The 70,058-nt window shown below is 43.3% G+C and overlaps 1 long non-coding RNA gene across 2 annotated transcripts; it reads right to left on the bottom strand.

The window, feature by feature from the left end:
* Positions 1-3,212: 3,212 nt before the first annotated feature.
* Positions 3,213-52,778, bottom strand: LOC120323809. Of its 2 annotated transcripts, XR_005564677.1 has the most exons (5): positions 52,557-52,778; positions 46,215-47,381; positions 39,705-41,818; positions 14,347-14,460; positions 3,213-6,690 (listed from the first exon to the last, which is right to left on the bottom strand). It is a non-coding gene; the product is annotated as an uncharacterized LOC120323809 (long non-coding RNA). The 2 variants fall into 2 exon arrangements; XR_005564675.1 differs by lacking the exon at positions 14,347-14,460 and having other exon boundaries at positions 39,807-41,818.
* Between the last annotated feature and the right edge of the window lie 17,280 nt (positions 52,779-70,058).

Below are 70,058 nucleotides of genomic sequence, written 5' to 3' on the forward strand. Positions count from 1 at the left end.
CATCTTGATTACGGCTCTGCCCTTCCCCTGCTCTGCTCCAGCTGCTGCCTCTCCTCATGCATTTCCAAAAACTGAGAGGCACAGCCATTTCCTTACTCCTTTGTGTTATTTATGTTGCTCGTGTGAGTTGTCTCACTTCCTTTCCCAGCTCCCTGGATATCTCTGAAAGGAGAATGCTCTTGGAGAAGGGCCCAGCTGTGCCCTCAGGCAGGTGCAAGACCATGGGAGGGAACCACAGCTGGGGCAGTGCCACCACCATCCAAGGCAGCAACAAGCCCCAAATCCCAGATTTTATAGTTCTTCCCTCCCCCCTCTTGCTGAGAGGAGTGAAATCAGTACAATCTGTGAGGGGAGGAAAGTAGGAACAAGAAAGAAATGGAAAAGAGCTCTTTTGGATGGTCTCGGTGACCCTAAGCCTTTGAAAGGAGATGTTGTCTGGGGTGAGACACACTTACAGGAGTTGTGGCTCCCAGAGGGATTCCTGGTTGCTTTTCCCAGCTCAGCTGTGTGCACCAGCTGCCAGGAAAACCATATTTCCCTTTCCAGTCACCACACTGGGATCTGCCCACCCTCCATTCCCAACAGGATGGACCTCATGTTCCTGCCTCCTTTTTTCTCCTGTTCTGGAGCTGCAGCCACAGCCAAACCCAGGCAGGGAGTCACCTTTCCTGACCTGTAGATGACTATTCCACCATGCAAGGCTGACACACCTTCTGGCCGAAATAGGTTGGCAAAGGACAAGAGTGGCTCAAACCAAACAAAACTGCAGAATGAAACCTTCTTCCTCCCCTCCTCACCTGATCCTTTCATCTCACCTTATTCTAACAACCCTGAAGTTCTGTGAGAGCATCTGGGCCACAAATAAATATAAAAATAGCAGAATATTGCTTGGTGGAGAGATTTATTTCTAATGATGTTGGGTTTTGCCATGGAAAATTTACTGTTCTGTTAAACTCCCTGCTCACAGAGGATTCAGCTTCAGGAAGGAAGTTTTGCACATCAAACAGCATCACTCAAGAGGCTTTTTTGCATGGCCAAACTCACTAACTTATGATTCATTCTGCAGTGGCTCATCTGGAAATGGTGCTCCCATGGTGTTGTCACCATTCCCCTCCCATCACCTCCAGAGCACAACAGAAGCTCCCAACCTCCCATAAAAACTATTCCCACACCAAAAATCCAACCTGGTCTCCCACGTATCACCTTTGCACTTGTGCACAACCCTCCTTTTGCTTTTTCAGTGTCATTTTTCCCTCAAAAATACAGTTGCTTTCTCCAGCCTCCATCCCTTGGTGATGTTTCTGTTCCAGAAGACCCCGTTTTTCCCAGTGCTGTTCCAGGGCTCTGCAGGATGGCTGGTTTTTAATCAGCCTGGAAGTCACTTGGGTCTCTTCCTGCCTAGCCCAGATTTACTTTAGGATTTTCAGTTTTGATGAAAGCACAAGTGGGAAAGAGCAAAGCTTCTGCTCCCTTTGTAATTAATCACAGGTTAAAGTGCTGTATGAATTATAAAGGCCTCAGGAGAGGCATCACCAGCTGAATTTCCAGCAAAGCACACAACTTAAGACATATTTTGCTTTGTGTATTTGGTTAATAGAAGAATTAGTCACTGAGCTGGAGACTTTTTAATTCTTTTTTTTCAAAGCTTGCTCATCTGTGGCAGATGATTTTCTAACATGAGCTCTACCTTTGTAGAATATCTGAAATTGTGTGAGTTTATTCCTCATGGCAACTTGGAGAGCTACAGCAGAAAATTCAAATATCATTTGATTTCTCAAACCAAAGACTCAGAGGTTTTTTTGACAGGGAGGTGGGTGGGACAGTCACTCAGCACATTCATTTCCAGGGAAGCAGATGGGTAAGGGGAGAAATACGGCCTGTCTTGCAAATTTATCAACAAATATCACCACAGCTTTTAGCATCCTTCCCTGCTATGACTCCAGACTTATCTCATTGTTCACACCACAGTCAGAGACAGTTGGTTAATACATATCCCCAACACAAGCAATCCTTCAGAAGGTGTCAAAAGGCCCCAGATGTGCCCGTTTCACAGAGCCCAATGAGACTGTCTTTGTTTCCTTTCTTATGAAGTACTTTGAGATTCAAATAAAAGTGGGAAAAAATCACTTTGAAGGATAACTCACTTCACTAATAGTTTATTGCATTATAAGTAATAGGAACAAAAGAAGAATCCCAGGATGGTTTGGGTGGGAAGGGACCCGAAGTCCCACCCCCTGCCATGGGCAGGGACACCTCCCACTAGCCCAGGTTGCTCCAAGCCCCGTCCAACCTGGCCTTGGACACTTCCAGGGATCCAGGGGCAGCCACAGCTTCTCTGGGCAACCTGGGCCAGGGCCTCCCCACCCTCACAGCCAAAAATTCCTTCCCAATATCCCATCTATCCCTGCCCTCTGGCAGTTGGAAGCCATTCCCTATGTCCTGTCCCTCCATCCCTTGTCCATATTCTTTCTCCATCTTTCCTGTAGCCCCTTCAGGCCCTGCAAGGCCACAATCAGGTCACCCCAAAGCTTCTCCTCTCCAGGCTGAACAATCCCAACTCTCTCCCCTTTCTTCCCAGCAGAGCTGCTCCACCCTCTGCTCTCCAGCAGCTCCATGTCCTTGCTGTGCTGTTCCCCAGGGCTGGAGCAGCTCTGCAGGGGGGTCTCAGCTGAGGGGCAGAGGGGCAGAATCCCCCCCTGCCCTGCTGCCCACGCTGGGGGATCAGCCCAGGGCACAGGGGGGTCTGGGCTGGGCCATGTCCAGCCTCTGCCCCACCAGCACCCCCAGGGCCTTCTCTAATCCAGCCTTAGATTGTTCTCTGGGCAAAACATCCTCGGCTCTGTTTCTTCAGAGTAACAGCAGCAAAACGTGTCCCTTTAGCGAATTTAATGTGGAAAACTAAACTCCCAGCAGCTCTGTGGAAAAATACACCACCTACCCTCTGGCTTCTTAAAAAATGCCAGCCAGAATTGATGTAAAGGCTCCAATCTGCCAGTTTGTTCTCTGATGTATTCAAAACCATTTTAGAATACCTGGTTGCTGCAAGAAAATTAATCTGATTGTGTAGCTACAGGTTCAAAGATACAAATTAAAAACTTCCAAGAATACAAACATTTCCAAAAACTGTTCAGGAAGAGAGAAAACTCTCCCGTGATTTATGCATTATATTTTTATTACCAATACACAATAATTGTTGTCCTTTCTTTCCTCTTTCTTATCTCCAACAGCTTTTTTTTTTCTTTAATTAGACTTTCTTCTCAATTTGCTTTAAAACACAGAGAAGGTACAAACACTGGCAATAATATTTGAATGGACTTTCAAACAGCATGAAATGCAGAAATATGAATTACTTCATCTTTCAATTGCCTGTAACAAAATGCTACTTTTTCTATAGATTGGTTAATGTGTGGTTTACTAAAGGAATTCAAGAGATAATCTTAATTCAGCAATACCAGGTCAGGTCCCAGGGCTTTAAGGTTGCTTAATGAGGTTAAATAAAAGGGAATGTAAAACAGCTCTGACTACATCTGAAATTTCCAAGTAGCTGCAGACATACTTAGTGGAAAAACTTGGGCCCCAGTGTATGCCAATAAATCTATTTTCTTTTCAAGAAAAAAAATTAAGGAACATTAAAAGGCCATCAATCACACTTTTCTTAACAGAGCGTTAGAGAGTGACAATTAAAGATGCCCCGTTGCACTGTAGCACAGCTTAAATCATGTTTCAGAGTCTGAGCCAGTATCTGAGAATGTTATTAAAGTTATTTCTTCGTTGCATTATTAAAATCTAAGATTAGAAAGAAATTTTTTAGCTTTTCACGCTGGTGAAATGATCTTCTTGACACTTTCTTCAGCTTCAGAAAAAGAACAAAACCACTGTCCCAGTAGTTCCCTTTAGGGTGGTGTGGGTATCCCAGCGTGGGTATCCCAGTTCCCAAGTTATTTGCTTTTTGTATAAACACGTGTCTTCCATTTATCTCCCTTTAAATCCTGTTTTCCTACCCAGTGAGGAGCATTTGAAAGCATCTTTCCAGCAAGACTTTCAGAGGAAGGGGATTATTTCCAGTTCATTTCCGTGGGTGGCACCGAGCCACGTGCCAGGTTGAAAAGCTTTGTTTCTGTTTGGCTTCTTTCTCTCTCCAAAACCTTAAAACCTAAAATCGATCTGTAGATTTGTGCACTCCTGGAAAGGCAGGAGTTGTACAAACTCCTCCCTGGAGATTCCAGCAAGGCCAGACCACCTCTCAATCCTGCTTTTCATGGCCCAGGCAGAGGAGACTACACTGGGATGGTCTCCCGGGAGGACGTGATGCTGGACAGGATCCTGGGGGAAGGATTCTTGGGAGAGGTCTACAAGGGAACCCACACCACCCCTGTGAGCTTCCCAACTTCTCCTTTCCCTCTTACATGTCTGGGAGGGATTTGGGATAACACATTCCCACTTTTCCCTTCTCCACGCAGAAAGGCGAGCGGATCAACGTGGCCATGGCGACCTGCAAGAAAGATTGCAGCCTGGAAAGAAAGGATAAATTCCCGAGTGAAACAGGTATCCCAGGAATCCTGCTGCCCTTTTTTTAGGGATCAGAGCCTCAGCTTCCCCGGGGATCATCCAGGAGGTAAGAGGGAAAATAGTGGGGGCCTGGTAGTGTTCCAAGTTCTCCAGAGCCTCTTAATTTGGGATTTACAATTGCTTGGAGGGAGGAGCTTAGTCTTCCTCATAACTCATCCTCCTTAGCAAACACTTCAGTCTCATTAGACTGAGACACCTTGTCCTGGCTCTGGAAAAGCAGCCCTTGGAATGCAGGATAGAGGAGAAGGGAGTTGGTCCGTGCCCTCCCACCTGGGACAGGTTCTCCAAAACACCTGGATTATGGGAGGGATGGATATTGGAAGAGGGGAAGCACAAGGGTGTAACAGAGCTGTGTCTGCAGCCCTGGGCTGGAAAACCCAAGCAAGGGACATCTTGGAGCAGAGGCACCTGGATGGGGATCGTCCAAGTTTTTGGGAAGCTTTTGGAGTCTGTGGTGAGGTCTGGGCTGGCTAATTATAAACCAAGTTGGTTTAGATATCCATGATTATTTAGGAACACCAGACAATGTTCAAGAAGCGTCCAAGGCCAGGTTGGACAGGGCTTGGAGCAACCTGGGCTAGTGGAAGGTGTCCCTGTCCATGACAGGGGGTGGAACTGGATGGGCTTTAAGGTCCTTCCAACCCAAACCATCCCAGGATTCTATGTTCCAATGGATGTTGTAGGCACACCCTCAGTTTCCTTTGATGCCTAAATGCCATTTAGATGAATGAAAGCTCCTTTATGACTCATATTTGTGGGCCACACCAAGATGAATGATTAATGCAAGTAGTGAAGGTCATCTTGTAAAAGCAATGACTGCAGTTTATCCTTTTATTGTGGGCAATTCCATGTAAATTCTGTTGGATGAGTCTATTTTTTTCCAGAAGGAATAAATGTTTCTGGTTGCATTCCCTCCCAGGCAGTGAGACCAGAACAATGATGTCTCAGACTCAAACCTCCAGCTCCAAGGCAGAGCTATTTCCCTTTACAAAAGTATCCCTGGACAGACTAAGTCCAGCTCCTGTTAGTCCTGCTCACCCATCTCCCAAGGGCCACACTGGGAATCGTGTTTCCTAAAGACTGGCAGGAAAACAGGGTTGGAGAGGGAACTTGGAAAACTCCAGCTTTTCCAATATATCCCATCTCTTAATCTTCCTAATAAACCCAGGTATTCCTAATACCTAATCTTCCTAATCCTATTCTTCCTAATAAGACCAGGTATTCCTGGGCCTTCTGCTCTGCATTTCCAGCCCAACCTGGACCTTGTACTTACCAGAGAAACACAAATAAATGGAATTTGTAAATTCTTAAAAGTGTGTTTTATCTCTAGAAGATGTCCAGCAATATAAGAAAAGCCAAATATCCCAGCAAGTTATATCACCATTTGTCTTCTGGAACAGTAGTTTTCTTCTTGAAGTAGTTTTCCACCAAGAAGTCTGTAAAATTTTCTCTAATCATGTTTTTATTTGGTTTTTTAGGAGCCGCTCTTTTCCACCTGCTTCCATTTTAATGTGTCCTCAATATCAGTTATTTTTACTTTGGCAAATAACTAGGATGAACAACAACCCTCCCTTTCACAAACAAAAATATGATATTGCTAGTGGAAGAAAACAGAGAAAATTGCCAGAGAAATCAAATCCCAGCAAGTGTTTTCATTTGTCAAATGCGCTCAGCAAGAAGGTCCTCAGCAAAGAAAACACAATCCATAAAGCCAGCATCAATTAGCTCAGAGTGGAGGCACCAGGCTGCATTTGGCCTTAATTTTTGCATATTGGAAAATGATGATTACACCCATTCAATCAACAGGGAAGCCGTGAATCCATATAAACACCAAGAATCTCCAGCTCTCGCTGGGCATTGTGGATATCCAGGAAATTCTTCAGCCTCTGAGCTGAAACAAGAGCCTGAATTAACCTGGCGTTTCTGGAAAACAAAGGAGGTAAATCCTTGTTAACTGTGTTTTAGTTCCTTGTAAAGGTGTGTCCTTCATGACCTCATGTCCCCCAGTTAGTTCAGGCTCTGAAAAATGCACTTTTCTTCATCCCAGCCTTGAGTTTTCCAGTGCAAGCTGGTGCTGGTTCAGGCTCTTTCCTTCCCTTAAAACAAGTACAGCAGCCAGGCCTGAGAAATAAGGAAGAAATTGTGAGTAAAATGCATGTTTTCAATCCCAGATATCTCTAATTACCTGCTTAAGGCCACATTCCTGACTTCACACCCAGGAAAAATAATTAGTAAGATGGCCAAATCCGTAATTAAAATTCATGCACGTAGTATGTGCAACTGGAGAGCTTAAAATACTACTGTTTTACTACATAGACTTGTGCAGAAAATGGGATTTATTTGGAATTCTTCAGTTCCCATCAACAATCAACAAAAAATTACATGAAATAAAGGAAAAAGGGAAGGAAACTGTTGGCACTGAAAAGAAGACATTAGGAAAAGATGAGACTAAGAGTGGAAATCACAAGAATTAGGGACTTGTTTATTTATATAAATTCATGGAAATTGATGAAAAAAGCCCAAACCCTGAAGCAAACCAAGAAAAAATAAACCAACCAACCAAAAAACAAAAACCCCCAACCAACAAACAAAAATCCCACTCAAAACATAGTAACATAAAATAAAATTAAATTAAAATAACCGTAACTAATAATAATAAAAAATAAACCCTAAACAGAAAGCTCAGAATTTCAGTAGATTTTGAGAATTTTTTTCTCAAAATTAAGTTAAAAATCAGGGACTTTAGCAATCCCTTACTAGTCCTGTCAGAGCACACCTTCATCCTCACTGCCCAGCCCCTTTCTGGCCATCAGGGCACACTGCTGGCTCTCACTCCAAAACAGAGGTTATTTCTATCTAAAACAGAATAAGAACATCTACAATAGATGAAGGACAATGAAAAGCAATTCCTGATTTTCCCACCATCCGTTCAGCACCACTGGAGGCACAGGCTGCCATTGAAACACTGAGACTCCTGAGGTGCATCCTGTGCAGAAACGTTTCAGTGCCACTGTTTCCTGGAGAGGTTTACTAATGCACCAGCAATGAGCGTGGTAATCCACTTCACACTGACCTGCAGATCCAATTAATTTGCAGCTAATGGAACTCTGTGTTCAAAGGAATTCTGAGTATTACTTGGAATTCCCAAATGATGCTGTCAGCCAGCTGTCTTGGAAGGGCTGATAAGCAGCGTTAGCACGGGGCTACTGGTGGGGCATAATTGTACTTTGTTCTTTGCCTCTAACATTCTGCCCGTGTTTTGCACAGAAATTGTATTTCATGTTTCTTAAAAGGACTTGGGGGTGTTTTTTTCCCTTTGTTAGAGAGGCCTTTGTGCTCACAGAATCACAGAACCACTGAGGGTGGAAAAGACCTCTGAGATCATCCAGTCCAACCTTCGACCCAACCCCACCTTGTCACCCAGACCATGGCACTGATGCCACATCCAGGCTCTGCTTAAACACCTCCAGGGATGGGCATTCCACCCCCTCCCTGGGCAGCCCATTCCAAGGGCTGATCCCTCTCTCTGGGAAGAACTTCTTCCTGATTCCAACCTAAACCTCCCCTGGCACAGCTTGGGACTGTGCCCTCTTGTCCTACTGCTGGTTCCTGGCAGCAGAGCCCAATCCTCCCCCACTCCCTCTCCTGTCAGGGAGTTGCAGAGAGTTAGAAGGTCTCCCCTGAGCCTCCTCCTCTCCAGGCTGAGCCCCCCCAGCTCCCTCAGCCTCTCCTCACAGGAATTGTGCTCCAGACCCTTCCTCAGCTTCATTGCCCTTCTCCTCATGGGAGATTTACCCAAAGGAAAGCTTTTCCAAGCAGGAAACCTTGCAGTCCTGGAGCTGCATATTTTAAACTGGTTCCCAAGTATTCAAGTCTTTGTAAATCCATGGACTTCAGCAGAACTGAGCAGAGTAATGCCAGCTATGAATCTGGCTGTTCTCTGGTTAAGCACTTTCCAGGCATTGAAATCCTTTCAAATGTAAGTCATCCAGGTGATGTTTGCCCACATACAAATCAATTAAGACGTGAAAGGTTGTATGCAGGAGTGGGGATGGGAGGGGAGCAAGGGGGAGGAGAAAGGAATATTTCTTTTTTTAATTTTCCAGGTGGTTTTTTTCCCTCCAGGGTGTCCTGTCTTCGGTGCACCTCGTTCTGTGTGCCCAGAGCTACCCATTCTGGAACACTAACTCTGTCATTAAGGGTTCATCAGGATTTATAGCCCACAGCCTTAAGGTTGGATTAATTGTATATGGGAGTTTGCAACCTGGGCTCCTTCTAGGAGAAATTCCCTTTGTTAGGCTCTGGTAGAGCTACAGTTTGAACCATCATTCCATAATCTTCCTAGTGACGTGACTGGTTTATTTTTATTTTAAATTTATTTTTTTTCTGAAAGAAGTTGCCAATGAAAGGTATTTTAAAAATCCACTTTCCACATTCGGATTATGAAAAAAACCCAGAACTATGTATTCTTATAAATCACTGATGTCACTGAATCTTGCCTGAAATGTTTATTGTCAAGTGATGACTCCATTCTGTTTTTTCACTTCCAACCTCAAAATAAGAACTAGTTTTGTCTTCACTGTTAATTCCAGGATCACCTTCATCAGAGCCAAAACGTTTCTGTTCTGAAGGCTTAACTGGGCTAAAAGCACAAGCAGAATCATCAATATTCTTCCAGCCATTATCAAGACTCATGGAAGTTTTCAACATTAAATACTCTTAACTGGAAATATTCCACAAGAACTTCACTAAATGGACTGACACTGCTACCAGCATGAACAGAATGAGCTATTTACCAGTAAAATATCAATGGGTGAACTGATTTTGTGTACAAAAATGAAAATCAAAGGGTTCCCCCAGGATTATAATTTTTTCTGTCAAAACAATTATAAAAAGAGTGATATTTCATGTCTAATCAGAGTTTGGAAATGCATTGAAATGTAGAAAAAAATGGTTGTAAGAAAAAAAGTAGATCCAGGAGTAATCTGAGTTGAATAATGAGGCTCAGAGTTTCATAAGAAAGCAATTTTCCTGCCAGGTATGGACTATTCCCGACTTAGACCCAAAATCAGGAAAACAGGATTCCAAAGCTTAGCTTGTAACTAAACTGCACACAGCTGCTCACTCTCTACAGTCAGGCAAAAGGACTATAACTAGGAATAAATATTTGCTCTGTATCACATGAATCTGGCTTATGGCTCTTTCACTGACAATGTAAGAATAAGTGAGATTTTCCATTATTATTTGCTTGCAATTTTACTTATCCATCATAAATTGGCTCCTGAGCCCATAAATCTCTTGCCTGATAATAATATTTTTTCAGGAGATACTCTCCTAAGATCATATTTAGTGAGATATTACCCACAAACACTGCAAAATAGACAAAAATAAAACCCCAACAGGTATAATAATTGTCTGGGGGAAAATAGCACAGAACTCAAAAAAGGCATTTATTTAGAAGCTACAGAATTCCCAATTTTTAACACTAAAATCACAGCTGAAAATTAACAGAGCATTGAAACAAATTTTAAGTTCAATTTCCCTGGCTTTCCTTTCTCTGTCCCATAAAAATTAATGTAAGGACATGAGGGACATGAGGAAAGATGAAGGAAGAATTACAAAGGAAGAATTATAAAAGTGGGTTTGTTTTAGAGGTGCTTATGTCACAAATGAAGAATTTTCTTTTTCTCTGTCATACTTCTAACCTGGCTCTGAAAAACTAGAGACGTGCTAAAGGAGGGCCAGATAAAGGGGGGAAAAAAATCCCGGAGGTTTCAGGTTTATCTTGCAGAGAACTTACTCAACCAAAAAGGCAGAGGAATCAAATCCCAGTCCTTTGCTCCGTGCCCTTGATACTGATTGGGCTCACACGAATCTCCTTCATTCCTCAGGATTCCTGTGAATTCCAGCTCAGTCCTGGTTTTATAAAAAGGCACTGCTAACCCTGACAGCAGCAGAGAAAAGCTTGGAAATGTGACCCAAGTGAATCCTGAAGTGTTCAGGATCTAATGAAGAATAAAAGAGCCCAGCATGTTTATTAGATTCCATCATTCTCCAACACTTGGGCTCAGCAATATCAGAACCATAAAAACAGCATTCACAGAGCTGATGGAAAAAGGAGGGAGATTATTTTATGGGAAGGTGAGGACCTTCCCAGGTTCAGGTACCTCCTCAGCCACCTCCTCACACATCCAGTTCTCTCAGTGGGAGTCAAACACAGGGACAGATTTCAGAGTGTTGCCCAAAATCATGAACTTCCCTGCCCCAGTGCACACTCCTGTCAGTGTGAAGGACTCTCCTGATGGTTATGACAGACTGAAGACTCTTGTACTAGTTTGGGAATCATTCACTGCCTGTGCAGTTTATCCTTTCCTTCCCCTCAAGCTCTTTGCAAAGACAGTTTTCGTTCTGCTGAGCAGGACTTAGAATGTCAGACTTCTCATTTAAAATGCCATTTCCTTTCCCCCAGTATTCACAAACTCATATTCCACAGTCATCTTACTGACCAAGGACTGTGTTTTATTGCACCCTGAACATGTGCAACGAGGCCTGGAGTGTGGAGAGCACCTCGAGGGGATTTTTAAAGTAACGTGTGATTAATGCCAAGCAGAGTGTCCCTCTGCCCCTCAGACCCAGCACTACTCACCTGTAATCATTGCTGCTTTTGTTTTATCTCTGCATCTCCTGGCTATGTCTGGGAACGTGAAATTCCCACAGCAGCCTGTTGGGAGAGACTGTTCCTTTCTGCTCAGGATTGTACCCACCAAAGGCTTGAGCAGGTCACGCACACCCAGAGGAGCACCTGGAGCTGATGTTGCTCCTCCAAACCCACGAGTCACACATTACACGTTGTAAAAACATCATAACACTGCTTTAAATTCTGGGAGCGTCTCCACTCAGAGAAGCACTTGCTGATCTCGAAGGAGTTCTGAGAGCCATAATTATTGCAATTGTCTGAGGGCGTCTGTCTCAGGAGCTCTGCAGCCTCTGCAGCACCATTTCCTGGCCAACAGCACCACCTACCTCTAATAACCCAGCACCTTGTGCTTCACTGCTGCTTTCTACAAACCTCATAGCGGTTATGTTGCTGCAAGGTCTCTGCTGTGTGTAAACCAAATTTTGGAAACCTAGAGCCAAGTTTTTCAATTTTTATCGCTCATAAAGCGCCCCAAAAATGGCCAGTACAGTGTGGAGCTCTGAGCCTTCACTGGGAAACTGGCACTGCAAACCCCACAGGTGGAAAACAAGGACAAGCAGAGTAAAGAGGAGTCCTGGTTACCTTTTTTTGTGTCACAGAATCATAGAATTGGGAAAGGCACCTTCTAAAGGTCCTAGAATCCAACCCCCTGCAATGAGCAGGGACATCTTCAACTCGCTCAGGCTGCTTAATGATTGAAAGGAATGTGGTCCTTTTGAAGAAATAAAGCAGATTTTTAGCACTGAACTGAAAAACCCTGCATTTATCCTCCTGTTAATTTGTACTGAAATCTTGGTTACTCAAACAGAAGTGGTTTGTGAGTGGTTCTGGAGCCTGCCCTAGTAGGAGTACAGAAAGATGTTTGTGTCAGAAGGCACAGATTTGTGTCAGAACTTGTTAATTCCTTGGACTAATTTGATTCATAGGATTAATTTGTTAGTAAATTAGTTGGATTTTTCTTTCAGAATATCTCTGTCTGCAACAATGAGCAAGGGACATTCGTTGGGGGAAACTCCCACGTTGATCTTTAGGATGCAGATGCCCCAAAAAAACAGTTGCAAAGAAGCTGCAGGGCAATAACCACAGTGATAAAAACTTCAGCAGTACCTCTGGGTGGGATTGATGGCTGGATTGAGACTCCCAGGGACCTGGGATTGTAGTTGGGGTGTCAGTGTGTGCTGCAGCCTGAGGTGACCACATGGCCCAGGCCCTCAGGAAAATGCAGATGAGACTCTCAGTTATATCAGACCTCCCTCCATGGGACATGGGAACCAGTACAGACAAAAATTTCTTGATGTGATTAGCTGGAAAACGGTACAAAATACCCACAGGGAGTGCTGAAAGAAATCCTGCAGACATGGGATATCCATAGTATCTCCAGATCATATGATGCTTAAATATTCATTGTACAAAATCCTTCTGTTCTACTGTGTAATCATGTGCTTGCAGAGCACTTTGCAGGGTTGGAAGAACAAGAGTTCTGGGCTTTGCCTTATTATTGCCTTTTCTTAATAGTGGAGATGCTGGAAGAAGCCACAGCTCCTTTGCTCCTCCATCTCTTCAAAGATCAATAGGAAAACATAGGAGAGCAGCACGAATACATATTCCCAGTGTCCTACTGGAAATCGGTGACATCAGTGAACTTTGGCTTAGCAAAGCAGACAGGTGGGAAAGCCTGAACAAAAGCACTTGTGAGTACATTTAGTGAGGCTGAACTCCTGCCCAAAATTCACTGCAGTGTCTGTAAATAAATAAATAAACACATGAAAGCTGAATTCTGATTATCAATCTCATTAACAGTCTTTTATTCCCACTGTTCCACCACCCAGATTGCTGTCATGGCTTAGAAACCTGACCCAGGAACTAGTACAGAAAATCCAGTCCTGTCCCTTGCCCTCTGTTTGCTTTTTAGATATCACTGCACTTCCCAGCCTGCAAAAAGAGTAAATGACAAACGGACAGAACCAAAATCTCTTCATGTTGCCACCCGTGTTCGCAGGAGTGAGAGATCCAGAGTCCCCTCAGAACTCTGAACTGCCTTCTCCAAGTTACCCTTAGAACCAGAAAGAGGCCTTTTAACCTCAAAATTAGGTCATACTCAACCTTTCTTAAAATACAGAAAATATAAATGGCAGAGAAAGCAACTAAAAGAGTTGGTAGAAAACTATCCCACTTCCTTCTGTCTCCTGCAGGATGAGACCTTCCCTTCAGGGTCTCCATCAGCCCTGTGGCTCAGAATCTCACAAACCTGGATGTACCAACCCTGAAGAATCCTTCTGATCACTCAGAAAAATCATTTCTACCTTCTTTCCTCAAGCCTGGCTTTGCATTTGCTCCAGAGCCTTTTCTAGAAAGTACAGGGATTTAAGTGCCTAGATGTTCTTATTTTTAAAGAATATTCTTGAAAAATACATTAAAAAAAATTCGTAGGGTCCTTTTTTGAAAATCAGATTCTGAAATATAAATTAGCACGAGGATTTAAATTGCCATAAATTAGAGGATTATAACAGGATGAAGCTAAATATCTGAATGCCTTTAAAACAGTGGCCCTTGCTGTGAAACCAGGAGCTCTCAGCACCTCCCAGGACTGATGTGGGGCAGTCTGACAGCACACACACACACACATCAGATCTCACCCAGGTATTTTTAGAAAGCTCACATTATTTTTTTTGCTGAGTGACAGGAAGAACCTAAAACACCCTGTGTGGTTGCCTCGAAGAATCTTTCAGCCCCTTTTCTGCATCATGATTATTGCACATCATAAGGAAAGGCTGGGAAACCTGATTAAATATTTTATACCTCAGTCCTTTTTAGTCTGAATGCTTTAACTACTCAAAATGAGCGAGGAGGGTTTGCCTGGAGGAGGGAGCAGAGCCTGACTCACATTCTCTCGCCTCCAGCTCCCACCCTGAGTTTTCCTTTTGAACCAGCACAACCTTCTTTAAATAGGTGCTGTCCCTCCCCCACTGCTGTGGCCTTGGACTTCAGGTAATTCTCTGATTTCCAGCCCCAAGAGAGAGGTTCCAGTGATGGCCTGTTATGGGAGGAGACCTGCAGGAGGAAAAACCTTCTGCACCCACCTGTTGCCTCCTCAGATGGAGAAATCAGGGTAAGAAAGGCAGAGTCTCCTTCCTCCAGCTGCTCCTTTCTGTGGCACTGGAGCACATATTTCTGTTCCAGGTATTCATGGTCTCCTTAATCACAACCAACATGGAATGATTAAGCTTGGAAAAACCCCTCTAAGACCATCAAGCCTGACCACTAACCCAGCACCACCCTGTTAGCACTAAACCATGTCCCCACGTGCCACATCCACATGTTTATGGAACACTTCCAGGCATGAAGTGGGGACTTCATCCTGTTCCCACTGAGCTCCCTGAAGAACTCCCATCTGGGAGCATCATTTCTCTGGGGATGAGAGTCCTCTCACCTTAAAAAAAAAAAAAAAATTAAAAATTAAACCTTGGACCTCAGTAATTCCCTGATTTCCAGCTGCAAGAGAGGGGTTCCAATGATGGCCTTGATCCTTTGTTGTGGAAGAGAGGAGACCTGCAGGAGGAAAAACCTTCTGCACCCACCTGTTGCCTCCTCAGATGGAAAAATCAGGGTAAGAAAGGCAGAGTCTCCTTCCTCCAGCTGCTCCTTTCTGTGGAGCACATATTTCTGTTCCAGGTATCCATGGTCTCCTTAATCACAACCAACTTGTAATCATGGAATCATTAAACTTGGAAAAAACCCTCTAAGGTCATCAAGCCCAACCACCACGTAACCACTAAACCATGTCCCCAAGTGCCACATCCATGTGTTTACTGAACATTTCCAGAGATGAAGTGGGGACTTCATGCCATTCCCACTGAGCTCCCTAAAGAATTTCCACCTGGGAGCATCATTTCCCTGTTTATGAGAGTCCTCTCACCTCAAAAAAAAAAAATTTAAAAATTAAATTAAAAAATTAAAATTAAAAATAAAAAAGTCCCCAAACCTGAAGGTAAAGTTGCTCATAATTTAAGCACTGGAGGGAGAGAAGCCATCTATCTGTTAATGCAGCTGCCAAAGTATATTGGAGACATTTTAATGTGGCAAAGCATTTATTGTAATGAAGCACAGCCAGCATTCCCAGTGAAAAACAGGGAGAAGGAGAAATCTGACAAGCAGGAAAAGCTTGGGAAGAGGCTGCACTGCTTGGGGAGTTATTTATTTAAATTTCCAGCCACAGAGACACAGTTTGGAGGTGGGGAGAGCAGCACTTATTGATTCAGTGGTGAAGCAGTGGCAGGTGGGATGTGACAGGGAAGGGAGATGCCACCTTTCCCCCAGGATCCCTGAAATACAGCTCTTTCTTCCCTTGCAAAAAGGTTTTATTAAAGCCTTCTTTAAAGTAATGACAGCTGTTACACAAATCAGCAGCCTTTGCTTCTTAGCAAAATGCCAGAGCCTGGTCTAACAGCACAAAATAAAATCTAAAAAAACCTAAAAGACGTAATACAGAAGGGTGTAAACGTCCAGCAATGTGAAAAAAAAAAAAGATAAACCTGATTTTCTGCTGTTATTAAGGCACTGGGAAAGGTACAGCAGCAATTTTAGTATAATAGATATAAATACTATGGATATTTTTCCTTACAGCACCCAGAGCTGGACAGGCAAGAGAAATTTCCATTTACCTTTCCCTTGTAAAGTATTTCATCCTAATGTCTGTGACTGGTTAGGAAAATGCTGACAGCTGTAGGCAGAATCTTACAGAGCACCAGAAAAACAACAAAATCTTTTCTCAGGGAGGAGGAGACAAACTGCAGGGACTTCTAGGTAGAGTTTCCCAGTCTGAAGAATTCTCAGCCAGCTACCCTGCCATGGGGCTCTTTCCTTTGCAGGCTGCTCTCATTGCCAAGTCTGGGCAGTTGTAGCACTGAAAAGTGATGATTTATAAAAAATAAAGTCATGTGGGCTCCTGAGAGGACTGAGAAATGCCTGTGTTCTGAGCCACCCCTGGGCACTGGTCTGAGATCACAGAATCCCAGAATCCCAGGATACTTTGGCTTGGAAGGACCTTAAAGCTCATCCCTGCCATGGGCAGGGACACCTTCCACTAGCCCATATTGCTCCAAGCCCCGTCCTTGGACACTTCCAGGGATCCAGGGGCAGCCACAGCTTCTCTGGGCAACCTGTGCCAGGGCCTCCCCACCCTCACAGGGAGGAATTTCTCCCCAGTATCCCATCTAACCCTACTCTCTGTCAGTTTGAAGCCCTTCCTCCTTGTCCTGTCACTCCAGGCCCTTGTCCCCAGTCCCTCTCCAGCTTTCCTGGAGGCTTCACAAGGGTGGGACATCACAGTGCCCTGGGACTCCACCGCACAGCCCACCAGAAATAAGCTGCTCCTCAGCACCCACAGAGCATATTCTGACTATAACTGTGTGATTTCCAGGGTCCCAAAGTATTTTTTATTGCCTTGCAGTGACACAGAATCACAAAATCCCAGGATATGTTGAGCTGGAAGGGACCCACCAGGACCATCCAGTCCAACCCTCAGCTCTGCACAGGCCCATCCCAAGAGTCACCCCCTGTGCCCCAGAGGATCATCCAAACCCTCCTGGAGCTCTGGCAGCCTTGGGGCTGTGCCCACTGCCCTGGGGAGCCTGTTCCAGTGCTTTACAACCCTTTCCATTAAGGAATCTTTCCTAATATCTGGTGTAAACCTCCCCTGGCACAACTTGAGGCTGTTTCCTCTCATCCTGTCTCACCACATCACTTCTGGTGCCCTTTCCAGCAGCAGAGCTTGGACAGGGCACCAGAAAGGCACCACCATCCCAGTGGACATGGATACAAACCAAAGCCTTCTCCATCCTCTTAAATCACCTTTTCTGCTGAAGAAAGAAAAATTCCAAAAGCAAAAGGAGCACCTCAGCCAACATTCCTGTGCTCCTGAGGCAAAATCCTCAAAAATCAGTGTGCTCCCAACACATTTACGCTGCTCCAAGGGAAGCTCCCTCCCTACCTTGCACAAAGCTCTTTTCCCACACGGGTTTTAATTATCTCACACAAATTTCTCCCAGCAGAAAATGGGCTTTGGCACCCCTCGTGCCTCATCTGCAAGGTTGAGCTCAAAGATTTTCGTGTCCTCATCTCCCAGTTACAAGATTTTCAGCAGCAATGACAGCAGTTGCAGTAAATTAGTCTGTTTTTTGATTCAGAATAACCATTCTTACCTGTTAAAAGCATGTCAGTGAAAACCAGCTGCTGATGGGTTCTTTTGTGCCTTATTTCCTAAACTCAGAGAGTATAAGTTTCCATTGTAAAAGTGGAAAATAAGAAAAAAGAAATAAGGAAAAAATAAAAATTTTACTTCCTTAAATTCATACAAAATTCTACCCAAAACAGCTGCCCTGTAACAGAGAGGAGTTTTACTGAAGTGCAAAACTTTACCTCCAAAAGTCACATGTGTGTAGAGGGAAAGCCCCGAGTTTACTTCACAAAATGCTATATTCTGTCTTGAACCACTTACCACTGGGAGGTGTTAAAGGAAAATACTCTTCCCCCTAAAAATTCTGGGAGTAACCTTGGGATGGAGCTCACAGAAGTTACTTGGTGTGACAGGGAGAAAACCTGGAGGCACAACATTCAATCCCCTTAACCTGGCAGGGTGAGCTGGGACCCTGGAGCTCTCTTCTTATTTGGGTTTCTTAGCATTTACAAGGCTTGATGCAAAGGTCATGGAAAAAAAGTATGGAAAATACATTAACACATAAATATTAATTAAAAGTATGGAAAATACATTAACACATAAATATTAATTAAAAGTTGGACTATTAAAGATTGCCTATTCTCCCTTATTGTCACTGCTGGATATTAAAGCACAATTGGGGCTATGCACAAGTGAGAGTGACGATTCTCTTACTCCTAGAATGCCAAAGGAAAAATCTCATGTTGATTCTTAAGTTTGATTTTTTTTTTTTAATGTGCAAAATATTGCAAAATAGTGAAAATTCGTGGGAGAAGAAAGTGAAAAATTGTGACAAACACAATGTTTTCCAACCTAAACGATTCATTCTTTGATTCTGTGTTGTTATGTTACTTAAAACATCATTGGAGATGGAAATTGTTTATCACTGAGAAGGTGCAGCATAATCTCTCCCCATTTACATCTGAGAGGCTCCTGATGGCTTGAAACTGCTGTGGCTGCTCACAAAGAGCTGCCACTGAAAAGCTTCATGGATTTTCTTTGAGAAAGGCAACTGTAAGTTCAGTCTCCATCCCTCAGGGATCAATACTGGCACCAGTATTGCTCGATGAGTTTATTAAGTGACCCGGCTGAGGGGGTGGAGTGATCCATGGCTGGGCAGAGCTGCTGATGTGCTGGCAGCTCTGGCCACTGCTCTGAGAGACCTCAACAGGAGGGAAAAATGGGCCAATATGAGCTGCCTGGAATTCAATAAAGGCAATAAAGGAAAGTGCAAGCTCCTGCCCCAGGGGTGGGATAATCTCACCACGGGCTGAGGGATGACCAGCTGGAGAGAGAAGCAAGAGAAGGACCTGGGGGTTACGGCGGATGCCAAGCTGGACATGAGCCAGTGACGTGTCCTTGCAGCAGAGAAGGTGCCCTGGGCTGCACTGGAGTGTTGCCAGCAGGTCCAGGCAGGGGAACTTCTCCCTCTGCTCAGCACTGGGGAGGCCACACCTGTAGCACATGGCCAGGTAGAGGGGTTTGAGCAGAGCCTGGACAGGGCATCGATGCCATGGGCTGGGTGACCAGGCGGGGTTGGGTCACAGGTTGGACTGGATGATCTCAGAGGTCCTTTCCACCCTCAGTGATGCTGTGAACACAGCAGAGAGAGTCCAGGGAAGGGCCACACCACTCCTGAGGGACACGTGACACCTGCCTGTCGGGGTTGACAGCAAGCCTGTCAGCAGGCTGGCATTTATCAACGAAGCAGTGGACATAAACCAGATTACAGTACACCCCTGACAGGAGGAGAACACAGCAGGCAGAGGAATGTGGGCAACTTTCAGACTGGAAGAAGATGGAGGACAGAAATGGACTTCCTGTACTTTTTACAAGTCAGGATGACTCGACAAAAACTGTGTTTGCTAGTTTGCAACCAATCCTGGTGTGTGTATACATAAAAGTACCAATGGCAGGTTGACATGTGGATGGCCTGGTGGCCTGACCTGTGTGTACCAATGGTAGAGTGATGTGTGTATGGCCTGATCTGTGAAAACACCAACAGAAAGTTGACATGTGTGATATGTGAAAAATATAAATATTTGCAACCTGTTACAATAAAGTGATTGCAGCCTTCTTGTAACCCTGTCCCTGCTTTGAAAGAAGATTTCATGTCGCTCTGCCCGTCCCGACTTTGACAGCGACACCTGCCAGAGCTGCACCGCTCAGCCTGGAGGAGGTTCAGCCACCAGAGAGAGGAGGCCAACAGCTCTCAGCCTCTGCAGCACCAGAGGCGATGGGCACAAGCAGGAACCCAGGAAATGTTTGTTAGACACAGCCACATGTCACCAAAAAACCCAGCACCGTGACCAGCTTCACCAAATCTGTCCTCCCATGGTCACAGAGCATTTCTAAAACCCTTGCTCGTAACTTTTTATACTTTGTCCCTACGTGTCCTTTAAAAATCTGACTTTATGGAGCTAATTTTATAAAATCTACAAAGATGGCATTAAGGTGAAGCTGATCCTTTTAGGAACATTTCTTCCTAATCTTCTGAATAATCTGCCTTTATGACCACAGTAAGAATCCATTCCATCTTTCTCCAGCTGCAAAGCTTATCTAGGAAATTTTTGCCTCAGCTTTTTAACTGAAGGAGTAGATTTGGATATTAACTCCAACCCAAATGATTTCCCAGCTGAAGTGGATGAGCAGCTCCAAGTGCAGCCACCTCTGATTCACCACTTTAACTCTGACCCAGATGTCCCTTAAACACCATCTTTCTTAGTTATACACTGTGGTCCATCCCAGCCCATTTCTACCTGAGCTGAGCCTTGTGAAGAAATGGAAATTAAGCTGAATTTTGGAGAAGGATGATATGAAGTACCCAGCAGTAAAATTAGATCAGGCACCACTCTAAGTCAGGAAGAGCAGCTGAATAACTGGGTTGCAAAAACAATGACATTGTTCCAAAACAGAGAAGGGTTTGTTTGCCACAATTTTTCACTTTTTTTCTCCCATGAATTTTCAGTATTTTGGATACATTTGCACATTAAAAAAATTCAAACTCAAGAATTGACATGAGATTTTTCCTTTGGTATTTTAAGAGTAAGAGAATTGTCACTCTCACTTGTGCATAGCCCCAACTGTGCTTTAATAGCCAGCATTGTGAATAAGGGAGAATAGGCAAAATGTGAGTTTTGTACTTACAAGCAAATTACATTATAGATGAAAAGTTTTTCTGTGCTCAAAATCATACTAAAATTGAGTTTAAAAATTGGATTCTCAATTTAAACTTCCTCTGTTTTTTCAAGACACCCAGAAATATAGACTGTATTAGGAGTAGATATTTCCATTCTGTGACAGAACCAGAAGATTTTAATATGAAAATCAAAAAAACCCAATGTGAGTTAAACTGGTTAAAAGTAGGCATGGTTAAATTAGCCCTGATTTAACACTCTGGCTTTGCACAGTCTTATCTAAAAACCAGTCAAAATACATAGTTATTAATATTTCAGCTTAATTTCGGCTTGTCAGGTGACAGATTCCAGAAGAAGACACAAGTACCTGCTCAGAAGATAAAGACTCAGACCCCACAAAGATGACTCTCCAAATTCCACCCAGCTCTCATTATCCGTGCTCTCCATGTCCCTCTCCCTTCGAAGCTGAGAATACCAATGAGCTCTAATGGTTTGGAAGAATTATTCAGCCTGTTTGGTAAAACTGCCTGCAAGCTACAAAAAGGCTGTGACAAAGTTTTCTAATTAAACAGTTTCATTAAGCAGCAGAACACACCTTTGCAAATCCCAAAGCTGCCAGCTCAGGGCTGATCCTCCTCCCACTGAACTCCAGAGGAGCAGGATCCCTGTATTTACATTTCCCCCTGTTTGGGAGATTGTAGGAATCAATAAGCAAAAGTTATTCTAAGTCTCAAAAAACATGCATTCTCTTTGGGATTCTCTGGGCAAATTACTTATTGATTTTCCTCAGCACATGCTGCTGATTTTCATAGGTCTCGGGTTGTTTGGGGTTTCTTCAGGCACCGTGTCATGTAATCATAAAAATTCTCCTCTGATATTATGGATATCACCCAGATTTCTGCTGTGTTAGAGCCAATATGAACAGGCTGTCTCAGAACACCAGGGTTATAAGGTTAGTGGAATTCCAAGGCATGTGACAATTCCTTCAGGAGAAGAGCCCAGACAGCAATCCAACGGAGGGGGACAGAGCTGGGGTGTGAAGGCAGGGATGGGAGGGAGGAAGGTGAGGCTCCAGGTTGGTCAAGTGTTTTATTGTCCAACCCAAGTACAGAGAGAGGGCTGCAATGTAGTTGTACAGTCACAGAATATTCTGAGTTGGAAGGGACCCAAAAGGATCATGGCCTGTCACAGGACACCCCAAAAATCCCACCCTGTCCCTCAGAGCATTGTCCAAACACTCCTGGAGCTCTGGCAGCCTTGGGGCCATGACCATTCCCTGAGGAGCCTGGGCAGTGCCCAACCACCCTCTGGGGGAAGAACCTTTTCCTGAGATCCAACCTGACCCTGCCCTGGCACAGGTCCCACTCCCTGGGGTCTTCCCCCCACCTCACTCCCTGGAGAAGGGCTCGGAGGGCTGGCAGTGCATGCATGAAGAAAATATCGAGTTTACATAAAAGGCTGCACCAGATGAACTGCAAAAGGAAGCAGAGCAGGCCCACTGCACCATCATCCCACTGCACCATCATCCCGCTGCACCATCATCCCGCTGCACCATCATCCCACTGCACCATCATCCCACTGCACCATCATCCCACTGCACCATCATCCCACTGCACCATCATCCCACTGCACCATCATCCCAAACACCACCATCCCATACACCATCACCCCACTACACCACCATGCCACACAACACCATCCCACACACCACCATCCCACTACACCACCAGCCCATACACCACCAGCCCATACACCATCATCCCAAACACCATCATCCCATACACCACCATCCCACACACCACCATCCCATACACCTCCATCCCATACACCATCGTCCCAAACACCATCATCCCACTACACCATCATCCCACTACACCACCAGCCCATACACCACCAGCCCATACACCACCAGCCCATACACCACCATCCCACTACACCACCAGCCCATACACCATCATCCCAAACACCATCATCCCATACACCACCATCCCATACACCTCCATCCCATACACCTCCATCCCACTACACCACCATCCCATACACCTCCATCCCACACACCATCTCTGGACAAGGCTCGAGCCAGAACTGCTGGAATGCCCCAGAGCAGTGTCCACATTCTGATCTCAACCAAAGCCGAAAGGATTTCCAAACCCCCACATTTTTGAGAAAGTTGACTCCCACCAAAGTGTCCTGCTCGTTGTTGCAGAGGTGAAAGGCCAATATTCCTGTGGTGTGAGCCAGGAAAGCCCCGAGGCTTTCCCTGAGGATGCAGGTCCTGGGCAATTCCCCATCCCTTCAGGAGCAAAGCCCCAGAGCCCTCAGGCCCTCCCTTCTGCCCATCCCTAACAACTGCAGAGTTGTCTGGGACAATTGTCACCCACACTGACAAACTGTCATCCTGTATTCCAAAGACGTGTCATGTGTCTCCATCCAGCCCTTTGACAAGCCCAAGGAAAGCCCTTGGAAAGACTGTCATCAGGGAACTGTACATGAGATAATGTAGTGAGAATGAGAATCACAGTCTGGGAGCCGTGAGCTCTCTAATTAACCTTCCAGGAGAGAGTCTCCTTTTCTCCGTGTGTTCAGAACGAATGGGAACAGCACACAGGTCAGTGGCAACGTCCCCACCAGGCAGGAAAATCTCTGGGACTGGGAAAGAATTTTAAGGCTGTGATGGAGTGGATGTAACAGTTTGCAAGAAAGCCTGTGTGCCAGTGAGAGCAGGATCCATTTTATCAGTGTTACAACTTTCCCCCCCCATTCTTCCAAGTTATGCAAAACACCTATTTTAATTTTCCATAATTCCTCCATGAGGAAAATCTGCCAAGTTTTTGCCGGCGAGGAGATTTGGCCACGTTTAAGGAGTTTTTTTTCACCTTCCTGATCTAAGAGGACAGGAAAAAGACATTTTTTTCCCATATTAACAACCCTCCAGCAACTGTCTGTCCGCTCTCTGCAGATTTCTTCATCTAGAGAGACCTGTCACACGAGGAGAGTTAATGCAGCAGACAGAGACAAGCTGCAGCGGCCCACACACTCACACATATAAATAATATAGAATATGAGATGTTTGTGTGAGCGCAGAGATTTCTGGAGGGCACTTTAATATTTTGTTTGCATCTAAAAGTAAATACAGCTCCTTAAAGAGCTGCCTCAAGGTCCCCAGCTGTCTGTAAATATACAGAGAAAGTGACATTTGCTTCCAAACAGCCAGTAAATTATATATCCAGAACAGAAATCCAGCAGCTCTGCTGCAGTAAAAACTGCAGCCAAAGCTGAGACCTTCTCTGCACCTTGGGGAGCAGGGGGAAGCAGTCCCAGGAGTGATGTGGGAGGCAGGGACTAACCCCACAACACCTTCCCACCGGGGTCTGAACTCTAAATCCGAAGGGACACTGAGCACCCCACATTGTCTGCTGCTACCAGGCCCTTCCCAGGGGTCCCATGGACCCTCCTAGTCCCTCAAAACCCTCTTAGACCTCTCTCAGCCCTACTCCACCCACCCTTAAAGGGGATCTATCTCATCATTATTAAGCTAAAATTTTCCCTGGGCTGCTGAGAAGCCTTGCATGACTCCTTCTGGGTTTCTAGGTTTCAGGGTGGGAGTTGCGGGGTTTTTTGATTTATTGCTTGTTCTTTTAATGAGGTTAAGTGGTCTGAAGGGAACCTCATTTACAGGTTTGCTTTTCATTCCTTGGATTCCTTAGGAATCCTGGAATCCCAGAATGGTTTGGGTTGGAAGGGGCCTTAAAGCCCATCTTGTTCCATCCCCTGCCATGGTCAGGGACACCTTCCACTATTCCAGTTTTCTCAGAGCCTCACACACCTGAACACTGTTTTTTCCCAGCTGCAGCAGCTGTTATATATAAAACAAGATATAAAGCTTGCCTGTCCTTACTCTGAAGATATTAAAACAAACTCATATTGAGTGGGCTGACTTGTCAAACTATCTAGATCGTTCCCAAGCCTCCTCATTATTCACCACTTCATCAGCCCTCTGTCAGCCCTGTGCTTTATCTGTATTGAGTCTGCAGTGCTACTAGATAAAAATATTCAATAGCTTCTGCCTACTCCTAATCCATGCAGACCTCAGTTTTGGGGAGAAAAAAATAAGAAAAAAAAAAAACTCATGGTTTTGCTGCAGTAACTTCAGCTGTGTCAGTCACTTTGCAATCCAGTTAACGTGAACTTGCCTGACAGGATATCACTTGTTCTTATACAGAATGTCAGGCAGACCTGGTTAAATGCCTTAAAAAAGTCTACTGGACTAAGTATATCAAGCTCACCACTTCCTTTACCACCTAAATGTGTAATCTCATCCTGATTAAACAAGCTGGCAAGAGCCTGTTTCCATAAAAACCATGCTCGTGTTCCTTCTATTCCTGTCCCTTCATTCCCTATTAATTGAATACCATATTAGATCCACCACTGATGTCATTCTAACCAAGCTGGACGTGTTCAGGTGACATTTGAACTTTCATGGGGAGGGTTGTTCTTTCTAAATATTTAATTATGTTGCCATTTCTGAGTCACTACTAGAGATTTTATCCCCTTCATCTCCCACTGGGCCTGTAACACTCCAAAGGTTTTGTCTTCCAAGGTTACAAAAGAAAACCCTTTTGCCAGGTGAGGTTATCTCTCAGTGTTTTTTATACTCCACATCATACTCCCAGCTAATTTCCTTTTTTGTCCTTTTTTGTGTTGCTTTTTTTACTTTTTCTAACTTTTTCCTTGACTTCTCCACTGAACACTCCTTTTCCCCGATTGCTGCATTGTGGCATTTTGGTGGGAAGGCCCTCCAAGCTCAAACTTCATTCACATTTTCATCTTTCAAAATTTTCCTTCAACTTATTTTTACCTTTTAACTTCTTTCCCTTTAAGAAATCCACCTCTCTTTGAGCACTAAGTACATCCTGACTGCCTCCTGTCTGCATCAGCTGTGCTCCAGCCACACTCAGTGATCCTTAAGCATCCAACAACTCCCATTTCACAACTGATTTGCCTCCATTCCTCATAAAAAGGTCCAAAGTTGAGGTGCATTGCGGAAGACACTACAGCTTGTGTGTCAGACAACTATCACTGACTCTCTGAGAAGACTGCAGGAGACAACCAACAAGTCCCCCAGCTTAAAGAAGACTTTTCTGCCATGGAATAATTTTACATTATTCTTCAGTGTAGCAGTGACAGAAACTGAGCTGGGTTGTCCACAGGACTGAACCTGAAAGCCTTGTGGGCTTGGGAGAGGCAGAAGGCTTGAGCCTCTCCTATTCCTGGGATTATCCCCTTGGCACAAACTCTTCCCAACATGTTTTGGACAACGAGGCACAGCTGGGGTTGAACATGGAAAAGCCCGGCCCATCAACCCACCCCATTTTCCTAAGCAAGCCAAGGAAAAAGAAAGGAAAAAAGCTTAAGTCAAGAACTCTGCATGCTGAAGATCACCCTGAAGTCCACTGTTCCTTGTCCCAGCTCAGATGGGATCCATGTGCCTTCATAAACCAAAATCAACCATTCCTGCAGATGGCACCCCATTAATTTGAGATAAACTCCCAAACTCTTACTGCAGTCAACACATGGGGAGAGTCTAAAGAGACTTCTCTCCTGCCTCTCACAGCAAACTTCTCGAGGTGTCTCTGACTCTTATGATGGCTCCAAGGAGCAGAGAAACATTTGAAATAACAGAAAAAGAGCAAGGTAAAAAATAGGCAATTGAATGTGTGATTTTCCCAGAACATTCTGCCCTTAGCAGTGCTGTCACACCACGTGTTGGGTACTAAAATGTGGTGAATTTGGTGAAGCTGTGAAATGGCATTTGGTCCTACCTGTGTCACCAGCTCCAGTGAGAACCTCACATTGGGATTGTCTTCTTCTGGGAGCTCTGGTGCTACAGCCAGGGACAGCTCACTGTTTGCAGAACCCCCTTCTCTGTGCAACCAACAATCCCTTGAGCACTTTGTTTATTTTACTGCAAAACTCACTGTCTAGAACATGGGGCAGAGGAGTTCACACCTCTCTCTCCACCTTCCTCTCCTCCACTCATGACTCTGTAAGAACATCTGTGGCAGAGGGCAAGCCCACCCACCCCGAAGTTTGCTAAATTAGGCTGATATCTTGAAAATGGTTGTAAGCTTTTCCCCTTTTCCTCTTTATCTGTCACTGCAGAGACAGCCTGGGAGAGCAGATTTCATTCCTGAAGCTGGCCAGCAGTAAGTTTTGCCCTGAACTGTATTTATTTTTGTGTTTCCAAAAGTTTCCAGTCAGAGTATCAAGTTTAGTTCTTATCAGATAATTACACAGCACTTGCCTCCTGAGGCAATTTTAAATCAATCTCAGGAAAGGCAGTAACTATACACTGTAGATAATTATAGTCCATTAAAGTACCTTAAGATTAGATTCAGAGATCACTAATCACACAAGGTCATAAATGCACTGCACCTTTCTGTGGTGGTGTCTGAATTTTGAGATGCAGCCCTTTCTCAGGAAAAAAAAATATTTTCTAGGTTTTTTTTACCAAGCAAAATATCAGAGGCAAACAGCAAACTAATTAAAAACATGCTCAATTTTTTGCCCTTGGAGTTATTTCAGTTCTCACCAGTCAGTCACGGAGAGAAAATCAAGCATAAAGCAAGACTGTCATTTTAAAGATACTCTTGACAAAACATGTCATATTTTATATTTAAAATAATGTCTAACCAAACGCCTTCCTGACTTCAGGAAAATGGCTCCTCTGCTTGCTGGGAGAGATGTGTGAAGTGTGCCTGACAAGGGTTTGATTAAATGAGGAACATTCCTGCCGAGTCACACGGATCAGAAACTCTCCAACTCAGGGTTTTCCCCCATGGCAAAACATCGTTTTTGCTCGAAACACCTGAAAATCCATTAAGAGAATCCAAGTAAATCCACGTGAGGTGAGATGATCCCCAGCTGAGACACTCCCTGCGCTCTCTGGTGGCACCTGGGAGGTGCTGTGCCCATTCCATGGGTTTGGCTGTGGCTGCTGCTGATCTCCAGTGACATCTGGGGGGTTGTCCTTGTGTCAGTGCCAGGTTCCAGGCACTGCAATCCTTAATCAGGAGGTCCCAGCCCGCTGACTTGTCCAAAGAGCTCCACAGCTGGGTTTAGAGACGTGGAGGGATTTAGCAAATCCAAGCAAAGTTGCATGTTTGGTCTAGAGACTCGAAGCCAGAGGTGACTGGGGCAGAATGGAGTGGCATAAAACTCCAAATGACCTCAACTGATCCCCATGCTCAGCACCAGGGCTTTATCCTCCTGTGTATCGTGACAAGATGACTTCTGTAAGGCATTTCATCCTTATCTCAGGAACGCTGAGATTTTCTCATTCCAGCCTTATCTGGATCCTCTTGCAGCTGCTACAACCCCTTCTGTCTCCCACCCTGCCCAGGTTACAACCCAGCACTGTCCATCACTTGCCACTTCAGCTTAGGTAAACCCCAGCTCAGGTAAAGCCCAGCTTACCTGCCGGGTTTGCTCCTAGGGCTGACTTTCATCAGAGCTCTTTATGAGCAGCACACACAGCACTGGGAGACAGGGATGACCCCCCACCATCCCTGCCCTCAGAGGGCAGCCAAACACCCCTCAGTGTGCATGGGTAGTGATCCCAGGTCACTGGGAGAGGATGTGGCTCCATCATAATTTGGGGATTTAAGTGGGTTCAGCTCTTCCTCACAGCAGGAATCTCCAGGAGCATTTTGGAGGTGCCTGACTGAACATCTGCCCATAACCAGCAGCTGAGGGCAAACTCTCTGACCTTTGAGGACTCTCCTGAAGGCCACCAAGGATGGCAGTCTTCTGATTCATACTCCCAGCTGCCAAAACTCAGAGTGTCAGGCTTCAGGGTGACCTAATGGTGGCTTTCCAGTACCTGAAGGGAATTCACAAGATGGAGAGAGACTGTTTACAATGGGCTGGAGTGACAGGACAAGGGAGAATGGCTTCAAACTGACAGAGAGTAAGGTTAGATGAGGTATTGGGAAGGAATTGTTGGCTGGGAGGGTGGGGAGGCCCTGGCACAGGTTGCCCAGAGAAGCTGTGGCTGTCCCTGGATCCCTGGAAGTGTCCAAGGCCAGGTTGGATGGGGCTTGGAGCAACCTGGGCTAGTGGAAGGTGTCCCTGCCCATGGCAGGGGGTGGCACTGGATGGGCTTTAAGGTCTCTTCCCACCCAAACCATTCTCTAATTCTATGATTCCACAAGAAGACAAGAGAAGGTAAAGATTTACTGGGCAGTCAAAACCAGTTCCTGCCCTGGTGCAGCTGTAACCCAGCACTGCTGGTTCCACAGCTCCTCAGATCTCACTGGAGTCACATCCCAGCTCACACATCAGACACTTGTAGGCAGGTGTGGATGACCATCACACCACATCAAAACATTGTTTCAGTGATCTCCAGCTGATCTTAAAAAGGCTTTCCACAAAAACTTCAAACTTTTTGTTCCAGTCCAAGATGAAAGCGAATATTAAGAAAAGAATTTGCCTTGGGCTGAACCATCTAGTTTTATGTTGGACATCACAAAAAACTAAGAAGTGCTTCTGTATGACATGAAAGACATATTTTAGTGCCACTCAGACCAAGTCACTCTGTACTGGGGACTTCCCAGACCTGTGTGATTGTAGTTTCTCAGGTTCTCAATAAGTTATTAGTACCAGCTCAGGCTCCACAAAATAATCTTACACTTAGTACTGATTCTAGAGAAGGAACTGCTTTTTCCAAAGCTCAGCTCTCTAGATGAGTTATATTCAGGGTTAATCTTTCTTGATGTCAAAACCACAACCTGGGGTTTTACCAGGGTTCTTCCAGTGTTTCAGAAAACCACCCACAGCTGAAGCAGAAACAATTATAAACACAAGAAACCTCTAAATATATTTACCTGCCTTACCCAATGTACCACAGTCATTGAGGCAAACTCAGAATCTCTGAAATATTCTCAATTCCTTTCTTTTGAATCACAGATTCTACCTCCCTCATAAGGCAAGAAAACTCCTTTTGGCTTTGGGTGCTCCCACAGCTTTCCTCAGAGCTGTGAAGGCAGGTTTCCTTCTCCACCCTGTGCATCCGGATCTGGGTCCCTCAGAAAGAATTCCCCTGTGGTCCAGCATGAGGATATTCATCTCACCCAACACCAGGCAATTCATCTGAGCTTGTTGCTGTTGGAGATTTCTCTCATTTTAGAGAGAAACAGGCCCTCTCAGAGACTAATCACCTAATTTTCTTAGACATCCCCTCCAGAACGAGATTAATTTGTGCCACAGTAGCTCCCTAACCTCAGCCAGGAGCTGCGGAGTGTAGCCAAAAACTGCTGACTTCTTTCACATGCAGAGAACTGGCTCATTAATTTTTGGGTTGCACATAATTAAAAGACACTAAGAAAGCCTGAAATGACGTGGCTTCCCATATTCTCACAGGGAGGCAGCAAACAGAAAGAACACGAGGCGTTCTCCCTGAAAATGCCTGGTTTTGAGGGTTAGCATGAATTGATTGTAAGCACATAGCACATGCAGTAACTCATTCTTGTAAAGGTCAGGAGACAAAAAATCTCCTGTACAAGGCAAAGATTTGCAAGCAAGGATGCAAACCAGCATTTCCAAACACTGAAAAGGATGTGATATTTTGTGTTTTCTTCCAACTCAATGAGTGACACACACTTAACATGGCAAACATGAGCAGCTCCCCTCGTCACTAAAGCTGTTCAAAAGTACACTCAGGTTTGCAGGAAAGTCATTACAGGACTGGGAGCTGAGTTACCAGAATGTCAACAGAGGAACACAAAGAAATCAATTTATTGCATCGTTTTTAAGATCTGAATTAGCTCAGAAATTGCCAACTGATTTAACTTTCAAGGCTGGGCCTTAGGAAGCTCATCTGGAATATATTATGAATCAAGAGTATTATAAATGTTACATGGTAATGACTGAAGTCCCTTGGTGAGATCAGGGTTGTGTTGTGTTTGCTCCATACGTTCAGTAGGAAAAAAATCCCATTCCCTGCAACATTTACAATCTTTGAGAGACAAGGCAAAGGAAGGTGGAGGAGAAACAGGCACTATTAAGCAATAAGCCTGTCAGTAAATAGCAGGTCTGTGATGAAATCAGCAGCAGGATCGATGCCTCTCACATCCCAGATCAGTACCTTGCACACAAAATCATTACATTCTAATTAAAAATCTTTATCATTAGTAGTTGAGCGTGGCACAAACCTGGGCTGAGCCTGGTTTCTGGGAGAATACTATCGAAAAATAATACTCTGAGAAAGCTTGGAGCACAAGGAGGAAAGTCTCCTGAGAACAACATTTATGGTGGAACATCCTGTGGTTTGCTGAACATTGAAGAAATGCTGGGTGTGGTGTGACTGAGCTCCCCTGGGTGCAGCAGGAGCTCTGCAAACTGGGGCAGAGGGGCTGTTCACTCCACTCATTGTGTTCCACTGCAGAGCTGTGTCTGAGTCACATTTAGATCTTCTCTGCTTTAACTGGGAGTTTTCAAACAGCAGCCAAGACCTGAGGGATCACCAGAAATTCCATCACTTCCCAGAGTGTCCTATTGGAGGGACACCTGGAGTACAGCTCCAGGAACAAATACAATTCTTTACATGACTACCAATCAATTATGGAAACAATTCATTTGGCATTAATTGCCCATTTCCCATCCTACTCTTTGGAGGTAGCACAGGATTGACCAATGCCACCATAGGTAGATACAATGCCACCAGAAAACCCTACAAAAACATTTCCCAAAACATATTATGTTCTAAAAAACTAAAATAATACCCTGTGTGTCAAAATACAGGCAGAAAGATTTGGGGCTAGACCTTAGAGGAGTGACGTGTGCCCTGAAATGTGGGATCAGGAGCCAGAGTGAGACCAGGAGACCTTCAGAGACTTTGGACAGAACCCAAAGCATTTTGGTGTTCCTTTACTGAGAACCAGCTAAGAAACTGAGGAGAGAAATAAAACTCCAGCTTGTCTCATGCCTTTATTCATGACTGGAGAAGTACTTTAGCCAGGGACCCAAGAAGGGAAAGGAAGGAAAGGAAGGAAAGGAAGGAAAGGAAGGAAAGGAAGGAAAGGAAGGAAAGGAAGGAAGGAAGGAAGAAAGAAGAGGAAGAAGGGAAAGAAAGAAGAGGAAGAAGGGAAAGAAAGAAAGAAGAGGAAGAAGGGAAAGAAAGAAGAGGAAGAAGGGAAAGAAAGAGAAAGAAAGAAAGAAGAAAGGAAGGGAGGAAGGGAGGGCTGGAGGGAGGGAGGGAGGAAGGAAGAAAGAAAGAAAAAAAAAGATAGAAAGAGAAAGAATGAAAGAAAGAAAAAAAGAAAGGAGAGAAAGAGAGAAAGAAAGAAAGAAAGGATGGAAGGAAGGAAAGAAAGGGGAGAAAGAGAGAAAGAGAAAAAGAAAGAAAGAGTCCAAACCAAAGAAAATGACTATACCCTACAGTCATTTACCCAGAAGTGGGAATGTTCCATTTCCTACTCTGCCCAAGTGAAATCAACTTTATTCTAATATTGGATCATCAGGAAAAATGATCTCCAACAGAAACCAGAGCAAACCTTCAAGATACAAGGCACAAAGAGGGTGACCAAGCTGGAGCCTGGCTTTGCAAAGCCGTGACTGACACCTTCCACCAAGTCCTGCCTGTCCTGGTCCTTGCTCCAAAGCCTGTTTGGATGTTTCAGCTAATTATTGTATCATTTGAAATACTTTTACAAGAAAGAAGTGTCTGTTCTTGCACACAGCCAGGGAAGAGCCCTGCAAACTTCTCCTGTTTGTGTAATCCAATTCATGTTTGCTGGGGCTGCACCAAAGGGGGGGTCACCTCCCTTCCTTCTTTCTCCCTGCACAAAGACAAGTGGGGACCTGACACCGTGCAAAGAGAACAGTATTTAGCGTGGGCCCCTTCCCTTTCAAACTACACCTATTTCATGCAGAGGGTTATACAATCTCCATTCTCATAATATTTCATTTAAATACATCCCGGGGAATGGCATCTTGGTTATTTTAATATCACACCGCTGGCAAACGAAACTCTCAGCTCAGTCAGTAAGAACAATGTTTGGTTTTGGCCTGGAGCAGAGAAGAGTGATTGAAGCACTCGGGAATTCATTTCAAAGGGGCTGTGGAATGCATTTATATGGCTAGTCCTCTCCTTCCCAAAACACCCACAACGGCAGAGTCTGCGGGGTGCAGTTTTCCAAAGGCTGTGTTAGCAATTGTCAGAAAGGAAATGGGAGCCTAAAGGGATGATTAATTAGGAGAACAGGCAGCAAATTGGCACAAATGGAGAACATGAATAACACTTGTCTCAACAAGCAGCTCGAATTTCCTTTCACATTGGCAGCAGCAAAGCCCAACAAAGATGAGTCACGGGGCCAACTCTCAAAGTTTTTAATGGCTTTGATTGGATCATTCAGACAGTTCTTGATCCACTTTAATTCCATCAGACAGCAATATTTTCCCTGTGCAGTGCACCAGTGGAATAGTTAAAAACTGAGATGGTCAGGAGAGCAAGAACTGGATGTTACAGGCAGAAGGTGGGGAAATGTTTATCACCTGCAGCCAAACTGCCCCACACCGATGGACCAGGAGAAGTTCAGGGTCAGGATAATGTTTTCCATGGTGGACAATTCACAGAAGACAGAGTTATTCCACATCGTGGATAAGAATTCCCCAAGCTGAACAAATCTCAGGGACTGAAGTCTTCCCGTTGACATATTACAGGAAAAGGAGTTCTTTCAGAAAGGGTCACTACACAAAGAATGTCCAGATTTATCTCACCTCCATCCATCAAACTTCCTCAGTTCCTTCTGGAGACAGAGCCTTTCCTTTTTATCCTGACTCACATCAGACACACACTTTCTTTGGAGGCCAAAATTGCTGGCATAATATTTCTCTTAAACAGTTCAATACATCAAAGTAAGGCAATTTTTGCAGTCTTGTACTCCTGACAAGCCCCATAAATTCATAAAGGAGAGCACCTGTCTGCTGCTGGAACACAGCTCAGAGTACTCTGATTTTATCATTTGAGTTCTCAGAGTTATATCTGAGTTTTGAGGGGAAAAAAGCAAAAAGCAAAAAGTTGGGACAAGGCATGAGTCTTAGCAGAACTTAAACTGAACAGTTTTACCTTCCAATCCCATTTCTTGAATCCCAGAAAGACCTCATGAACTCAGGCAAGAGTTGTGATCAAACTCCAAGAACACTGAGCAGCTAAAGAAAACAGTGTAAATCAAACACTGATATTAACCATGGTTAACAGTGATTAACAATTAAACACTAATATTAACTTAAATTTCATAATTAAATATAGCTCCAGAAGTGGAACCAGGTACCAGTATCTTCGATGTCCAAGAATTATTGACTGTCTAAGAATTACTGACATTTCTTTAGCATCAGGAAAAAGTAGCAAAAAACATTTTTAATGCCCAGTTGCAACAGAAAACACCAACATGAGCATTATAAGCAAATGATGGACTGATAAGGGGTACATTTCTTCTCAAACTAACGCCATTCCTCAAATAATCCCATAGCTTTCATTCACACTACAGGAATGTTCAAAGTTTGCAGTCATTCCTTTCCAACAGTGGGTTTTTCTCAGGTCAGTAGCATTTGGATATGGCAGAAAACACCTATTTTTAAAAAACTATTTTAAGATTTTTTTTTCCCCAAGAAAATCCAGAATTTAAAAGGTTTTCTTGTTATGCTGTTGAGTCTCACTTTTTGGTACCTGTTTAGTTAATTTTTTAGGACACAATAAAACTTTGACCAGTTGAGTACTGCAAAAAAAAAGATAAATAAAAGGTAAAATAAGATGCTGTGAATAAATATCCAAACACTGTTCCTATTTCCATTTTAAAGTATCTTTAAAAAAGATTCAGGAGACCAGGAATCTGCTGCTCCCACACCTCCTTCAGCCTGTAAAGCCATGGGGTGTCCTGCTCTTGGATGGGCTCTTTGGACACCAGATTTCCTGTCTTCAGGCCATGGCTACAGTGACACCATCTCTGGAGCATTTATATAACAAACAACCAGTTTAGCTGCATAGTTACAGCAACTGTGATAAGAACCAGCCATGATTAATGGGGTTTTAAGGGACTCAGACTGGTTTTAAATAAAAAATATTACACAATAAAAGCTTACAAGGCAAAGCATGATTTAAAGAGAGGGAGAAAATCTAATAGTGATGAGCTCAGTGTGCACTAATGAACTGCTGTCCTGGCTGCTTCCAGACATGGCTTTTGGCAGATTATGGAATCCCAGGATGGTTTGGGTTGAAAGGACCTTAAAGCCCATCCAGTTCCACCCCTGCCATGGGCAGGGACACCTTCCACTAGCCCAGGTTGCTCCAAGCCCCGTCCAACCTGGCCTTGGACACTTCCAGGGATCCAGGGGCAGCCACAGCTTCTCTGGGCAACCTGTGCCAGGGCCTCCCCACCCTCATAGCCAACAATTCCTTCCCAATATCCATCTCTCCCTGCCCTCTGGCAGTGGGAAGCCATTCCCTGTGTCCTGTCCCTCCATCCCTTGTCCCCAGTCCCTCTCCAGCTCTCCTGGAGCCCCTTTAGGCCCTGCAAGGGGCTCTCAGCTCTCCCTGGAGCTTCTTTTCTCCAGGTGAACACCCCCAAAACCCTAAGGAATAGGAGGTGATTACAGCAAAAGAGAGAATCACACATAAAATATCAGCAAAACACCTGGAAATGAGAACCAAAGGATTCCTTCCAGGTGCGTTTTCATTCCCGAAAACACACAAAAGAGGATTTCAGACTGTCTCCAATCACTTCAGGGGGAGAGAGATGGGTTTGGTTTTTTTTAAGGGAAGATAATAAAGTACCTATAAAACCTTGTTCTGCCTTTCCTGGGATCTGAAGGGTGAAGACCTTGCAGGAGCCAACTGTGAAATAAAGAGGAATGAGAAGCAGCCGAGCTCTAGCAATGACCTCAGGTAGTGTTCATTATTTGTTTGGAGGTTTTTTATTATTTCTGTTAGAAGTCTAACAAGGTTTAAATGAAACATTGTTTAAAAACTTATGCTATTAATTCTTAATGAAAAAAAAAAATGTCACTGGCACCTGAAGACTTCTGCCATCTGGCTAAAACTCCGAATTTTAACAGGGATCCTAATTAGGTTTCATTACTTGGAAGAAGGCACTGGGTGAGGCTTCTTTTATCTCAGAAATCGTGACTCCTGCAAAGCCTGTGAGGGAAGCAGAGTGTAAAGGAGCTGAGAAACTTTCACAGCTGAGGAAACTGTGGGAAATTCGCACTGTTTTTTCGGGCTTCTCAGGTATTTAAAAAGAGTAGCTACAAAAAGAAACGGTCTCAGAATGCAATCTCCATGGGGGAGTTTGGGCTGTTGGATTTTTCTGGAACCTTCGTGCCTGCAGTGGAACAAACCTGTTCTTAGTGCAGGATTATATTTAGCTCCAAAACAATGCCTTTGCATCTCCCACAGCAGAAAATTCTGTAATTTAATTCCAAAGAATGCCATTACCGTAGCTGCAGCGAGCTGAAATCATTCCAGCAACCAGAGCTGATCCTGTAAAAACCAGGGAATATAAAAATAGCAGCCCTTCAGATGAGGAGAAAGCCAGTGCAGGGAGCAGAACTGGCCACTACTTTCCATGCATTTTGTTGCAGCAGATATTGTAGGGCTTTATTTCTGACATTAATCAAAATCCAGGGGTTTTATAAAGCAGAAGGTCTTCTGGATGAAATGTGCCAAAGACAGGAGGGGTTGGATGGAGATCAGAGAAGTCACAGTTCACCTGAACACCCAACAGCTCCATTAGATCAAGCCTAAACACCTTCTGTGAATTTTATTCACAAAACCAGATCTGAAAACTCCTTTGTGGACAGGAGTCTTTAGCTGAAAACACCACAACCATCCTTTGGTGCATCTTTACCTTTCTACTTTATTTTCCTGGAACTGCAAAGGCAAGGAAATAAAAGTGAAAATAATAGTTATTCAAATATTAAAGAAAAATTGTCCTGTTTTAAAATCCAGAATTTTTCCTTGTACTGGAATCTGTCCTAATGATAAACACAGAGATAGAGTCATGGGTTTTAAATTTTGTTACTATAATTCTGTTGTTGCTAATTTTTGTTGTTGCTAACTTTTTGCATGGATACAGATTTCATAATTCCTCCATTCTTGGAGCTCATCATTATCTCTCTACTTCCCTTACAGAGAAATGGTTCCAGCAGTAGCAGCTGAATTTATAACATCAACCCAATATGAAAGATATGAAAACAATGATCAGGCTGCAATAAAGGAGAAGATGAAGGAGAAGAAGAGCCTTAAAAAAAAAAATTAAAGAATTAAAATCACAGCTGTTTAAGACATGTGGGGCAGGCCTGGCTCATCGTTTTTTAATGCTTCATGTGCACAGGGCTAAGTGCTTTCATCCAAAAGATGAAATAAGAATCTCCCTCTGGATGAAAAAGTCAATGGGTTTTTTAGAAAGCATTAAAGAACAATGAATCATTTCCAAAGGAAGTATTTCTGCTTGGAAAAAAAGCAGAGAAAGGTTCAGAATATTCTGCTGGTCTTAATGAATGCAGGATTTAATAAACTCCTCCATAAAGTCCTTTCTGGACTCTTCCAAAAACCAGGAGGTTTCCAGGTGCCAGGGATTAATTTTGCCATACAATTTGTATTTAGCTGCCTTCCCTTCCCTGTGCCGGATTATCCATCAAAAGTAAATCCTCCTTGGGATAAGGCAGGTGTTCCTGTGACCTCCTTAGTGCTGCACTGAGTTCTCCAGGAGAAGAATTGGCCCAAGAGTTCCAAATGGAGGACATGGGCAGGTGTTTCCTGCTTTTATAGACAGGTTGTGGAATCTCCATCCTTGGAAATATCGGGAAGGTGAAAGGAGCAGGCTCTGAGTAAGCCAAAGGAACTTCAAAATTAGCTGTGCTTTGAGTGAGGGAAGGAGAAGATGACCCCAGCAATCCCTTCTGATATAAAGAGTTGGAATTAATAGCATGGAAATAGAAATAATAAAATTATTCTGTTTAACAGAGTAATAAATAAAATAACTTAATTTACTAACTAAAGAGTAAGCTCGAATGTAAAACTTCCAATAAATAATTGAGTCAAGTGAAATTCTATTATTCAGAAAAGCAGCTACAAAATTACATGCTCTCTGAAGTACAAAATTGAGCTTTGCTACATGAAACAACTCCATTTTTCATGTAGGCCACAAATCATATTCTTAAGTACCTAAGAGAGGTGATAACAAATGAGATTCCCACTCACAGAAAAACTTGCTTTCCCTTCCTTCCTACAGCAACAGACAACCATTTTAGAACACTTTATTTTAAGCACAGATTTAAAGCTGGAAAAGAATATCTAAGTTTGAAAGGGAAGTTGGAAAAGAACGGGCTGCCCAGGGAGGTTTGGAGTGCCCAGCCCTGGAGGTGTCCCAGGAAGGCCTGGCCGTGGCACTCAGTGCTCTGGGCTGGGGGACAAGGTGGGCATCGGGCACAGGGGGGATCCATGGGCTGGGAGGGCTTTTCCAGCCTCAGGGATCCCAGGATTCACTGATTCCATGAGCAGCCTGGCTTCCAGCACTCCAGAAGCCACATGTGTGCATTTTAGAAGAGGAGTTGAGGTCAGCATCACAAATTTAAAAGAGAAGGGTGAGGATGAAGGTGTGCTCTGACAGGAATACCAAGGCATTGCTAAAGCCCCTGAGTTTTTACCTTAATTTTAAGAAATAAATGCTCAAAAGCTACAGAAGTTCTGAGCTTTCCTAAGATATTTTGGTACATATCCATCTACATGTTTATTGTTTTCCCCTTGTTTTCTGTTTAGGGCTTATTTTATTATTATTATTATTGTTATTATTATTATTATTATTAATGTTAATTTTTATTTTATTTTATGTTATGTTTTGGGTGGGGTTTTTTGGGCTTTTGTTTGTTGGTTGGGTTTTTTTGCTTTGGGTTTTTTGGTACTCAGTGCTCTGGGCTGGGGGACAGGGTGGGCACTGGGCACAGGGGGGACTGGGTGATCCTGGAGGGCTTTTCCAGCCTCAATGATTCTGAGATTCTGTACCTGAAGACAAATTTTGGGTTTTTTTTTTTTCAAAGGTCTAAGATGGGAGGGCACAAGGTGCAAGACCAGGGCGTGTCATGGAAGCCTTTTGGCAGCTCTGAGGCGCTGGAACACAGCTGGGGGATGCCTTGGGAGCCCTGAAGCTCCATCATCATCCCAACCCCAAACCCTGAGGAGCTCCAAGAAGACAAGGCACTGCTCCAACGAGGTTTGCTACACCGAGCTTACAACCCCTTGTAGCTCCCCCAGCCCCATCACCTCGTTTAACCAAAGGTCCCCCCGTTTCCCAACCTTTGTTCCCCAGCATGACTAACACGCTCCCACAAAGCCCTTGGATTTTAGAGCCATTCCTGAGCTGCACAGCTGCAGGAAACACCATCCAGGGGAAAATGCTGGGGGATGGTTTTCAATCCTCTAAAGTGATGTTCCACCTCCAGCAAAGAAAATCACCTGAACCCTTCAAGTTACTGTCTCTCCTCTGGTTTGCTGAATATTTTATAAGGATCCCATAACAAGATTGAAAATGTTCCTGCATAAAGAATTGTGGTATTGATTTAGCTCCCATAGTTATAAAATATAAACCAACTACAAAAAAACAAGCTTCCCCCACCTTTCAGTTGTTGTATTTTGCATTCCATTTCATGTTCACAGGCTGGTACAACATTTATTTATGTTATTGGCAACAATCTTTGCTGTATCAGGGGAGTTCATTATGGGAGTTTTCAGGATACTGACTACAAGAACTTTTCCCCTGGATTCATAATTCAGTAACAAAATAAAAGTGATGAGTGGAATGATGATTTGTACATGTTTGGAATTTCCAAAAAGTGCTATTTCTTAGGTTTGTATGAGGAGCAACCAGCACGTAGGCAAAGTATCTCCCAGGCTTAGATTGAGGGGGTTTGATGCAGTTCTGCTGCATTTCAAAAGGAAAAGTTTTCAAACTACTAAAAGAACACGTAAATGCAATAAAAAAAAACCAACAAAAGAAACACAGAGGTCGCAGATGTTTTATGTGCTAAACCCCACCTGTTTAAACTCATTCTTGGGGATGTCAGGAAAATTACTGCCCACCAGGAATTTGGGGGTTGTACCAACCACCTTATTTTGAGTGCACAGCTTGGAACTCACAAGTTCAGCTCCTTTCGGTGATGAAATGTGGATTGGCAGCCCCAGCCCTTCTGTCTTGGAGCTGTCCATCCATCCATCCATCCATCCATCCGTCCATCCATCCCTCCCAGTTCCTGCTGGGAAAAGAAGAGGATGTTTAAGTAAATCTATGACAGGATGAGCTCCCCAGGAACCTTCCAGCTGCCAGAATGGAAAACTCCAGACTTTCCCACCAAACTTCCCTGTTTTTTCTCACTCTCCCTCCACAGATTCTTCCCCTATTTTTTCTTTAACATTTTTTTCTGGGTCCTTCCTGGGCTGGAGGGCACAAAGCTGTGAGCCCTGAGGGTCAAGTAGATGTTGAACTGAAAGGTTGCCTGGGAAGAAAGCAGGGATGTCAAATCCTTCCTTCCACCTCCCAGTCTCAGCAACCCTTTTTTCCTCCACCTGAATCCTCACTGAATTCTATTTCCAGCTCCCATTTCCAGCTCCCTCATCCCCCTCCAAGGGCTTTTTTCCTTGCTCCAGCAAAGCTGAATTTTGTCTGTGCACTGAGTGTTTCTCTGAGGTTCGCCAGGACAAGCTGATCCACAAAAATCAAGTTCCTTTTGAAACCCCTTTGTGCAGCTCACTAAATGCTGGCTGGAAGGCTCCTAAAGCCCAAACCCTGCCCCCTAATTGTATCCACACAGCTTTGCAGTGCTTGTTCACAAGAGATATATTTACCCACAATAAAAAAAAAAAAAAAAAAAAAAAAAAAAAGCCCTATGTGATTAAACCTGTCACTGGGAAACCACTGTGCTTTTAAAAAAAGTCCATTTTAAAAACTGCCAAAATAAGAGAAGCTGCAAGGATGCTCATGACAGTGAATCCTTTTAACAAGTGACACTCACCTCACTGGGAATTTTTGCACTAAAACCAGTAAAAAATTCACCCAGGCACCACAAGGAGGAAAAGGGAAAACTGGGGAATGCTGAGGGGTCAGTGACTCACTGCTCCCTCCCCTTTTCCAAGCCTTTGCTGGGATTAGCAGTGGAATTACCACACCCCAAACACCTGGATCACCTTTTACCCACGATGAGCTGAAGATGCTACTTTACTGCAGGCTGAGAATGAAACAAAAACAAAACTAAGGACAGAAAAAGAGAAAAAATAGGCTATTCAAAGCCTGAATATATTGAATTTTGTTCAGCCAAAGCAATGCTTAACTCCAGTTTTATTCTCCTATGAAGAAAACCAGCATAAACTGGTACCTTTTTAGCAAATAAAAGTAACAGGTGGTATTAAGCTCTCAATTTGTAGTCACTTGTGCTATATGCACACCAGAGCCACGGAACAAGATGAATGTTCAATCATATTTCAGCACAACCGAAGACAGTTGATAGAAATTGAGGATGTGATGCAGCAGATCAAAAAGCAAGTGGCAGATTCTGATTTTCTTGGTGGAAGTTAACATCTCACTCTGGCTCCCCTGCACCTCTCAAACAAGGAGAGATGGAAAATCACGTCAAGTCTATTAAGCTTTTTGTGCAGAGAAACGTTGCAACCCGAAATGTCTGTGCCCTCAATTGCCAGGAATGTCAGGGAACTGTCAGGTTTTATGTCTGCTGGAAAACAAAACAATAATAATAATACAGCTCCTGCAAGCTCTGATTTCCATCTGCCCTGCTGATAAAGGCTGAGCACAAATGAGACCAGCCCAGAAATGACAAGGGGACAGCAAACTCTGCCACTCCCCGAGGGCTTCAACAACCCACACCCCTCCTCAGGGTTCTTAACTGATGAGTTAATTAACAGAACCAAAATGCCTTCCAAACTCTTCCTGTCCAGCTTCTTTCCCTGCTGCAGGTGTTCTTCAGGAGCCTGGAATGATGCAGCTGGCATTTGATTTGGCTTTTTAAATATCACATGTTGCGTTATTGTTGTTTGGATGTTTTTCATGTTAATGTTTTCATCTTTGTTTCAGATGCTTTGAAGATTTTTTGAAGTGCAATGCCCACAAGACAAGCTTCATCTCCAGCATAATTTTACTTCTGTCAGAAAAGAAAATATAAAATAATAAAACCAAATACAAATAAATCTCATGGGTTTGACTTCTGAGCTTAATACCCCCAAGGGAATGTGTGATTGAGGGTTTTTCACATATTGCAAGCCAGGGGTTGGACTCAACATCTGTGGTCAGCAACACAACTGTCTTAGAGGACAATTCTGGCAGTTCCTTCAGTGGTGGGTGTAGTTCTAAGCTGATATGAAGAGCTGATTTATCAAAGACCTCTGATTTTTATACTTAGCATAATTCCCGAGGGAGTTTTTGTCGTGTAAAGGATCCCATTTCCACCCAGCTGTACGTTCTCATCAGCAGTGAGAGTTCTAATTAGTCCACAGGTAAATAGGAACTCCCTCAGGGATGTCTCCAACCACAGCCTTGGACCTGCCACTTAATTCAAGACACACATCAAAATTTAGGCAACTCTCAGTGTTTTAAGATTCCATCATCTCCTTCTCTGACCTTCCTTGTGATGATGGTCTGGTACTCAAATGGCACAAAATTCTGTAGCATCAGACCTTTAAAATGGGCTTTAAAAAGATAAATATTCATATGAAAAATCACATCTAGCAATAAAAGGTTCTTCCCCCAGAGGGTGGTTGGCACTGCCCAGGCTCCCCAGGGCAGTGGGCACAGCCCCAAGGCTGCCAGAGCTCCAGGAGGGTTTGGACAACGCTCTGAGGGACAGGGGGGGATTGCTGGGGTGTCTGTGCAGGGCCAGGAGCTGGATTGGCTGATCCTTGTGTGTCCCTTCCAGCTCAGGATATTCTGTGATTCTATGAAAACAGAAAAGGAAGGCAGATGGTTCTGGTTTGGTTTTTTTTCCAAAATTTCTCTACAAGAATAGAGAAAATCAACAGTGATTCTATATGTTGCAAATGGTTTTAAAGCCTATACTCGAAGGACAGCACAAAGAAATCTTTCCCTCTCCAGGAAATGCCTTACCTGGATGGCTCAGGATGCTTTACAGCCCCCAGTGAGCAGTGCTGAGGAGCAGGACGTGCTCAGGCTGCAGAGGAAAACAGCAAAGCAGCTCAAGGGTCAGAGGTGCCCAAACCACAGGCAGCCTGGAATCCTGAGCCGTGCTCTGACCTTCCCCAAGGGCACATCCTGCTCCTGAAAATGTCCTTCATGGCAGAAATCTGCCTCAAAAAGCTGCAGTTGCACCTCCACACCCACCCCAGAAGCTGGATCCGAGCTGGGTGGGCACCATCCTCCCACCTCGGCCCAGAGAGCAGGAGTTCAGCCCCAACCCCCCCTAACTCATCCCATCTCACCTGTCCAGAGCAAACCAGACCTCAGACAGGACTGGAAATATTTTCTGTACAGGGACCTACCCTTTAACAGAGAGCAGGGTTAGATGGGATACTGGGAAGGAATCCTTCCCTGGGAGGGTGGGGAGACCCTGGCACAGGTTCCCAGAGAAGCCGTGGCTGCCCCTGGATCCCTGGAAGTGTCCAAGGCCAGGGCTTGGAGCAACCTGGGCTAGAGGAAGGTGTCCCTGCAAGGAATTTCTTGGAAGGAGTAAAAATAGGCAACAGTTTCATTCTCTGCTCTCACAGTAGAAGAGATTGCACAAAATCAATAGTTTTATTAAAAAGCACAAATAAACCTGCCACCAAAGCCTTCCCTTCCCCATCCAGGTAAATTCTAAGTCATGGAAGAGGGATGTTGCCTGGTGTTTCCCTAAGCCTACACTGATAATTGCTTAAATAAGAAAGAGCTAAAACTCTTTAGAAGAGGTTTTCTCTTCTCCTGATTTTAATTTTAAAGGGTAAATTAAAAGTCAATATTCACATCTAGCAGCACGACAAACATTTTGCTGTGTGCAGAGCCTGGAAAGATTCTCAGTGGGCTGCAGCACACAGGATTTGCCTCTCAGATGAGGATTTTGTGGTTGTTGGAATATATAGCCTTTAATAGAGTTAGAAACACTGCTTAAATTATTTGTCAGTCACGATTAGCCCTGACACAACCATGCAATCAACAAGCTAACAAGTTCAGCATCTTCAGAGCTGTATTATACTCAGGCTGTGTAAGCAATATAAGTAATACCTTGCCTGAATACCTTCATTAAAGGTGAAACAGTCAAACTTTCATTTTTATCTATTACAGACTCCATTTAGCCAAGCTCATTTACAAACCCACTTGTGTTACTTCTAATAACACCAGAAATAAGTTCATGTTCAGTAAAAGCCAGCAACCACTGCAGGCAAGTAACTGAGGGTGGGAAAAGTGGTTTTATTCTAATCTAAAGCCTTGTCTGAGGTTATAACAGTCCATTAAATCAATTAGGTCCCTCTTTGTCAAGAAAGATCTGAACTTAGGCCTGCTCTGGAGGGCAGCAAGAGCATCAGGCTTTGTGTGAATTCTGAGTGCTTTGGTCACCTGCACAGTGAGTGGCAAAAAATGAATTGCTGAAGGGACCCAACCTCTTAACTGTAACTACATAATACCTTCAGAGAAAAAAACAAATGAGAAAATAATAAAACAGCATTGTGAGCGCAGAGAAATCACACTCAGTTAGTCCTCACAAAGACTTATTAAGCAAAGAAGCAAGGTCAGGTGGGCTTTCACTGACCAGAACAATAGCAGGAAACTAAAATCCACCCAGCAGCAGAGCTCAAGGCTGGTGGCAACACAAAGACAGCATTATGTGCTAATAAATTGCCAGGGAAACCAATTATTTCATGGCACAGAGAGGAGCGATTGCAGCGAGCTCTGAGATTTCAGGCCTCTTGAATTTCGTGATAAGAGCTAAACAAAGCTCCACAAGCAGTAAGTGCATGTGGAGAACTGCCAGTGATCCAGCAAAAACAGCAACTTTGGGCTTCCCACACTGAAGAAGCTGCAAACACAAATGCTGATATGCTGTACCAAAATCATCACACTGGCCACTGTGCGGCCAGGGACAGATTTGGGGTTTCTGGAATAAAAGAGCTGCTCAGAGTCATTACAGAATCACAGAATCATGGAATTGTTTGGGTGAGAAGGGACATTAAAGTTCATCCAGTCCCACCCCCTGCCATGGGCAGGGACACCTTCCACTAGCCCAGGTTGCTCCAACCTGGCCTTGGACACTTCCAGGGATCCAGGGGCAGCCACAGCTTCTCTGGGCAACCTGTGCCAGGGCCTCCCCACCCTCCCAGCCAGGAATTCCTTCCCAATATCCCACCTAACTCTACTCTCTGTCAGCTTAAAACCATTCCCCTACTCCTACCACTCCATGGCCTTGAATAAAATCCCTCTCCAGCCTCTTTGTTCTCTGTGCAGTGACTCTGCTTCCTGCACAGCACCAGGTCCCCCTTTGGCCACGCTGGAGTTGCTGGGACCTGCTGGTCTGAGCACCCACCACGTCCCCCGCCATGAGCAGCTCTCCAAAAAGTCATCTGCAGCACCCAAGGCATCTTCCAAGCCATTTGTGACCCTGAGCTATTGGTTCCATCCAAGTCAAAGGGAGGTGATTGCCCCTGTTAAGTTGCCCCCCCTCAGCCCCCCCTCAGCTCCACATCATATGAAACCCCCCCACACCGTGGTGCTCCCTCTCCCAAGGGAACAGCTCCTCCCACAGTCAGGGACAATTGAGTGCTGCCAGAAGACAAGGCAGAAGTTACAGCTTGAAACTCCTTGGGGTCATCTCTGTCACAGCCTCCAGAAGTATTGCTGAGAAGGTTTATAAACCTGCTATTAAAGTGCTCTTTTCCTCTGCAAAGCAAATCTTCCAACGACACCCAGGGGTTCCACATTTCATGTTTCAGAGAACGAGTTTGCTCAGTCTGTGAGTGAAAAAAACATTTTCACAGTGCTGGACACACAGAGCAGCAAAAAGTGATGAGCACTGCAGCTCTCTGCCTCCTGTCACTGTCAGAAAGCAGTTCTGTGCAGTACCAAAGCTCTGCCTTTCTGCACACTCTTCTGGTTTTTGTCCTTATCACCTTTCTACTTCCCTCTGTGGACGTAAAGACACAAAGGCTGCACTTGGTCCTGTGCTCTTCTGACAGGACATTACCACAAAAATAGACTAAAGCTCCCCTCTCCCAGCCAGAAATAAAGGAATCTCCTAAAAAAAAAAAAAAGACAACTAAAAAAACCCCAATGACTTCTCAAGTACTTTTTATGTGGTTCTGTCTAGTTTTGTGCCTTGAAAATACTTCCAGCTCTGCCCATGTTTCCAGCATCCCTCAAACAGCAAAGTGCACCCAGTTCTGATGTAATTTTTCCCAGATACATTTGGATTGTTCCTGTTTCTCCTTGTTCCCCAAAACTGATGTGACAAATCCACTGCACCTTGCAGTGCCTTGGCTTTAATTGCATCTCAGTGGGTCTGCACAGCTCATAGTGGCCACCAGCCCTTTCAAGAGAGGCTGCAGAGTTGTGCTGACCTTTGAAAGTCTCAGCTGAACACAGCTTTGGATGTGATGAGACACAGGAAAACACTCCAGTCCTTCCTCTCCACCTTCTGGGTCCTCCTTGAGGTCATATGAAGCGACAACGAGTTACCAAAACACCTTCTTTTTACCCCCAAAGAGGGTCCTGAGTGCCATTAGAAGCAAAAGAAAGAAATCACTGTTTAATAGGCTGGAATTGCCTCCAAGACCCTAAATCAAAAGCTCTGTGGGATACAAATAACTTGGAGAGAGTCTCCAGGGACCTGCGTGGTGTTCCAGCTGGGAGCTCCTCTCCTTGCAGTTCTGGCAGCCCTGGATGAAGGGGATCCAAGCCAAGAGCTACACTTGGAGCTCTGCAGAAAGCAGAGAACAGCATCTTCCACACCAGCACTGAGGGACTGAGTCACCACAGCTGCTGAGGAGCCCTTGGGCTGCTCGGTGAGAAGGTTCGGTGCCTTGAAGGTGTTGAAAACCTACTTTCCATCCCAGGGCTGTGGGCAGTGAGAGACACCACAGGTTTCCTTGCCCATGAATGCTGCTGCAAAGTGGAAGTGCTGAGAATTCCTCTTCGTCCACCACACCCACATATCTTGGAGCTCTTTGGAAAATACATTTTTTATTGGCTCATCGGCGGGGAAAATAAAAGTTGCAGGCAGCAAGAACTTTACGTGCCCTAAAACCAAGAAATGCATTAGCATCTTTATTACAAATGTAATTGGGTTTTTTTTTAATTTGTGACTGGGGAAAGGGTCACCAGTTAAAATACACCACTGTAAAATTTGCAATTTAAATTTCATTTCACGCCGGAATGTAGAAACAGTTTACATAAATAGTACCCATTAATCATTAAAAAGAAAGGTTAGATGTAAATTAGGCTGCTATTATTTTTTTTTCCCTGTGATTATTTATGGGTTGGTGATGAAATTTGTTTTCACAAGGAAGAAGAATTAAAGCTTTTTTCGAAAGCAAAATCACATTCCTACAGAAAAGAGAAACTTCAAGCAGGGAAAACAGAGTATTTATTGCTTTGACCCCCAAGAGCAACCACAAGAATGCAGAGTTTGCTCCTGTTTACCTTTGAGGCTGAAGGTTCTGTGTAGCACCTTTTGTACTGATTCTGCTCAGGCTGGCAGGTTTTGGCAATTCATTTTACATATCCCACTTCAAAGAAAAAGAATACAAAAGGAAATATCTGAGGGTAAAGAGTGTTAATTCACCAGCTGACTGTTGGGTGAATTAAATGCCTCTGTGATCAGCAGAGATAACAACAATCAGCATTTTACCCCAGCCTTTCAGGACAGTTGGTTTGAAGGTCTCCAGCTCCAGAAGCAGGAACAATCCTGGCAATCTCTAAGAACAAACCTGCATGTTCTTCCAGAGGAATATCTGCAGCCAGCAAAGAGCCAAGGTGCTCTGTATCCTCTGCAAAACCACTCACAGGGACCATCTTGGCACAAAACCCCAAGAAAAAGCACTTTTCCTTCGAAGATATCCATGTGCTGTGGAATATCATGGGAGGTGTATCATGCCTGGCACCTTGGTTTTGGCAGGAATATGTTCTCCTGTGCCCTGAGACCTTCCCTGGGGAGCACGACAGGGGGTGGAATGAAACCATATCTAAGGTCCCTTCCAACCCAAACCATTCTGGGATTCTATGAGTATATTTAGATATTTTGCTGGAAATGAAGATAAGAAAAGAACCTACTGTTACACAACCATTTATTCTGCTGTTTTAGGAGACCTTAGGCCTGTTTAAACTCATTCACCTCATCACTCTTTTGGCACAACTGCTGCATTAATAAATGTTTTGCCCTGGCTGAAAGAGGAATCTTATCTGCTGCTCTGTTAGGAAAAAAATGGTGATCTTCAGATTATTTTTACATAGTTTTATATTAATATAACTTTCCTTTTTTCAAACTGTAGAGATCTCTAACAGATGGTGGTCAGCTGCATTTCCAGGCTTTGGGGGATAAATCTTCATTCAAGTTTATATTAGTTATATTATTGATATTATATTTATATGTATTTTTAATAATATATATTTAATTATATATATAAAATAAGTATTTTATATATATAAAATAAATATATTAGTCATATTAGTGCTTTGGTTTGCACTAAAATTAAAACTTAGAACACACACACACCCGTTACACAAAGATGGGTTGAAAGTGGATGTCTTATTATTTAAGCTCACTCTACACAAGACATTCCTCTAAGGATCAGTGAATTGGATCAAGCCTCTCACATGGATCAGAGATCCCAGAGAACCTGCCCATAAATCCTTCCTTTTCCTCAGAGAAAAATGACATGAGAAGAGTCTGTGGTTCAAGAGCTCTGGAATTCTGGACCTCCACGGTGGGAGAACCCACAGCCAGAACGTTCCTTCCGGATGCACCAGGAGGAAGGAGGCAACAAAGAGTCTCTGGTTTTAGGGCTGCAGCTTCCAGTTCCTATTACTGCTGGAAGTTTCCAGCACTGACACATAAAGATCTCACTAACCTTGAATCCACACTCTTAACTCACCCTGAAAAGTTGTGGTCCCATCCTAATTCCTCACGGATGAACTTAACCTTCCCCTAAATTAACCCCCATCGAAGAAAGGACTTTCCCAAACTCTCCAAAGAATTTTGAAACAGAATTTTGACTAAGAAAAACTGATTGTCCACGTGACTCGCCATCACTGCCTTTTTATAATGCTTTTTTACCCATCAATACACAGACTGGGCTTTGGAGTCAAGTCTTTCTTTATGCACTGTTTGACTTCTTCTGGGGCCTTGGCTTGCAGCTGTAGCATTACTTAATTTATGATTTACAGGAGAGAGCCTGCTAACACTTGAAAAACAGCAGAAAAATAACAATTGCTGACATTAAATAATTCAGCATTCAGAAAACGAAAGGGGCTTTTTCTTCTCTGCAATCTAATAGCTTCAAGGTTGATATTTTATCAGCTCACAAGTGCTCATGGTGAGGTTCTCAAGACACCATTCTGTCTTGTATTGTAAAGCTTACAATAGCACTTCTTCCTGGCTCACTAAACTATTCCCATTTTCATCTCTGTTATTACATTAATTGTCACTGCTTTAATATGCGTTGTTGTATTAATCATTTCAACCATAAAGGTTCATGAATGCATCTGCTGAGGCCCCCACAGGCAACACAGAGCACCCTAGGGCTCTTTAGAGGGAAGCAATTTAAACATCAGCCTTTGCTCTGCATTCAAAAACCTCAGTCAAGGCCCCATCAGCAGAAACTTTTTGTTTCCTCTGTGCATATTGGTTATTTCACCCGAGGATTGAAACCAGGGAGGAGACAGAAAGGCTTAACAGCCTTTTGTAATCTCCTTGTAAATGTACACAGAAGGAGTGCTGAAGTTTCACTGTGTTATCAACGAGACCATTGGACTGAACTTCTTTCCACTTATTTTTCTCTCCCCCTTCCCCGCTTCATTTGAAATGGAAAATGAGGTCACACCTTATTCTACATCCCCAGCTGAACAGAAAAACACTAATAACTCACCCCATTTACGGGGAGAGAAAGTGAATCATCCAATTTAGAATTTCCAGAACGACTGGCAGACAGAACAGGTCTGTGATGTCGCTCCTGAAGGACGAGCAGCAGCCCTTGAACTCTGTGTGTGGTGTTTGGTGTTCATTACGGAGCCCTGGCATGAGCCCAGGCACTGTCTCCTACAGGCACCTCTTAAAAAATGGATGAGGGCCTGGAGAGCACAGCAGGGCAGCAGAGACTCCTGAATTCTGCATATTAGCATATTCATTAGGCATAATCAATAATTAATATGTCACTTGGATGAAGCATATGGATTACATTATGTCTTGGCTGGGACTGCTCCAAAAAGATTCATCAGAGTTCAGGCCATTGTTTACTGGGCAGATTTCAGCTCCAAGTTCATCCTGGTAGGAACTATTCATCCTTTATGTCAACTGGCAGCGCTGAGAACTTCCCCCTGGCAGGAGACATCCCCTGGGAGCAAAGCCAGGCCTGCTGATGGCAGGACTTGCTCTCCTCAGGTGTCTTTTGCAGCTCCTTCCGAGGTCTCTGAGGGTGTTCAGGGGGGGGTTGTAGGGCAGAGCAGCCCAAGGGAGCACAGACAAATAAAGGGTGTGAGCCCTGCTGATCATCACACCTCTTGCACCTCCAGGAGCATAAAGACATGGAGAAAAAAAGGACTCCAACTAAAGAAAAATGACAGAACAACCTCTTTTTTCACTATTAGAGCATATTATGACTCTCCTCCTGCTGAGGCAAGTGGGGGACTTTACTGCAAACTTCTCTACCAGAGCCTGAAAATACCATCAAACAGCATTGAACTGAGCCTGTTCCATTCAAAAGGAGACATCTGAACACCTGCTTTATAATTAAATAATAATAATACAAATCTATCCTAGGTTAATTTTGAAATGGCCAATACATCTTTAAAGTGGTAAGTGTTATAAACACTCATTGGAACAAAAAAAATTCCAAAGCCAGCCTTTCCCCTTCCAAGTCCATCCTCTCCCTTCACCCAGGGTGCATGTCCTTCCTTTTCTCCCTCACTGCAGGGCCATGAGCTGTCTACTACCTAGAGCAGAAAAGCTAAAAATAAATAGGCTTTTAATGCATTTTCCATTCTCCATTAAGTTGTCACACCAAGTGGGAAGGGGAACAGAAGAGCAGATTGCACATTATTTTGTAAAAGTGGTTGGACACACGAGTCTGCAGTGGAACAGGGGAGGGGAAACATGAGATAAAAATGTCATTGTGAAAACCAGGATTTCCTGCTCTGTGTCTGTCGCTTCCTTTGTGTTTTTCTCTGTCTCAATCAGATTTTGGCTCTGTCTCAGTCAGATTTAAGTGCTGTTCCCTCGAGTTCCCAAATGATATTATTATCATTTCAGAAACATTAAAGGACTGTGACACTCACAACAGCAGTGTAAACTATGTTTCAACAAATTCTGATTTCAAATGTGACAAGAAATGTTAATGTAGGAGACAGAGACCCCTACAGAAAGATTATGTAACACACTCAGGTTTTCTCTCTAAAAATCCATTTCCATTGAATTATTAGCTTTTCAAAATGAAATATTTCTGAGAGATGATTTAATTTCCCCAAGAGCTATTGGCCTTTGCTTGAAATGAGATATTGGGTTCTGTCCCTGATGATTAATTTGGGATGTGATGAATAGAGTCAGATGCAGAAGTTGTGCCTTACACATATTAATAATATCAGAATTTAAGCATTTTTACCCATTTCAAAAGAATGTTATGACATCTAGAAAATAAGAAGAACACAAGTGCATTATTTAACAACATGATTTATGACAAAAATAAACAAATTAAGAGTCCAGTTGTGAAACTGCTAAACAAGGCTGGGCTGTACAATTCCTCTCCACTAAAACCTCTACACAGATAAACGTTTTGGGCCTGGATGTTGTTTGTCTTTTGCTTTCAGATTTTTATACCCTTCATTTCTTATTAGCAAAAGCTTTTTAAAAGGTTGAAATGTAACTCCAAATAAAATTGGATGCTGCATTATGATAAATCATGACCAGAACCACAGCCTGCATTCCAAATTCTTAACTCAAAGAACAAGTCTTCAAATAAGGAAAATCATTGTTAAGCTAAAATTTCCTTTGTTTTTATTTAGCTGTAACTGACAGTGCTGAACACAGATTTTTTTTTACCCCAACACATTAATTATCTGATCATGCATTTCTAATTCCAGCTTTTCATCAGAAAATCAGGGGAAGAAAAATAAGAGCAATTCACAGACACAGTTTTCTTCTCTCTGCCTTCTCCAGCACAATTCCTTCACCTCACTCTCTTGTTCTGCCTAACACATGCTCTGTGTATCAATGAAAGGCAAGAACTGATCACAGAACCACAGAATTGCTGAGGCTGGAAATGACTTTTAAGACCATCAAGTCCAGCCACCAACCCAGCACCACCACTGTGGGCACCCCTAAACCACGTCCTCGGGCTCGTGCCTCTGGTGGTGGCAGAATTATGGCTTTAAGACCAAAGTGGACACATTTTTACAACCCAAATGGTGCTTCCCCACACCGTGGAGACCCCAGAATTTCAGTCTGCAGTTTCCTCTGTAACCTCATTCAACTCACACGTGTATTTGTACATTAGTTACACATTCAGTTCTGATCTGAAGGCGTGGCAGAAACTTCACCACATCCCAGGATCAGCTGTTCCCAAGGTACAGAGCCCTCAGGGGTAAGATCTTGGCACTTAGTCTTAGCCTAAATTGCCTACTTCTTACTAGAAGTAAACAACTAGTAGTCCAAAGAAAGCAAAAAATTAGATTTTCCCCATAAGATCCCTTACCTGGAGTTATCAGACTGTCAGAAAATGCAGGAGTCACAAGCCTGTGGGTGAAGAGCATCTTTGTCCCATTTTTAAGGTGATGAAAAGTCCAGGCAGGAGTTCAGCACTCACCTGGGTGACACAGGCACCCCTGGATGGGCAGCTCATTGCAGAGTCAGAACAAACCCATCATTCCAGAGGTTGTGCCACTGCAGAGCCCTGAGTGACCTTCTTCAGAAAGACTTGGAAAGAAAAAGCTAATTACTTTTTTATTACATGATAAACTTGTTTCCAAACCCCACAACTGTGCATTTTAAAAGCCTTGTTTTGAAGTAAAAAAGCTGGAGGAAGCTGAAGGATTTATTGGATATTGGGAAGGAGTTCCTGGCTGGGAGGGTGGGGAGGCCCTGGCACAGGTTGCCCAGAGAAGCTGTGGCTGCCCCTGGATCCCTGGAAGTGTCCAAGGCCAGGCTGGAGCAGCCTGGGACAGTGGAAGGTGTCCCTGCCCATGGCAGGGGGTGGCACTGGGTGGGCTTTAATGTCCCTTCCCACCCAAACCACTCTGTGGTTCTCTGATTGCTCGAAAATGTGGAAGAGTTGGTGCCTGCACGAGGCAGTTTTTTACCTGAAATGCTCCTTTTAACCTTCTTGTCTGCAAAAATCAGATGTTTGGTATGAGCTCTGAGGTCCCTTCCAAGCCAAACCACTCTGGGGTTCTGTGATTCTGTGAAACAGAAATTTTTAGGCTTCTTCTTTTCCAGCCTTCCTGTTCAAATCTCGTGCCTACACACATTTCTGCCTCACCTGCAGTGCCAGACAAGGTGTTTCACAATTCATAAGCTTTACTTAACCCCTAACAATTGAGAAATCATGTTGATGTTACTAAATACAGACAATCACCAGCACTTCTGAGGAAAAGATACCTTTAGTTTGTGGAACAAGAGGTTTAATACTAAACATACTTTTTTTTTTCCCATGGATTTTCGTTACTTATTTCACTGTTTCAGACACATTAACCTTAAACAGTTTGGCTGATCCCCACAGCATTTACAGAACTGTCCCTTAGTCATGAATAAGCCAAGTCTATTGACAAGTCTTTTGTGCTGTTCTGTCCATACAGGCACTTCTCTTTTTTCCATGTTATCCTCATATTCCCAGATAGAACACCTGGGAATTTTTGCTACTGATGCAGAGATTTGAAACTCTGATACCACAAAGTAATTTGGCTTTTTGTGTACTTTTAAAAATAAATATTGCCAGCATTCAAAAATATAAATTAGGGAAGTGCTCTTGGAATTCAATTTTAAAGCAGTTACTAGAAAAAATTATTAAATTAGACCTCTGCAATTTAGTTACTAATCCCAGTACACTTCTTTAACATAAACTTGATAGCTGTTTTCCAGTCATATTTAAGTCTCTCTCTCCCCTTGATTAAACATTATGCAGCAATATAGAGCAGTGCAAAACTCTGAGTTGTAATGATAATTATAATTCATTAAATATTGATCAAATTAAATCTAAAATTGCTTGGATGTCATTCATTTGCTAAATATAAAATAAAATCCTGCAACATGCAAATAACTTAGTAGCTGTGTACATAAACTAATAAAATGAAAATGGGCATGGTAATATTCTCGGTACGGAAAGAAGTTCTCCTTAAATTAAAAACTGTAATTTGATCAAGTTGATGATTCCTGTGACTGCCCTTGAAAGGCTGCTATTGGACTGCTGTCACCAGCAGCATCATTCAGAATGCAATGTTACAGTTTTTCACAAAAAAAAAAAAGTCACGTGAAAGTTTCATCCGCGCTTCGGAGTTCCCAAATGCACATTAAACATCTGACTTTTGCAGACAAGAGGGTTACAAGGAATATTTCATATAAAAAACTGCCTCGTGCAGGCACCAACTCTTCCACATTTTCAAGCAATCAGAGAACCACGGAATGGTTTGGGTGGGAAGGGACCTTAAAGTTCATCTCATCCCACCCCCTGCCATGGGCAGGGACACCTTCCACCAGCCCAGGTTGCTCCAAGCCCCGTCCAACCTGGCCTTGGACACTTCCAGGGATCCAGGAGCAGCCACAGCTTCTCTGGGCAACCTGGGCCAGGGCCTCACCACCCTCCCAGGGAAGGATTCCTTCCTTCCCTCCTTCCTTCCCAACGCTGCCTTTGCTGCTTCCCGCACTCTCGGTACTCCCAGCCGTGGCACGAGGCCCCAGATACTCTGAGCCCAGACATTTCACCTTCACCTTTCCTTCACAGGCAGCTCAAATCCATGTTTCCTGAAAGCACTTTCCCAGGCTTCCAGCAGGGACCATCTGGGCTGCTGACATTGGGACCAGCCACTCCTGCCCTGCCTCCACGGTGTCCCAGCAGGCAGGAGCCTGGTCTCCAGCCCCACATGGGAAGGACAAGATGTCCAATGGCATTTGGAAAGGAGAATGATACATGGAAGCTCTTAAGTGTCCCTGAAAATCCTGCTGCTGGCCATTTTATTTCGGCCAGGCTCACTTGTTTCAGCCTTGGTTCAAGAGGTTTTGAAATTCATCCATAACCTTAAGAAAATGCATTGGGTTGTTTCAGAGTTGTTGTTTTGGTTTTTTTCTGAATAAAGAGTGTGAGATTTGAGAATAAAGATTTCTGAATAAAGAGTGTATGAATAAATAAGTGTGAGATTTAAAAGAAAGGATTTTGAAGGGAGTCAGATGAGCAGGGAATGCTTGGGCAGCACCTGATACGGAGGGAGATGAATTTTGTGAGAGACAGAAGCTTAAGAGTGAGAATGACAAGCACACACACAGTTACAGAGAGCTGGGAGAGCAAAATGCACAACCATTTGGCCAGAGAGCAGCTCTGGTGAGATCTCCTCCCTTACAGCTGGTGAAATTCAGCATTTTCCTGCATTTTCTCTGTGTTTCATTGAAAGGCATTTCAAGAATCATCAGTTCTTGTCACCAACTCTGACAGCACAAACTGACTGACGAGACCCACAAACCTTCCACACCTGGGGCCAAACTTGAGCATCCGCAATGGATTTAAACTCTGAGTGAAGAGTGAACACCAAGAAAGAAATGTTTACATGAGGAATTATTTCAACAACTAAATCAGTGGGTTATATCACAAAGTTTCTCAGAGATTTGACCACACCAAACTTGACACCAGAGGACAAGTGAGAGGGTAACACCAACACAGGCACCAGGGCAGAACCTCTTGAGCAAGACTGGTTTGCTTTTTAGATGGAAATTTCTGTGAACAAGCTGTTTGTCAGAAAAATAGTTTACAGCAACAGAAAAGTGAGGATTTATTCTCCCTGAGGATTATTCTCCCTGATGGTTAATCCACCACAGCACTTTGGCACAGCAGAGAGCAAAGCCATTGATGCTCCAAACACTTTGATTGATAATTAATATTGATAATATTAATATATTATCCTGTATTGATAATAGCCTACCCTATATTGATAGATCAATATGGTCCTCCATATGGGCTCGTTCACTTGGAGGTAAAGCAGGATAAAAAGGATTACTGACCATGTCTGGCTAAGACAGAGTGAGAGACTAAGAGGAAATCTGTGTTACACTAATCAAAATCTAGTACTTGTTTGGAAGAAAAAGGTTTGTAAAAACTCTGAAAATCAAGATGAAATGTCTTTGATTTGGAATTCATCCTTGAAATCAGCACCTGCCTCCAATCCCCTGTTTATTTGCAACAGTAATCCGCTGTTTATATGTGAACAATAAAATTAAATTTAATTGTTCATCAAGGTATATTTTATTAAAATGACTCCAGATACAGTTTTTAGGACATCGTGGCATAAATCCAAATATTTCTAACATCTCAACTGAAGGCTCCGTGGTATTTTCAGGGTGGTTTTCTTCATACTCTAAAGGTGCTGATTTCAACTCAAAATAAGTGTTGCCAGGCTTTTTTGGTAGGAGTTGGTGCCTCTCCCAGCCCTGGGATGTCTCTAAGTAAGTAAAAGAAAGTTTGGAGGTCCATCCATCCTGGTGGCAGTTGGCAGACAGGCAGTTTTATGGAGTGTTAAATTTTCACAACCCTGTTGTATTTCTTTTCCTCCCTCTGTGAAATAATGACACCCATAAAAGCTTGGATTGAAAGATTATCTAAAGTTATTGCTGAAAAATATAATTTAAGGGAAAAAACGGAGTACTAGCAATGTATAGGAAAACAAGCAGATGTTTTCACTGAGACTGCCAATTAATTATTTCTCCACATTCTTCTTAATTTTATAGATATTTCTAAATACTTAGAAATATTTGGATTTAAGCCACGATGTCCTAAAAACTGTATCTGGAGTCACTATAACAAAATATACCTTGATGAACAATTAAATTTAATTTTACTGCTCACATATAAATAGCAGATTATTATTACAAATAAATAGGGGATTGTTAATAAATTCAAGACTGCAGCTTGTCTTTGTTGTTACACATTATCGTTGCTGGACAATTATTTTTAAGTTTAATTATACACAATGGGAAATAAAATGCCTGACAGAAAATAAACTTCATTAAAGAAGATTATTTTAGTAGGTGAGTTACATGGTTTAACTCTTATTTATACCATGGTCTGTTCACGTTACACTGACAATGGATGCAATAAGTAGTATCAGATCCTGAAATATGATATAAATTATACTTACATGAACTAAAAGCCTGTTTGATGTGGGGGTAAATCATGATTCAAAATTTGAATACACTGAAGAAACTGAAAAATCTCATTTGTGTTGAAAAGCCTTCAGATAACTGAGGGCCAGGCAGTGGTTTGGAATCAGTGAAATCATATTTTAATGGACAAAAGAGCAAACTTCAGCTGGTAGGATGTAATCAAGGAAAGACACCACCTTTCCCAGCCTTGGTTAAGCAAATGACACAGCAAATACTATGAAAGGAATACAAAAATCAGTACAAAAGGGAATATTCTTTACCAAAAATCCAGGCCAGCTTTTGCTGCCAAAACTCCTCATTAAAACAACTCAAACCTCCCGAGTGACAAAGCCAAGGCTGTCACACCCCCCCAAGGCCACCTCTGCCCACGTGTCCCCCGGAACAAGCACAGCTCTGGCAGCTGGGGCAGAAATAGAGACTTTTAGGGGTTTTTTTAAAGGAATAGAAAATGGCCAGACTGAGATAGGAAGTTTTAGTCCCTAAAGTGGAAAGTTTTAAGGGCAGTTTAGAGCAATTCCATTTCCCCAAGCGTCTGGAAGACCTGGGAGCTGAGTGAGGATGTCCCGGGAATGCACCAATGCACATAATTGGGATGATTGATCCACGTGCCACACAGATGGAGGAGCCCTAATTGCATGCCAATAAGGAAGGAAAACCTGCTAATAGATGTTTCTAATAATAGTCCTTTGAATTTTCCATGTTACTTTGAAAACTATATCAAAAAAATTGTCTATTACACTCTTTTAGACAAAGAATATATTTCTATGGGAGCCTATTCAAAGGTTATGGTTTACACTCTGTATTTAGTTTATTAGTTGTATAGCTATTAATTTTTTAGGGCTTTTTCAAATGATCTTATGACAAATATAAGAACTTGTCAGGTCATAAGACCTGTCTACTTCTACCTGTCTACAGAACTTGAGATCTCGATATATTTTCAGATGCATTTTCATCTCCTTGTGCCCAACCTACTCCAATGTTCATTTTAGGATTTTAAATGCTACCAATTGCATAATTAATGCTGCACAATTCTCTCTGACTTCCTCTGTTTGTAGACAAGAGGGGAAAACTAAAGAGGCCTCGGTGCAGAAACCTTTTTTTTAAAGGTCACCTTTTTTACAGCAGAGATTATCTCCCCAGGTTCTCAATGTTCAACATCCCAGTTTTGATTAAACATCATCCTAACATGCTAGGACTATAAAACAACCTTTCCCCAGCCATCTTGCCGTGGGTGATAGACAGAAATTCTTAAATATAATTAATGGCTGGGTCCAACCATCTGTTTTGCCTGGATTTTCGGGAGCAAGAGGATTGTGACGTGCGGGTTGATACACGGCCGCCAGTGATGGTAAGTAATCATTTATGTCCTGGCAAAGCACTGCTTTGTGTTTTTCATTCACTGCAGCCCAAGAATCTAAAGGCAGACAGGTAATCTAAGAGCCATTAAATGTGTAAATGATGCAGTCATTTCCAGGGTGGAAAGAGGAGACAAATCTGTGAAGCACTTTGGTGAGACCGTCATTTGAAAGCCACGACATTATCAAACCTTTGCACAGCTAATGCATTCAAACCCAACACAGTAAATTTGTTAATGCTGTCGAACCCAGTTTATTCCACACTGCTTTATCTGTCAGGGGCAAATGTTTGCATTATCACTCCTTCTGAGACATCCCTTTATGTTGCCCTTGTAGCAGAGAACAGAAATATCGAGCATTTTAGCACTTTGCAAAAGAAGAAAAAACCCTCCAGTGAACAGATTGTTCGGTTTTAGTCTCCATTAGTGAGTTTCAAATTCTGACAGAGGAAAGCTCAGTGATTTAAATAACATTTCAATCATTAATCACTCAAAATTATGGCTGAGAGAGTTGAGAGTTGCAAAAGAACGAACCAGGCTGTGGCTGAAGCTGCTCCACAATTAAGTAAAACCCTCATGAATCAAGAGGAACATTTGGAGATTGTTGGTGCTTCCATTTTTACATGTTTCCCCCAGCCATTGTTTTAAATTTATGCCAGGATGAATTTAGCAAGGCTTCTAATCCTTATGTAAGCTGGAGAAATACAAGGATGTTTCATGTTTAAAATCTAGTTTTTCAAATTATGCTGCATTTTCAGCAACTCTGACAAACCTAGAGGGTGATCATTCTTGCATTGTATCACTGCAAGTTTGAAAAAAAACCCTAGTTATCTGGTTTATCTGGTGCAGGACTTGAGAGACAGGGAAAGATAATTCTGTGCCAAAAGGTTATTCAAAAGGTTGTTCATCTTGGGCATGTCCAGCCTGGGATGGATTTGTCTGTGTAAAGAACCCCAATTAAAGTGCCAGCTATGACTCTGTCCTTCCCTCTCACCCACCACACAGGCTATGTTCTGGTAGGTTATAATTTTCCCAATTAACTAAAATCCATTTATTTTCAGCTCAGATGAGCAGCTGAGATCACATCCCTTGTGGTGGCTAAAGCAAATTCCCACTGTCTGATACTTCCAAGCACAAACCTCACAAACACGTTGGTGTTGCCTTTGTAATCCTGTTCCAGCGTCTTACACTCATCACCAACATCCCCCATAAATGAACCCAATTAGCTCACAATCTCCACTTGACGTGGGCTCAAATGTGACATTAATAGTTTAGGTGCTGCTCCTGCATTAGGAGGTTTATCCAAGGTTTATCCAGGTACCTCCAAGCAATTCCAGAAGATTATGATGCCACAGTGACACGATTGGTTTCTTACTTATGTGTGGCATTTTCTGGGTTTGGGAATTTTCTTCCTTTCCACTGAAAGGGAATAGGAGTAAGCAAATGCAGCTTCAGAACTGAATCTGGATCAGGATACAACTTTCTCCTGGGTGTTCACATCCAAGGCTTTCTCTCCCAGCCAAGGATCCTCTTTTGATGTTGTATTTTTGGTGGAAAATGGTGCCAAATTCAGTATCAGCTCCCTACTATTAAATACATAAAAGGTATGTGTGCACACATAAAAAGGTAACAACACTCAGAGCAAGATCTGGAGCCTGAGCTGCTGGAAGTGTCACCAATGAGGTCACTTTGAGCCCTACACAGGGTTTGAGATGCCACAGAAAAAGGGCTCCTGCTGGGCCTGACTTTCTCTACTGACTTCCAAGGACCCCTGAGAAGATCAGACATCCCCAGGACATTTCAGATCACATATCAATCACTGTTCTTCACCCACTGGGACATGACAAGAGCTTCTTTCTCAGGATGTTTTCCAACGGTCTCACTTTACTACAAACCTGATGTTCTTCCTCGTTTCCTGCTGTTTGAAAGTAACTGATACAAAACCAACTGACTAAACCCGTGAAGACCATCCTTGATTGTTGTCTAATAACAAAGATCCCTGGCAGATGTACTTCAAAACAAAAGCAAGTCTCCCTCATTAACCTGTACAGAAAGCACTCTCTAGGAGAACAGAAGCTACTGCATTAGTGGGCAATTAAAGCCCTCAGATATGTTCCATACCACATTCCAGGCACGTGCCAATATTTAAGCATCTGCCAGATAGCAGGTGGTTTGGAAATCATTATCTTTTCAAATTATGGTGCTAATGGCATGTGTGAAATGACTGAAAAATTACATGTTTCCCCTTCTCCATCATTAAAACAAAATAAATTGCTGCAGTACATTATCTAAAGCTCGGGAAGCACAAAGCACAGGCAAAGCTGGGTTTCCCATTTTCCACCCTGCTCCATTACTGTGGCCTCTCCCATTAATGAGGGGCAATATTCCGTGATATTTGACTTTTGTGACTTCCCTCTACCTGGAATAACTAAAGAGGACCAAAAGCATCAGCATCAACGGGTTCTCAAATGGAACAGAGCTTGGTAATTAGGAGCAGTCAGCCAGTTCTTGGAGCAGCACTGACAGATAGCACAGTCTGGCCATAAAATAGTGGAGAATTCCTGTAAGAATATGGAGACATACATGGGAAAATAAACCCTGTTGAGAGGGGGACAAGGGAGAGGATTCAGCCCAGGGAGAAAGGAGGGGTGGGAGGATTTAAGAGGTTTTAAGGTTTGGGTTTGTCTCTCATGGACTCTGGTTTGACGTTATTTCTCCAAGTCAAGTCTGGTTTGCCCATGGCAGTAATTTCTGAGGGATCTCTCCTTGTCCTCATCCCAACCCTGGAGTCTTTCCTCATCTTTCCTTCCCCCCGCCCAGCTGAGGCGGGGAGTGATGGAGTGGCTTTGGTGGGCACTGGGCATTGGGTGGGGTCAACCCACCACACCAAGACAGACAAATCCCTGGAGCTTTTTGGTCTTCCTTCAGTTCAGAGCTCACACTGAGGGAGTTCCTAGCTCTCAGAACAACTCAGTAAATTAGGAATTTAGTTTCTTTTCTGGAAGCTTGGTGTGGTTTGGGTGGAAGGGGCCTTAAAAATCATCTAGCTCTGGCCCCTGCCATGGGCAGGGACAACTTCCACTAGCCCAGGTTGTTCCAAGCCCCATCCAACAGCTGAAGTTTCTGAGGATAAAACACTTTTAAAGTCCTTGGTTTGGGTGCCCAGTTGTTGAGCATGGCAGTGTCTTTTCTGCTTTTCCAAACCATTCCAAACATCCTGCCAGGTGATATAGGCATTTGAAAGCAAGAAGGACACACCGAGGACTGTCCTGTTCCTCTTCATCCTTTTGTCATAAAATGGCCTGGCTTGGAAGGGACCTTAAAGATCATTTTGTTCCAACCATGGCCACAGATGTCCTGGGTGAAACCAGCTGCTGGCTCAGAGGGAAAGGTGAGCTTTTGCTTCACCTAGTGAGCACGAGACTTGGAAGTTTGGTTTATACCCTATATAAACAAAGGGAGAAACCTATGTAACCATCCCATTAGGAGATAACCTGAAAACAAGTGATGTTTAAGTATATGGCTTTCAGGTTCTCCCCACATAACAAATGACTGGAAGAAAGGACTCAGGCTCTATCACAAAATCAGGCAGCCAGTTAAGGATTTAGGTAACAGGCTGAGTTGATTTTGGGCTGGAAAACTTTTCTGAAATAAATTAAGCAAGACAGTTCCTCTCTTTTTTTTTTTTTTTTTTTTTTAATTTTAAACCATCTCTATTAAATGAATAGTTGCTTCAAAAATTCCTCCTGTTTCCAGATCCTGAGCGTTGGAGGTGATTCGAGACTTCCAGATATTTTATATCAAGATAAGTGCCAGTTAAAATGATGCATGAGCAATGGGAAAGTGTTCCTAAGTATTGGAGGAGAGCTGTTATGTGCTTTAGCTCGGTAGCCTTCTGGCACAGCCCATAAAGACAAAACAATAGGGAAGATTTACTATAGGAAGGAGCTGTAAACAAGGCTCTAGTCAGTGCAAAAGCAAGCTGCAGTACAGACACAAACCCAAGTACCATGCAATTCAGGCACATTTCTATTTTGCTACCTAAAACAAACATATAAAAATCATAGCCCATTCAAACAGGATTTTTTTTTTCATTTTAGAGAGGATTGGTGCTTTGGAAAAGTCTTGCAGTTTCTAAGGACTTCACACCGTGAATTAAAATACCATTGCAGCATCAATGATCACCATTATATTTTGTCTGTGCCCATCCTTTATTGCCTTTTCCATATTACCTGGTAGCATCAAAAGATCTGCTCCATTTACTTTAATCAGAAGTTCCCCACAAATATCTCTCATTAGTATTTAGTCTGGATGAAGCACCTCATCAAAATCTCCAATGATTCCACTGATCCCAGCCCGCCCAGCTGAAAGGCAAAGAGCAGCAAAGCCACGGAATTGGTATCATAAATCACACAAAATGGGCTTTTCTCCTAAACATTTCCAGCTTCATTAATTAAGAGAGCATTACCAGGTCTGTGGAAGTCCTCAGTGAGTTTTAAGAGTAGAGTCTCAGGTGGTCTCAGGTCACCTGCATCACTTGGTGCATATTGAATTATTTACCTGGCAGACACAAAGCAGCTCAATAGCAAAGTGACCCATTTGAGAGGTTCCTGCAACACTTGGATTGAAATTTCCTGACTAGAAACTCAAGTTAACTGGGTAAAGCTTTCTGGATTGTTTTCTTCATATCTTTATAGTAGAGGAGGTTGGATGGCCAATTCAGTTTTAGCACCACAACCAAAACAAGAGTCTGGAAATTGCAGGTTAGTTTTGATTCTTTTGTTTCCTTTCCCACAGGGAATGTGATGGATGATGGATGTGATGATGAGTAGTATATGTACACCTGGCATCAAGCATGGAGATAATCCATTTTAAGCCTGTGCATATGATCCAGCAATATCAACAGGGGCCACAATCCTTTCAAACCCCATAAACTAAAAAAAAAAAAAAAAATTGGAAATGTGAGTGGAAGCTTCAGGAGAAAATTGAAACAAAAATCATTAAGAAAACTTGCTACTGAGACAGCAAACATTGCAAATATTGATCGAGGGACTTCTCCTCTGCATTTCTGCTGTGCACAAAATTAACTTTAATTTCCCATCTAGGGCTCTAATTTATATCCTTGATTACATTAAGGAGCTGTCCTTCACAGTTAATGGCAGATACAGATATGCAGATAAAATACATAAATATTTTATGTATACTACTTAATACTACATATTAAGCAGTTTTGCATCCAGGAAAACTCTTTCAAAAAAACCCGTTTGCAGAAAACACTCACTTTAGAAGACTAGAGGCTAAAGTCCACATTTTTAGTGACATTTACCTAATGAAAGATATGGAGAGGATTTTAGGGCAGGAACCTGTTAGGATTTTCTGAATTTCCATCATTATTCATGTAGAATATTCTCCTCTGTCATGTTTGAAAATGTAATTTCAACCCCTCATTTGCTCAGGCTTTGTGAAACAGGCCCCCACTGTGAAGAGGGCTCATAAAGCAGTTTAAAAGGTAGTTACAGAAAACAAAATGCATAAATGCTGTAACAACAAGTACACCAAGATTGCTATTTAAGCTGAGATCACTTTTGGCATTAAAATTTTACGAATAGTTTCAAACCTCTGCACGTGGAAGGTGATGACTAAGGTTCTCCTATTCATCACTGCAGCAAGTGAGAGGCTGTTTTGTGAAGTGATTAATTCATTTTGGTCCTGATGGGGACACGTTGCAGTGGTTTCACCCCACAGCCTTCTCTGCTCCCTGTCTGAAATCTTCATACCAGAAGCAGAGAAAAGCACGAAGAGCACGGGAATAAAATCTCACCATATCTACTCCAAAGTCCAATGGTGGGTGGCAGAAAAGGTGCAGGAGGCAGAGGGTGTTGGGCAGGGCATTCCAACACTGCCCAGGAGCAGCGCTGTCCATCTGCATCACCCTTCACTCCCTAAAAATTGCACTCCAGAAACTCCAGGCAGCCAAAAGTGGGGCACTCCAAGCAAAGCTTAGTTCACATTTCCCAGATGGTGGTGTGCTCATTATTCCCGAGATCATGAACTTTGGAGATGACGCCTGGTTTCTAACACTTTTCTTCAGCTCATCCTGCCAGAGTTCCCCCTAAATGCCTCCCAGAATTCATGCTGGGCACCCTTTTCATCGAGATGGACAAGAACTGGAGGAAACTGAAAAACTGAAAACGTTTTTTTTTTATGTTTTTATCCTTCCCCGTGAGGGTGGGGAGGCCCTGGCACAGGGTGCCCAGAGAAGTTGTGGCTGCCCCTGGATCCCTGGAAGTGTCCAAGGCCAAGCTGGATGGGGCTTGGAGCAACCTGGGATTGGTGGAAGGTGTCCCTGCCCATGGCAGGGGCTGAAAAACAATGATCTTTAAGGTCCCTCCCAACCCAAACCATCTGGGCTTCTGAATCAGGGTAGAGTTTGATCCTTGTGCTGCCAAAGGTACCATGTTTCAGGATTAAAACAGGACTTAGTAGAATCACATTTTTCATTACCAAGAAGCAAAGAGAGGTCTTGTTGAGAAACTGGAGGGAATCTCAGTTTGGGTTTCTTTTTTAATTTTCATGGGTTGGAGAAGAGCTCTGAGCTCATCAAATCCAATCACTAACCTGTGGTTGCCAAGCTCACCACTAACCCATGTCCCCAAGTGCCACATCTACACATCTTTTCAATCCCTCCAGGGATGGAGACTCCACCACTGCCCTGGGCAGCCCCTTCCAATGCCTGAGCACCCTTCTGGTGAAGAATTATTCCCTAATATCCAACCTAAACTTCTCCTGGCACAGCTTGGAGCCATTTCCTCTTGTCCTACTGCTGGTTACCTGAGAGCAGAGACAGATCCCCCCACCTGGCCACGATATTTAATTTCAATAAATTAAATACTAACATAAAATAATAATAATATACTAGTATAAAATAAATTAATAATTATATTCAATAACAGAACTTGAAGGCAAATCTGGAAGCTCATCTTGAAGCTGGATTTTGCAAATGGAAGTGCTGAAGAATCATCTTTAAGTGCCCGATCTTGGTTGCCTTTAATATTGCACATTAATTACACATGGCTTAATAGAGTAATTCTTTTATTTATAATTAAAATCACTGTTAGGGAGCAATAGTGAAAGACTATACAAATAACTTCAGCAAAGCAATGAGAAAATAAGTGAAAAAAAACCCAGTTCCAAAGATAGTGATGAATAGTAAAGAATCAGGGTTTTTGGTTTGGTTTTTTTTTTGCAGATTCGACTATTTCATCTGAAATAACACCTCCTGAGCAGTGGGGTACAGAGAAAAAGAGCAGTTGTAAATTCTCTTATTTTTTTAATGGAAAGCCAACTTGTCTCAAAATCCCCAATGGCTGAAACAAATGGTTATCCAAGTGAATGGAAGCCTAATCATGTACCACAGGTAGTAAATGTAATGTTGTGTTTCAATGATTTTATGGCTAAGGAGCTCATTTGTGTGCTATTTCCAATATGAGCTTTATGACTAACACCAATAAATAGAAGGAAATATGTTCTGATTTTTAACAAAATGCAGTTTCTTATCACAGCAGTTTGTCTCAGTGAAAGCAGTGTCTCCTGTCTGGGGACAAGGTTAGGGCCAAGCTTAAAAAGCAAGGTGAGGTGTATTAATTCTGCTCCCCCCTGCACAAATACACGCTGTACTCTTTAATTGCTCACCACCACCAGCAGCCCTTTGCATAAAGTTAATCGGCAATAAACTTTCCACGAGAGTAAGATTAAAAAGGACTTAAAAAAAAAAAAAAAAAAAAAAAAAAAAAAAAAAAAGAGGCAAAAGCTCCCAGTTGTTTGCCCCGTGCTTTTGCAGGAGTCACCTTTCCCCAGCAGCCACCAAACCACGATTAGCATACGACAGATCACAGCGGGGCCTCTCCTTTTTTAATTTCCTCCCTGTGAAGAAAGTTTCTGCCCTTTCCTTTACCTCCAAGTCGGCCTCTTAGGTTGCATAAATCAATACAGCAACATTAGCTTTGACAGAGCTAAGCCAGTTTGCCACAATTGATGATACAAGCCCTTGTCTGCACACCCAATTAAATATTAATTAAACACGAGCAAACAAACAGAATCTCTCGCCAGCAGAGGACGGGAAAAGCTCTCCTGTGTTAACTATTACCACGGCCAAGCAGGGCCTTGCAGATGAAGGTCTGGAGCTTGCAAGGAGGCAACTGTGGTGGAGGAAGTGAATCCAAAATTTCTGTGCCAAGCTTTCCAAACGCTCTTGTGCTCGGAGGTTTAAGTCCCACAAAGGTGTATCGACATCCTGCCTCCTTGCTGAGGTCACACTCGTGTCCTGGTTCATCCCAGGCCATGGAGGATGTGGATTTATCATGTTTTATAGTGGGGTGGGCTCCCCAGCATCTCTGGAGAGACAGGCAAGATCAGGGGGAATTTCACCTTGCCTGTAGTTTTACACTGCCTGTAGTTATTTCAAGATCTAGAGGTAATTCTGGGTACAATCTAGGTATAATCTAGGGTTAAAACATGGGAGAGAAAGGTTCTCTAGACCAGAATTAACCAAGACAGGTGCTGACAGAGGGATCCACTTACTCCATAATTCAGTTCAAATCAACCTTTGGGACCAAAAAGCCCTCAAATCAACCTTTTAAAAGCAAAATCTCCTTGAAAGGGGAAAAACGGGAGGAGGATAACCAAAGGATTATAAAAATCCTCTTTCCTACCTGCTTGCCAGCTCCACAGACCTGAGTGGATGTCAGCCCATAATGAGCTTAATGTCCCAGCTAAATTCATCCCAATTATTTGCAGTTCACCACCAGAGTGGGCAATTTACAGCAGGAAGTCCTGAACACCATCGTTGTCACCCGTTCAGTCACAAGGGTCATAAATCCAGGATGATGGATCACTCCTTCCTTTTGCTGAGAAAGGGAACTGCCATTTTTTTTTTTTCCCCACAGGCTCAAGGTTAAAATGTTCAAATATCTGTTTGCAAACTTCTCTGGGACACATGCAGAGGGCATTTGTTTGCCTGGCTACAAAGGCAGCAGAAGGTGACAAGAGCTTGTACCATTAAGATTAAAGCACCTGAGAGAGGATTTCTTAGAAGAGAGTTGTCTTCAGATTAAAAGCAGCAATCAGATTTGCGTTTTTGGAGTCAGATTTTCTTTCTTGCAAATTACCAATTGCATAATCTGGATTTTTTTTTTCATGTATTTCATTATTGGTTGGTACAACTAATCATTAGGCACAGAGGTTTCTAAGTATAGGTGCTCGCTTGGGTCCAGATTTGATGCCCCCCCTCAGCTCAACATTCCCACTTGTACCCAAAAACTGCTGATAAAGTTTTGTCCCTAAAATAGATTTGCAGCCATGCCTTGGTGTCAGTTGTGCCTTTAGACAAAGAAGGACACAGATCTGGGCTCTCTGGAGACACAAATGGGGAAAGAGGTTTCTCTCTACGTGGTTTTGTGTTAACGGTATGACTGCCAACATCTCCCTTCTGTTCTATATTTATTTTCAAATTCACATACAAGTGTGGAAGTACATTTTCCACAGGTATTTTTACCAAGATTCCTAGGCCCAGCTGCCTAGAATTCAAGATAGTAAAGGTCTTATTATTGCACTGGTGGGAAGGAGATGGTTTTGTTTTCAGTTCTTCTTAAAAGGAGATTTCATTTCTTCCACTGAACACCTAGGATCAACAAACCCTTTCCAGTGCAAAACTCACAGATATTTGGCTTATTTTCTTCTGGAATTAAGGATTCTTGATGGAATTGGGGTTGTTTGTTGAGCCTGGAGAAGAGAAGGTTTCAGGGAGACCTCATGGCCTTCCTAAGGAGCTTATAAAAAAGAGGGAGAGTGACTTTTTTACACAGGTAGAGGAGGAACAGTTTTAACCTGAAAGTGGAGAGACTTAGATTAGATATTGGGAAGAAACTCCTCCCTGTGAGGGTGGTGAGGCCCTGGCACAGGGATGGACAGAGAGGATGTACAGTCCTGCTGGATCAAGGGACCTGCACAAGTCTCAGGGCTCCCTCCTGCTTAATCCCAGATTTAACAGAGTGCTTTGTGAGAATATGAAATTCTCAAGTTTAATACATGATATTAAACATAAGTCTCATCTGACATAAGACAGCAACCTTTTCCCACTGGGTTGTTGTGTCCCCTGCAGACACTCACCTCTCACTCTGGCAATATTCAATATTCACCCCTTCACAGGGAGTTTGTAAACCACCTCCTTAACCACAGCACAGACCTCAAGCCTGTCTTTTTAAAAGTTGGTGCCTCAGAGTTATTTTGCACTGTTGATTATGTATTCTGTGCCAGCAGCACATAAAGCTCTAAAGATCATCATTGTCAGTAAAAGTCTCATGCATGTAAACAAGGACTGAACTTGCCTGTTATTTAAGAACAGAGCTCAAGTCTGCTTTTTTGATCCAAGCCTTGCTGCTCTTACCATTTCTGAAGGTTAAGACAAGTCTGTTCTTAAACAGAAAAAAAGAGGTGACACGCACAAAATCAAATTCTGATTGCAGTCTGGTCTCCAAATCTGCAATTTAATTTAGCTGTTATTTTGTAAATGTCCTACTCGTGCCACAACTCACGGTGATGTCCTTGCATAATAAACAGCAGGGCATTTAAAAAGGAAAATGGTAAAGTGAAAAAGCAAATCACAAAAAGCCCAAAGAAAGAAAAATCCAAACAAATAAAACAAAAAACACACGTCACACCACACCATTTCTGCTGCTGCTGCTGCCTTCGTCCTTCCATGCTAGCTGAAACCCATCCGAGGTTCACACAGACTATTTAAAATTGCAATTTGCTCACAAGAAAGCCACCATTGATAAACAATGCAGAAAGGACAAATCCAGCTGTCCCTGACCCCTCCTCTGGGAGCTGCAGATTTAAGGCCCGAGATATTCAGTCAAACTCCTTCATCCATCAGCAGAAGACACGGAATGGACCCAAAAGCAGAGGACACAAACTGCAGGGTGGTCTCCTCTGTCCCCACCACGTCCACACCTGAGTGAAGAATTACTGTCCCAGTTTCAAGGAGTGGAAAGGGAAAAATATTTCTCGTGCCTGAGGGTGTTGCAAAAGTAAAGGATGGAAAAAAACAGCCCCAAATTACCTCCACAAAATCACACCGTGGTAGACACAGGAAGAGAACTGCAAATTTCTGCCTCATGAAGTGGCTCTAATGTGTGTTTTATTTGGGCCTGCTGGATTTCACTGGCACTTGGAGATTGGATCAGGCTCTAGGAAGCTTAAAATATGGAATTTAATATAGAAAGACAGACATCTATTTTCTTATTAGTTCCAAATTCAATAACTAAACCCAGCTCCTATAAAAATCTTGAATTCCAGCTGTAGCCAGACTTTTTCTCCTGTCTGCAAAGAGCAGCAGAACTGAAAATACCCAAACACATCATTTAGGAATAAAATAGGGAATGATTGTTTAAACTTAAAGATCAAATTATATCTATGGAGCTG

This window comes from Pipra filicauda, unplaced genomic scaffold, assembly GCF_003945595.2.
Source record: "Pipra filicauda isolate LSUMZ 115617 unplaced genomic scaffold, ASM394559v2 scaffold347_size1265977_pilon, whole genome shotgun sequence".
NCBI classification, from domain to species: Eukaryota; Metazoa; Chordata; class Aves; order Passeriformes; family Pipridae; genus Pipra; species Pipra filicauda.